The sequence below is a fragment of the Actinia tenebrosa genome, unplaced genomic scaffold (assembly GCF_029948245.1).
Source record: "Actinia tenebrosa isolate PJP-AT-01 unplaced genomic scaffold, QUT_ActTen_1.0 PGA_scaffold17__23_contigs__length_9995812, whole genome shotgun sequence".
Classification (NCBI taxonomy): Eukaryota; Metazoa; Cnidaria; class Anthozoa; order Actiniaria; family Actiniidae; genus Actinia; species Actinia tenebrosa.
The window spans coordinates 5,255,708-5,308,227 of record NW_028292577.1 but is presented as its reverse complement, the minus strand read 5'-3'; the positions used below and the strand labels follow the sequence as shown (position 1 = coordinate 5,308,227).

The 52,520-nt window shown below is 40.3% G+C and overlaps 2 protein-coding genes across 2 annotated transcripts; both read left to right on the top strand.

Moving 5' to 3' along the window:
- The first annotated feature begins 13,685 nt into the window (after window positions 1-13,685).
- Window positions 13,686-26,962, top strand: LOC116302196 (uncharacterized). Its single transcript, XM_031711429.2, has 7 exons — window positions 13,686-13,777; window positions 15,389-15,454; window positions 18,429-19,267; window positions 20,642-20,800; window positions 21,152-22,895; window positions 23,227-23,632; window positions 24,383-26,962. The coding sequence occupies exons 3-7, from the start codon at window positions 18,484-18,486 to the stop codon at window positions 25,343-25,345; spliced, it is 4,056 nt and encodes a 1,351-aa protein (XP_031567289.1). The 5' UTR covers window positions 13,686-13,777; window positions 15,389-15,454; window positions 18,429-18,483; the 3' UTR covers window positions 25,346-26,962.
- Window positions 26,963-27,812: 850 nt separating this feature from the next.
- LOC116302216 (uncharacterized) lies at window positions 27,813-34,388 on the top strand. The gene is given in 5 exon segments (XM_031711451.2): window positions 27,813-28,003; window positions 32,774-33,166; window positions 33,168-33,344; window positions 33,346-33,495; window positions 33,497-34,388. Coding segments are annotated over 5 exon segments (1,350 nt in total). The 5' UTR covers window positions 27,813-28,000; the 3' UTR covers window positions 34,124-34,388.
- Window positions 34,389-52,520: the final 18,132 nt, after the last annotated feature.

The following is a 52,520-nucleotide window of genomic DNA, read 5'->3' as shown; positions in this document are numbered from 1 at the left end:
GCAACCCTACGGACTTCCGTGCGCACCCATTACTCCACGCAACAAGGGTATAACTGCGGGTACGGTAGCACTTACACGTCACCATTAAGTACTTTGAAGTCATTACAACCATGGTAGGATTACCCCAGGCAGCTTGCCAACAGCAGTTGAAGTAACCTTGCGTACACTAGAACATTTCTAGGAGGAAAGGACAGCGGCATCAGTTGAGCCGTGGATCCTAATTCTTATCACAAATCTAGAAATTACCATACGACCCTGTAAGTCTGTATAGACTCGGTCACCTAGCGCCTGGCATGGAAGCCAGCGCCGGAAAGGCGTTCTATACGACCACGTAGTGATGTATAAGACGTTCACCTTGGATAAACAGACGATGTTCTCACCAAAGTATTAAACTCCCACGAAGAGATTGCTCCGGGGCTGATGTTGTGTTTGCCCAAACCCGACGGCTGTAATCGCGTACTACCGAATGCTTTCACACCACACCCCACATTACACGTCGCCGTGACATATCACGGCGTTCCAAACAAGGTCTACTCCAGGGAATAAGCCCGCAGACGTGGAACATCGAGGCCATGCGCAAGTTTGGACGACCAAATTACCTGAGGAAGTTCGCTTTAAATGAGACTTCCGCGCTGTGGTGACAGGCGACACGCATTAACGGACGAAGAACCTACTGCCAGGGTCTGCGTTGTAAAACCAGGATGACATAACATTGGAGATCAAACGCACAACCAAGACAGATCCAGGGCCGGGCGACAGCGACAAGAGAAACTGCTACATCTTCGTCGTCTCACGCGCAACTGGAGCGTGGGAATGAACAACAGTAAAGTGGTTTGCATATTAGGGTTAAATATTCCTTAGATATACAATGCTTCGCGTATCGAAAACACGACACAAACTGCAATGCATAGTGCAAGGCGAAACTTTGTTACTTTAAGGGAAAGAGGTGGCAAGCTGCATTAGATATGAAAACGAGAAACGCAATCATGGAGCACGTTTCTGAAAAGTCCCAGAAAAGGTCAGTGATTAGAAGGCCCTAAAACAGGGCGCTTCTTGCACCCACTTCTGTGTTCATATCGGAGGCCAGTTTGTATGGACTGATATGTAGCTTCCTAAGTAACCCCAAATCCGTTAAGTTTCGCATTGGTCTTCGAAAAGTCCTCCCCGCCTAATAAAACAGTAAGTATAAATGTTCGGTTGTGACGGTGGTCCAACAAGTTGGTATCAAAATAGAAAATAGTTTGACCCGTGCATAATGAAAAGTCGTTGATTACAGGCCTCGAGGTTTTACCCCAAATGCTCATAGCCCCTGGTCGCGTTAACTGCACGGCTCGGACGCGCACACGTATAAGTGGTTGCAGAAAGGTTCACGACGGTCACCTCCGACTTGATGTTTTAAAAACGCGCTCGCCATGATACTGTGGATTCTGATAGAGCTAAGACCCCAAAAGGCAATGCAGGTTTATCTGAGGCTCAGAACTGCTCCTACGAGTATGAAACCCGGCTAGAAGGTGGCCTCATAACACGACTATACGATGTAATTTGCAGGGAGATTCACTCGTATGCTGAACACCTACGAATTCCCTGCAGGTGTGTTGTAAAGGCTTTAAACCTCGGAGACTTTGGCAACACATGTAAGATATGTCATAGAATATAATGGAACATGGATAAGTTAACGAGTTAAAAGTTCATACAACGCACTGAGGATTTGGTGGTGGGGAGCATTCGAGATAAACATACGTTGCCTTCGAGGATTTAGACCGCCCTGCGCTTGAGTCGTTAAAGAATAAAAAAAGAACATACACCCTTTGGGCGCCCGATAGGATAATGTACGCCATCAAGGGGCAGATTTTACTCCATGTTATGAAGATCATGGTAAAGATGGCAATAGTGGGTATTTTACGTGTTGATTGGGTAGCCTAGAGTCCTCTGCATTCATAAGACGTCCTTCTAAATCCATTGCTCCTCGAGCACCAATGCCCACAAAGGATCCTTCAAAAATACCTTGCCGCAATGAAGGCAGGTGTATTTTTCTACGCGTGCGAGTGTGGGCGTAATGCACTCGCTGGTATTCGGCGTAATACAGTCCATATTTGAAAGGGCGATTCGGAATCCCTGCGACGAAAGTAGCTTAGCATATACACTTTACGAAGGGGTCCTTATTTTTTTTTCTTATAATAATAATAAAATAAGATGGTGTTCGCCAACCCCATTCTAAAATGTCCTCAGAATGTTGAGTATAAGGTTGTTAATTGTTAATGACGTTTATTGGTCGAGCCACAAGTTGAACGATATGTTCCGCTTCCCTAACACACCACAACGCTGCGCACTCCTGCCTCCAATCTCACTCCCTTTAGTCCACGGAACCCTTCGGCTGCGTTCAAAGAGGGAAAGTTACGGACTATCTTCTTACTTATTAATCCTAGTGCGATTCCTTAAGTTAATCTCTCTTTAGCGGGCAGCGACACATCAATCCCAATTGGTAGCTATCTCACGCCTTCTAAGTTCCGTATGCGCCCCAGAGAAAGTCGATAGTTGACTTCATTGTTTTCGATGGCTGTCTGTAAACGTTGACGACTGCTTAGGTTATCTTATACAGAAACTACAACTGCTGCTTGTCACAGACGCCCTTTTTCAGTGCTCGGAGGTGTTAGAAATTCGCTTATAAAACAGGCCCTTTGCAAACCCACAAATGCGTTTTGTCTGATTTGTCGCATCTTTTGAACGTGCGAATTCGTCCACACTCCTTACAAACTTGTACTTGTGGTTTCGTGTTGCAAAACGCCCACGAGCGGAACTTGTATTGTATCTTGCTTAGTGCTGAACACCGTTTTACAACACACATTGAACAGGTCAGTTATTACTATAAGTGTACCTTAACACAATATAACTTATTTTTCAACTTTATTGTTAACCCCCTCTAAGACCATCTTTTAAAAAAAAACAGGTCTACTGCGTTTTAAAAGACACTTCAATGTTAAAGATAAGGTTGTTAAAAGTGTTAAGGATGTCTCGCATGAGTCATTTAAAAGACACTTCAGAATGTTAAAAGATAAGGGTTATCATATTGTTAAGTGATGTATCATATGTTTCTTAAAAGACACCTAAGAATGTCAAAGATAAGGTTGTTAAAATTGTTAAGGACTACTGGCGTGTGTCTTTTAAAACAGCACTTCAGAATGTTAGTATAGGGTTATCATATTGTTAAGGACTATTATCTTTTGTTAAGAAAAATATAGCCCAAGAGTAAGGATATTTCTTTCTTTGAGGAAAGTAGTATCTTTAACAATTTAACAAACCTCATACTTAAGTCTGAAGTGGTCTTTTAAACAGCACGCGTATATATCTTTAACATTCTAAGACATCTTTTAAACGACACACGCAGACATCTTTAACAATTTAACAACCATACACTCAACATTCTTAGGTGTCTTTTAGAAGTAACATGCAAGACATACTTAACAATATGATAACCTTATCTTTAACATTCTTAGGTGTCTTTAAATGACTCATATAAGATATCCTTAACAATATGATAACCTTATACTCAACATCCTAGACATCTTTTAAATGACTCATGCAGTATATCTTAACAACCTTATACTCAACATTCTGAAGTGTCTTTTAAATGACTCATGCAGTATATCTTTAACAATTTAACAACCATACACTTAACATTCTGAAGTGTCTTTTAAACAGCTCTACAGCGGATATCGCCATGAAGTCCTTAACGCTTTCTTTTGCCCAACCGGCCATCGTCCAAAAGCGCACCAAACCGTTCTGCGCGCTTCAGACCGCACATTTCCTCATACAATTCCTGCACGCGCTCCCGCAGCCGATCGATCTCCTCCCTTTGCATTTCTATGGTGTCTCTTTTATCTGTTGCGTCGCCGGCAATCCTTCTTACTGCGTCCACTGGGTCCATCGTATATATAATGGATCCGAACCATATTCCCTGCAATGCTCTGATAGTAGGACCCACCGGCTGCGGAAAGACCCAATTCGTCGTGGAGGCAGCTATTAGGACCCTTTAGATACCGTTTCGACTACGTCGTGCTATTATGCCCCACCTACGTGAATAACCGCACCTGGGAAGGCATAGGAGTGAAAGACGACGACTTCTTTGTGGATATCTTAGACCCTAACGAGTTATCCAGCCATTTGAAGTTCTGGCATAAGCAATTCACTAAAGATACACAGACTTTACTCATACTGGATGACATTGCCTGCGGGGACGACGTAAAAAAGCGCACCTCCGAGCTCGTTAAGCTCGCCTTTAGCGGCAGACACGACAATATCAGCGTTTGGTTGCTTTCCCAGCAGCTTACCAGCGTCTCTAAGCCCTTCAGAGAAAACATAGGTTCACTTGTCGTATTTTATACTCCGAGCCGGAGTGACCTGGAAACCATCTTAAGCGACTACGGCGGGTGAGATAAGCAAGGAACAGTTACACGAATACATGCGGCACCTAAAAACGCACCAACATTCCAAGATGATCTTCTCTTTGAGGTTTCCCTACACGGTTGGAATCTATGATTCCATTAACATATATGGACATTGAGCAGCTCTTAGATGAAGTCCCCACACAGTTAGACGAAAGTAACCTCAAGGAACAACTTAACATCCTCGTGTCTTCTGGGAAGTGTAAAGAAATGATAGGCAAGGAACTTACCCATGAGCAGGTTAATAAGTTGTCGGAAGAGGAGGTTAAGAAGTTCCATAAGAGGTACGAGGCCGCCCTTGCAAGTAAGACCACGGACGCCGTAGCAGACTCCGCTATCCGACTTGCGACTAAATTGCTTGGACTTGCACTGCCTATAGACGACGTGGAGCAACTACGGAAGGACATTAGCGAGGACTATGTCATCGCCCAAGAACTTAAGATAACCTGCGGGTGGTTGTCTTTGAAGTGCGGTAAGTTAATGGCAGTCGCCTCTGTGGCTTTGCACGTAGCTCAGCATGTCGACTTGAAGGAGGTACTAGGTTCCTTCGGAACATCTTGGAAGGACTTCAAGAAGGACAGAGAAGTCGAAAAGGTCTTCCAGGAACCTGATCAAGTCGCCTCAAGTACTTAGTCAAGTCGTTGTCAAGTCGTCCGTAAGTCATTGTCAAGTCGTTGTCAAGTCGCCTCAAGTACTTAGTCAAGTCGTTGTCAAGTCGTCCTTAAGTCGTTGTCAAGTACTTAGTCAAGTCGTCCTTAAGTCATTGTCAAGTCCTTCAAGTCCTTTGATTTAAGATGAGTGGCACCGAAGAACAACCACCCGTAGAAGATACCAAGATTACCAAGGCTAAATCTCCAGGCAGAGTCGCTGCCGGAAAGAAGCTCGCAGAGATGAATAAAAGAACAAGGCAAAAAAGGAGGAAAAGGTAGAAGAAGAGGAATCCTTTTGGAATCCCGGCTACGTCATTGGCGCGTTAGGAGTCGCTATAGCAGCAGGCAGCCTTTACTTACAATGGCGGGCAGCAAAAAGGTAAACCACCAACATATCACGCACCTGTGGAGGTTAGAAAAAGTAAGATCCCTGAAATGGAGTAGATTTATCACCCGCGGCGACCTAGATTTTCCTTCTCGCTTGTAATATAATGTCGACCGCGTTATTGAAAACTGTTGAAGAAGCAGCTATCATTACTTCCATCGTTGCGGGTATTGGTTGGGTAGGTAAGAAAGTGCTAAAAGAAGACTTTACTGAAGACCCAAGCAAGAGCTTCGCTAATTTTGCTAAGATGACCGCTGCCGTAGGCGGGGCTATCATGCTAAAGGATTACCTACGAAAGGAAAAGTACCTGCCTACGGCGTAATATATAAATGGTTAGCTTAGTCACCGGTGGAGTTATTGCAGCTTTAGCATTTACAGGGGCTAATTATGGTGGTAGATATCTGGATAAATTAGTTAGCGGTGATAGAAACGCAGAATCTAACGCTGAGAGGAAGAGGCACGACTTAGCGCTGGAGAAATATCAGCGAGACGTGGCAGCTTGGAATGAAAAAAGACGAGCTTACAGGGATTGGTTGGACAAGAACTACCAAGACAAAATGCAGGCGGATAAGAACTTCGAAAACACAGACTACGCCTTTAAGCTCTATGCGCAGGCGCACCCCGACTTTAGAATGAGAAAGCCTCAGTTCAAGAATTACTACCAGCCTTCTAAGAAACAAAAAGACAATGAATTGGTCTTTGTAGGAGTCGCAGGGCTGGCGGGAGGCGTGGCTTTGGCGTATCTAATATAATGATCGTCTTTTTGGAAAGCGATAAAAATGACTTTACCACTTATTTAAATCCCCCCATTAAAGCCCATAAGGTTCGGCTCATAAGTTGCTCTTTGTACAATTCTTGGTATAACCTGATTAGGGGCATAGTCACTGAGCATACAGGAGGATCTAACTATCAAGCCGTATTGCTTCCCGATGGACATTATACACCAATCACACTGGCCAAGGAATTAGCAAAACACGGTTATACTCTCACCACAGGATTGCCGCACGAAATGACCCTCAAACATAATATGTCAAATTATTCAATGACTTTTGGAAAGTCTGACCCATTGGGATCTTTATTATGTGCCTCAGGCAAGACGATTACCAACACAGCCATACCTGTGAAATGGAAAGTCGCATCCTCTTACGAAGTCTATTGCGACTTGGTCCATAGTTACAACAATGGAGAAAAGTCTTCTCTTATGTCCAAATTCCTACCTAAGGGTAATCCATTTGACCTGGTAGAATACACTCCCATTTCTTTAAGCTATGACTTGTCTCATTTGGTAGAAAGCATAAACATCACCATTAAAGTGGACGGAAAGACGGTGGATTTTAACGGACGCAAGATCAATCTCGTCCTGGAATTCATATAATGGGCCGCGTAGAGGACAAACTCAAAAGGATTTGCTATGGACCTGAAGGCTATTGGAGAGGAGCATCAGCTATCAAGAAACTCGCGACCGCGGCCAGGGTATCAGAAGAAACGGCTAAGAATTGGCTAAGAAAACAAACCCTCTGGCAGGTTTATCTTCCCGTGCCCAAGTACATTCCCAGGCCCAGCTTTACCGTAAATACCCCCAATGAAGTTCATCAGGCGGATTTGCTTTTCTTGCCGCACGACAAGGTAAGAAAGAAGACCTATAGATACGCTTTGACCGTAGTTGATATCGCAAGCAGATACAAGGACGCCGAACCCATAACCAGCAAGGATTCTGGGGAAGTCGCAGAAGCCCTAGGTAGGATTTATAAGCGCGTCTTGAAATGGCCTAAGCTGCTGCAAGTGGATGCGGGGACAGAGTTCATGGGCGTGGTTACCAAGACCCTGAAAGACTACGACACTAAGATTAGGAGAGCCGAAGCTGAGTACCACAGGGGTCAGAGCATCGTCGAAAGATTCAATAAGACCCTGGCCGAGCGTCTCTTTGGATACCAGTATTGGAAAGAGCTGGAAGATCCCTCCAAACGCAACAGGGAATGGACTCAGAGGCTCCCCCAGGTCGTCGGGGCTTTGAACAACGAGGCGGCCAGGGCTACGGGAATGAAACCCAAGGATGCTATGAAGAAGAAACACGTGGAACACAAGTCCTACGTCAGAAGTTCAAGGGCGGTCGGACTGAAGGAAAAAAAGCTACCCCGCAACATAGTGGTCAGATACCTCTATCAGCCGGGGGAACTTGAAGGTGGCAGTAAGAGAGCCACGGATCCTAACTGGTCTTTGGAAACGTATGAGATTTCGAAGTCCGTCACCAAGGAAGGGCAACCTGTGTTGTATTACCTGAATGGCCCAAGTCGTGGATTTGTCAAGGAAGAGCTGCTCATAGTTCCCAAAGACTCAGAGTAGTGCTGCTCCACGCGCCCGATTACACTCTAGGCATGTCAGTCTTACGTTGCCTCTACAATGCCCGCGCTTGTTGTTGATACGATCCACGGAGAACTGTTGATCGTCATTCAGGTCAAACCTCCATAGTAGAGGTATGTTACACTTTGCGCAGCGGGCGCCTTTCTTATAGACGTCGTCCACGCATAGGTCAAACTTTATCCCCGCATAGCGGGGATCTTTGCTCTTTTCTTCGTCGTGGCGCTTGTAGCGAAGGAGTTTCTTAGCAATGTTCTCTTTGGCTACGTCTTCTGGGGTGCGGTCGTAACGCATTTGTGGCCCCCAGGCCCTTTTTAACTGTTTGGCATACTCCACACGACTTACGGCGGTGTAGATAAGGTTGCTCCAACACAGCCGCTGGTCTATGACCCATAAGGTTTCTTTTATGGTAAGTCCCTGCGCGCTATGGACTGTCATACAATAACCTAAGCGCCAGTCTGGATGGGAGGTTATTTTTTCCACCTTTTCTATGGGTACCCAGGCTTTATCATGCGTTACGGCATTCTGCAGTTGGATGTCGGTACCAGGTACCCAGACGTCTCTTTTTTGCATGCGGGTGTCGTGGGGTTTGTAGCAAACAGGCACCAAATGACCAGGAAAGCGCTCCTGGTGTATTTCGAACAGGTCCTTCTGTATGCGGGCCTGTGCTGCGCGCTTGCTGCTTAGCACCAAATCCTTTGGATGCCATGCGTAAAGGAAGTCCTCGTATTTCTTCGCTCGTATGTGCTTACGTAGTATCTTGTTTTGTTCCGCGTCGCTAAGGCCCCTTAATTCCGCCTTTAATTTACGTACTTGGTCTTTACTGCGGTAGTCGGTGTTGATTTCTTCACAGTGGTCTACCATTCCTTTTAACCATTCGTGGGGCATTTCTCCGGCTATTGAAGGAGGTTGGCATGGATCCCCAGCAAATATCACCTGGCATTTCCCTTTTAGGAAGTCTACGAACTCCTGCAGTATTTCCAAGGGAACGGTGCAAATCTCGTCCCAAAGTATCACCGGAGGTATGTCGTGTACTGCCTCCGGTACCCACTTTTGGCCATTCCAGCGGAAGAAGCTGTGGTACGTCTGCGCATCGTAACCCATCTCCGTTAATTCTCTTTCCAGACGATGCGTAGGAGTTAACACCTTTATTTTTGGAAAGAGTTCCAAAACCCTGGTGGTCTTACCACTACCACCCGTTCCGTAAAGGTAAGAGAAGCGTTGGTAGGAAATGGGGTCCGTAACTAACGGTAATGGCTCTTCTGTGGGGGTAATGGCGCCTTTTGTGTGTCCACCATGATATTCCACACGTTCTCTCCAGGCTTTTATCTCTTCGTCTTTAACGCGCCATTGACCACTTTCCGCTAACTCGTCTTCGGTGTAGAACTCCTGCATCTTTTCTAACACTTCGGGCTTTACGTACAGGGAATCCGTGGCTACACGTGGTATGTCCTCTTTGTCGAACCGTAGCAGCATCGCAAGAAGGTTAATGTGCGCATATGCTAACATACTGGCGCGTAAATGGTAATATTGCGGTCTGTGATCTTGGTAGTAACACAGTGCATTCCACTTATGTTCTTTTTGACCTTCTACGAAGTAGTTCCACTTTTCCACAGATACCATCGATCCATCATCATGTGCGCGCTTTACGAGGAAGCTTAACTCTCCTTCGTCCGTTATTAAGCGTCGCTGCATATGTTTTTCGCCTTCTTTTGCGCCCTGAGTGAACTTTCCTATGACGACCCGCGCGGTGGGGTTATGCTCAGGTAACCATTTTGTGAAGGAGGAGTGACACAATATGGCTTCGTGGGCGGTGTATGTCATAAGTTTATGCTCTTCAAAGAACTTTAACAACGGCACCGGTATCCATTCTTTCTCCTGCAGGTGCTTCCCATACCACGCGTAAATTATGGGATGTAAGCCCTTTGCTAACTTCCATGAGGTTAATCTTACAAACCCCGTAGCTGGGGCGTCATAGCTGCCGTCTAAGGACACACGAAAGAACTGTGAGTCTGGATGTCCGTAGCGGTCATAATACTCCTTACAATCCCCCAATCCTTTAAAACTTGCGGGGTAACAGTGTTTCATGTCTAAGGAGACGTATTCGTTTTCGTCATACTCCATGTTCCACAGACCTCCATGACCATGCTCTACACAGGCTTTGGCTATGTCGGCGAATTCCTTAGGCGTGGACTTCCATCCGTTCCTCTTCTTTGCGGCTAAGAAGTCCAAACTACGAGAGCTAAGGACCTCGTCTGAGAAGTCTTCCCCTAAGGTTTCACAGGCACTTTGAATGCGTTGGTGTTCAATTTCGGGGCGGTAAAGAGTACCATCCTGCGTCATAAACTGACTTCCTTCCGAATCCATCAACCAAACGGAGTTTTCGTGGACTAATTCTATCAACGGAGAAGCTTTATAGACCTTAGTTTCCTTCTTTTTGGGGAACCTAAGTTCTCGCCAAGCGTGTCCATTGTGTTGGTAGATGATTATGGGGGCACCTCTACCTCCGTATTTGTGCGTACCTGGGTAAATGAACCCGTCAGTGATATCTTTTACGTGTATGCGGCGTTCTAAGGCAGTCTCTAACTTCTTGATGTTGTCTATGGTGGCTCCGGCCTTATGTGTGTCTTTTTCCCATTTCCTGATGGCTTCTCTTCTCTTTAAAGTTAACTTACTACCACGGGTGGAGTCCTCAAAGAACTCTCTTACTAACTTCGCAACACAGTTACCTGGATGTCGCATTGGTTTGAGCTTCTTAACGTCGGGCTTCTTAATCTCGTACGCACCGTAAATGACCACAGTAACTGGGTAAGCGACCTCGTAAAACATCATGTCAATGCCTACTAACGCTCCCGGGCGCGTATTTTCACTTAAGACAAACAGGTTTTGCTTACCTGACGCCCGAATAGGATTACGGCCCTTTTCGATTATCCACTCGCCGTCTAAATACTTTATAAACGTCAACTCCAAACGGTAGTTACCTTCGGGCATCATGTCGATAATTCTTTCTGCTCTTTCTTCGTTCATCGTCTCATCTGTATCTCCCTCCATAAATGTTGTGAAGGCAAAGTCGGCGTCCAGGCGATCCAACACCTGAGTTCTTAGCTTACGCACAGTTTTGTTTCGTATGCTCTTGATGGCGTCCATCTATATCTAAGGAATATTTTTAACCTCCGTTTGCAGTACCCAACAGAGCAGCAGTAAGGGACTTTTCGCGCTGCCACCCGATCGCGCAAGACCCCCTGTAGGGCCTCGTCACTGCTCCAAAAACCCCACCCCCCCCCTGGTGTTTTTCGATTTGTGATTTTTGGCAATGCCGGCGATTCGCGAGTCCCCCTTACTGCTGCTAACATATAACTAACTTTGAAGAGGCGATACGTTTTACTGAATAAAATTAGATCATCAGCATAAAGAATACAATTTAATAGTGCATTATCGAAACAGATCGGATCATTTATATTTGTTTGTTTAAGAAAGTCTGGAAGGTCACTTAGGAAGAGATTGAATAGAGTAGGATTTAACATACGACCTTGTTTCACTCCTTTAAAACATTGAAAGGACTCAGTTATGATACCGTCTGTTTTGATAACAGAGCAGTCATTCTCATACATCGATTTTATCAAGGATAGAAAACGGCCTTTAATACCAGCGTTTTCGATTTTAGAAAAAAGGAGCTGTCTCGGTATGCAATCAAATGCCTTCTTGAAATCTATGAAACAAGAAAAAAGCATATTTGTCCCCTTATTTGGTTTGCTCTTTACAAAACGATCTATAAGAGCTTTTAATGTGAATATTCCGTCGACAGTTGAATGTTTTTTCTTAAAGCCTAACTGCTCTTTTTTCAGAATATTATTCCCCTCTAAGAAATCATTCAATCTTTGATTTAGTACATAGGTAAATAATTTACTTAGTGCTGGTAGTAATGTTATACCTCGATAATTTTCTATATTTGTTTTATCGCCTTTTTTGTGGATAGGTATAATGAGGCCAACACGCCACTTCTGAGGAAAGTGACCTGACCTAAGAATTCTATTAAATAAGATTGTTAACACGTTAGGGAGTATGGATTTTCCAGTTTTCAAGATCTCATTTGGTACGTTATCGATTCCAGGCGATTTATTAAGCTTTAAATTATCGATTGCTTTTTGAACTTCGTCAATAGCAATTTCATAATCGAGACTTCCTAATTCATCATCCGTACGGTCACTTTGTGATGTGTTTGAAATATCATTCATGTTCTCCGAGTTTAACTTTTTAAAATAGGAGAATATTTCGTCAACTTCAATAGGGCAAGATTGTACCGCCTGCTTTTTTCTGGATATGAAAAATATTCTTTAAGTCTTTCCATAATCTCTTGGAGTCATTCAAATTTAAGTTGTTTATACGAGATTCAAAATACTTTTTCTTTTTGTGTCTACACAGGGATTTAAAATTCTTTTTCTTCCGGTACAAGTGTTTTCTCAATAAATGAGCATTTGTAGGATTTTTGCATAATTTTTTCCCGAGGGTTCTGATATTACAATACAATACAATACAATTTTATTTGGCACCTTATACTAATAGTACATGAGTGTTTGATTCCAAATATATTATAGGTATATATATATACTATGTATTAGGTAATTTTCTTAATTCATTTTCACGTATCAGCATACACTGATGAATGTATGCTGATATGGCTCTTTGTAGAGACGCTGATTTTGAATTGATTAAGAACATAAAACGACTGTCAGCGCTCATATTGTTGAAATTAATGCTGGTGTTTTTTTCTATGAACTCTCTTAAGTCGTTTCTATGAGAGTCATATAGTGGACACCAAACTAGAAAGTGTTTTTCGTTTTCTACTCCCGACTTACACACTGGGCAAATCCTTTCATCGTAAATGAGATAAGGCCTCTTATACCTCCCCGTTTCTACTTCAAGCTTATGGTTACTAATTCTTAATTTTGTAAGCGCCACTCTGTGCTTAATATTGGTGACTTGACTTAAATATTCTTCAAAGTTATAATCCGTTTTGAACTGACGAAAGACTCTGAGTTTATTTTTATGTCTGTCGTCTTTCCTTTCATCATTGTGAAGATTACTCCATAAAATTTGCCTCTCAATGTCATATATTCTTTGGGTTATTATTTTTCCATATTCATACCATCTTGGAGAAAGTTCATTTTGTTTCATCCAAATTATCCCCAATCCGAGTTGTTCTAAAGTAGTTTTAATTCTAATGCTCCAAAAGGCTTTTTTAGTTTCATTTTTAATATCTTGGTAGACTTATCTTTATTATCTTTTTCAGATTTACAGACGGTTTCAAACCAACTTGGGTCATGGCTAATTCTGCTAGATGAATGGGTTTGGCTATGCTTGAGAGAAGCTCCGGCTTTCTCACAGACATTAATCAGAATTTTCGTAAAGGAGCTAGTCACCTTTTCAATTTCTTCAATAAGAGGCTTGTTATCCGTATTTCTTACTTCAGTCTCGAAAGCTGCAAGTTCATTCTTAAATGTCTCACAGTTCAATACTTGAGGTCCTGGCGGCACACCCCTACCCAAGTTGGGGTAGTACCCCCCCCCCCCCTTCCCCCCGGGCAATATAAGTGTGTAACATAAATACCACTACATACTGCTAAATAATGCAAATCCTATTGTTTTCTATTATTTGATTAGCACTATTTACTACTAAATAGTGCAAAGTGTTGCACACTTTTAGTGTTTGTTGCTCTACTACTCGACCCACGACTTAAACTTATGTAATTAGGAAACCGATCACAACACAGGAAACCCACAAAGAGCAAAGTTACTGTTCTAAAAAAACCAAAATATATAGCCGGGTTCCCTGTGTTGCTTGACGTCACCTATTTGATCGAGTGCCCGAGATCCGCCATTGCTACTATAAATAGTACTGTTCAGAAGTTTAAACTCGAACAAAACAAGAAAGAGCTGAAAATGGTGAGCGAGACTGAGTTTATATTGCAAGACCTTCACATTCATTTAATGTCTAATATAAAGACTGGGTGTGAAGTGCCTTTTACTCATCAGGATGTCCCTGAAGTAGAGATGAAATCGAGAGACGAGAAGACGAAATCGAATATAAGCTAAATTTCCATAACTTACTTTTTTCCCCCAAAAATCAATATCCATTACAAATTGTCGTTCGGGGATAGAGTGAAGGTATTAAACCCGTGAGATAGATATAAGGGATATAAGACTAATACACATTAGTAGACCCTACGATACATTGGAAAAAATATTCGATTAAACAATGGATTAAGGTGGAACCGAACTATTAATTCAGAGCGAATTTTGGACAATTTTATTTTCGCTCCTTTCGCAAAACTATTACGTCAATTTAACTGGATTTTTTATATAATGTGCTTGGATTATCCTAGATTCTAACAGTGTATTCTATTTTAAGATTTTTTAAATGTTTAGCCAATTACGGCCGAAAATCAAACAGTGCTATTTATAGTTTTTGGCTTTTTTCTCCTCATCCTCAGGTACGATTTTTCTGAAATTTTCAGAATCTTATCATCTAGTACTATTGCAGCCTGTGTATAAATTTGGATGGAAAATCTTGGGCACAAAAAAAGTTATGACGCCGCTTGAAAATTCAATCCAAAATTTGAAGCATATGAAACATCGCGCTGTAGAAACATTAACATTAAATGGATTGCCTAGACGTTTTCACATATCTACTTCCAAGTATTACGGATAAGCCTTACGAAAAATCAGCGTCAATTCTTAAAAACTCATTGAATAAATGTTTTTTTACTAATTGTCGTTGTAAAACTCAAAAATGAGGTGTACCTAAAGAGCTCACCTAGTCTATCGACAACAACGCTCTCGGTCGTTCCACACGGTTAAGTTCAGGAGAATATTTACATAACAACATCTTCAATGTCATTGTGTTTATGCAGATATTTGGCTGAACCTGTCCCGAAGTTAACATTGTGGAATGTCCGAGAGCGTTGTTGTCGACCGATATTGAATTAATTATTTCTAGCTGGGTGAGCTCTTCAGGTACACCTCACTTTAAAAAATGTTTTCTCCAAACCAGATAGACAAATGACTAGAAAACGTTCCAGTTCATTTAGCCCTCAGGATCTATGATTTTTATTTCACGGGTTAAATGCCTTTACTCTATCTTTAATAATTACTTGTGTAAAATCATGACACTAAAGAGCAATAAAGACAATCAATCAAATTGTTTTTCAATGCCCCATCTTCCTTTTTACAACTGTATAATATAAATACATCAGTAATTAATTGGAAATTTAAAAAAAAATTAAAAGAATCTGCAATCAATTCATTTGCAAGATAGATGAACAAAAGGGTAAGAAATTCTAAGACCTATCACTCAATCAGAAAATATATACTCATATAATAATTTCACACAATAGTTATAACTCAAAATAAATACACTTTAATATCCACGAGTTCTCCATTGAGTGGCTATGTTTGAAATAAGTGTTTACACAGTAGCAAATGTGACATTGCCAAATGGGAAAAACCATCCTCTTTATTTGTAATTTGTATAAAGTGGGATTTTTGTGTTTTTAGAGGAAGATGTCAAGACGAAAAAACCAAGAACTACAATCGACAACAGAGAGAGGGATCATGCTGAAGGTATCTTTCACTTTTCTAAATGTTTTCTTTTACAAAAATAAATAACTTATCTGGAATATAGTGTATAGATGTATAGATGTGCTCATCTGGTATATAGTGTATAGATGTACTCATCTGGTATATAGTGTATGGATGTACTCATCTGGTATATAGTGTATAGATGTATGGATTTACTCATCTGGTATATAGTGTATAGATGTACTCATCTGGTATATAGTGTATAGATGTACTCATCTGGTACATAGATGTATGGATGTACTCATCTGGTATATAGTGTATAGATGTACTCATCAGGTATATAGTGTATAGATGTATGGATGTACTCATATGGTATATAGTGTATAGATGTATGGGTGTGCTCATCTGGTATATAGTGTATGGATGTACTCATCTGGTATATAGTGTATAGATGTACTCATCTGGTATATAGTGTATAGATGTATGGATGTACTCATCTGGTACATAGATGTATGGATGTACTCATCTGGTATATAGTGTATAGATGTACTCATCAGGTATATAGTGTATATATGTATGGATGTACTCATATGGTATATAGTGTATAGATGTATGGGTGTGCTCATCTGGTATATAGTGTATGGATGTACTCATCTGGTATATAGTGTATAGATGTACTCATCTGGTATATAGTGTATAGATGCACTCATCTGGTACATAGATGTATGGATGTACTCATCTGGTATATAGTGTATAGATGTATGGATGTACTCATCTGGTATATAGTGTATGGATGTACTCATCTGGTATATAGTGTATAGGTGTATGGATGTACTCATCTGGTATATAGTGTATAGATGTATGGATGTACTCATCTGGTATGTAGCGTATGGAAGTACTCATCTGGTATATAGTGTATAGATATATGGATGTACTCATCTGGTATATAGCGTATGGATGTACTCATCTGGTATATAGTGTATAGATGTATGGATGTACTCATCTGGTACATAGTGTATGGATGTACTCATCTGGTATATAGTGTATAGATGTATGGATGTACTCATCTGGTACATAGTGTATGGATGTACTCATCTGATATATAGTGTATAGATGTATGGATGTACTCATCTGGTATATAGTGGATAGATGTACTCATCAGGTATATAGTGTATAGATGTATAGATGTACTCATATGGTATATAGTGTATAGATGTATGGGTGTGCTCATCTGGTATATAGTGTATGGATGTACTCATCTGGTATATAGTGTATAGATGTGTGGATGTACTCATCTGGTATATAGTGTATGGATGTACTCATCTGGTATATAGTGTATAGGTGTATGGATGTACTCATCTGGTATATAGTGTATAGATGTATGGATGTACTCATCTGGTATGTAGCATATGGAAGTACTCATCTGGTATATAGTGTATAGATATATGGATGTACTCATCTGGTATATGGCGTATGGATGTACTCATCTGGTATATAGTGTATAGATGTATGGATGTACTCATCTGGTACATAGTGTATGGATGTACTCATCTGGTATATAGTGTATAGATGTATGGATGTACTCATCTGGTACATAGTGTATGGATGTACTCATCTGATATATAGTGTATAGATGTATGGGTGTACTCATCTGGTATATAGTGGATAGATGTACTCATCTGGTATATAGTGTATAGATGTATAGATGTACTCATCTGGTATATAGTGTAAAATGTACTCATCTGGTATACAGTGTATGGATGTACTCATCTGGTATATACAGTCAATTCAAAAAATGTTGTTGACCAACTCAAGCCTAAGCGACTGGAACGAAAGGAACTCTGGGTAGCAATCATTGAAGTCGAGTTGACTCCATAATTTTATCTGAATTGGTATGCCTGGTTTACAGCACGAAACTTCATATGCGAGCGGGAAGTGTTAAAGGAGACGTTTTTTTAATGTCTTCATATTTTCGAAATTGTGAACTGAATCATAACTACTTTGTTTTTCTTTCCCTAAACCCAAAGACATGCATTTGATGGATTGTTTCTCGCCATTATTATCTTATTACTAGCGGGAACAATTCAGAACGAATATTTAACCACTTCAGTGATTTTTACCCATGTTCCTTTCGGCCCGGTCGCGTAGACTTGAGCCGGTCGACGACAACATTTTTTGAATTGACTGTAGTGTATAGATGTACTCATCTGGTATATAGTGTATAGATGTACGGATGTACTCATCTGGTATATAGTGTATAGATGTACTCATCTGGTGTATAGTGTATACATGTACTAATCTGGTATATAGTGTATGGATGTACTCTTCTAGCATATAGTGTATAGATGTATAGATGTACTCATCTGGTATATAGTGTATAGATGTACTCATCTGGTATATAGTGTATAGATGTACTCATCTGGTATATAGTGTATAGATGTATAGATGTACTCATCTGGTATATAGTGTATAGATGTATGGATGTACTCATCTGGTATATAGTGTATAGATGTATGGATGTACTCATCTGGTATATAGTGTATACATGTACTCATCTGGTACGTATTGTATACATGTACTCATCTGGTATATAGTGTATAGATGTATGGATGTACTCATCTGGTATATAGTGTATAGCTGTATAGATTGCACTTTTTCCAACATGATTGGTTGGCTAGAAATGATAATGAATAAATTAGGACTGAATGTTTATTGTGTGGTTCCAGATAATTTCCACACTCCACCATGGAGAATATTTGATAAAAAGGTCCCCCACCCCTTTGGAATTTTCACTAAAGTTTCTTCTATACGAATCATTGTAATGTTAATTTTCCCCTGACCACCTACCCCTTGGGAATTTCCAATTTCCTCCATGGTAGGGTATGGATTTTTCTGGAACCACACATTCAAAGAATAAGATACACTTACCTCCCTTACCATATAAATTGGAGTTCATGAAGATCTACAGCAGCAGTATTTAGAATATGATTTTTAAAATATCCAATTTTTTTCCCAGATTCCGAAATGCTAAGAGAGGCAATAAAAGTCAGCAAAAGGTGAAAACTAAAATCATGGCTGCACATTACGTTACCGGAGCAAAGACAGATGAAATTTTTACCAATCTGACAGTATATTATGCAGATAAAAAACAAGAGAAAAAAGAGCAAGCAAAAGACCTGGGTAGAAGTGAACTGCTTCAGGGATACACCAAAAGAACGATGGATCGTAAAGTTGAAAAATACGAAAATGTTTTTAATGACATGAAAGGAGAAAATCCAAAATTACTTCTTATCGGTAAAGCCGGGATAGGTAAAACCTTTCTCTGTGAGAAAGTCATACGAGATTGGTCTATGAATAGAATATTTCAAAACGAAAACACTCCTAATATTCAGTTCGCCTACCTGTTGAAGTTCCGTCAGCTCAGTAAACAGGGCGACAAAGAGATTAATTTACAAGAACTACTGAATTGTTCGCCCCTTCTTGACGACAATTCAGTCATTGACGATTCATTATTTGAACATTTGATTCAAAATCCCTCCAAGGTACTGATCATCTTGGACGGGTTTGATGAATGTTCAGAACAGCACCGTAAACAAATCGCTAGCGATTTTGAGAAAAAATATCCAAATGATTCCAAAAAAGAAATGCCAATCCCTGCACTTTGTTCTAAATTGATTAGAGGAAAGCTTTTAAGAAATGCTGTTGTTCTGGTATCTTCAAGGCCAGGCAAGGCTGAGGAGTTGGGGAAAATCAAATTTGGCCGATACGTAGAAATCTCGGGCTTTTCACCTGAACAAGTCATCGAGTATGTTGACAAATATTTCGGTGGACCAGGAAAAGAACAAACAAGAAACGGTACGTGAAGACGTATAATATAAAACAAGGGAGCAAGGCAGAATGATTTCTGTCTATTTTTAGCGCGTTTTTAATTCCTTTCGTACCTTTTAGCCGCCATCTTGGAATTTTCAAACGATAACCGCTGGTAAATAAACATGCGGGCGCTCCTATCTCCCCGATCGAGGACAAGGAACGAAAAGCGCACGAAGCGTTGTAAGTGTTGACGAGTACCGAATGATGAGGGTGGACTTTCCTCCATCCCTTTCCAAGAAAAAAAATTCCAAGATGGCGGCTGAAAGGTACGAAAGCGCTAAAAATAGACAGAAATCATTGTGCCGTGCATCCTACGTACAAGAATACAGTTGAATAAAAAGTGTTATTGTAGGCAGGACATGCCCTTTCAAGGAAGCCAAGAACTTGAAACATTTCAAAGGGAAATGTCAAAATTTTGAGAAAAATCGAAATCATGACTTTATCAAGACCTGAAATGTACCGTCCCTTAATATATGCACATCTGTCATGCTCCTTTGTCATTGTAAAAAGATCCTACATTGCGATCGTCCAGAACACCAGATAATTTGACAAGTGATGACAAAATGGAAGGCTCAGGGTGTTTTGGTCAACACCATCGTGGCTCCCTGCAGCTTCCGGCTCCAAACAAAGAAATGCATTTTTCTCGAATTTTTTTTCCGCTAAGGCCTCAACTTCAAAAAGCTAAAAAGTCCCTTGGATTTCAATCGATTTTTCTAAAATTTCGAGAGTTTATAAAGTAACTCATGATCCAAAAAAGGGTGTCTCCGAATTTTGAAATTTAATTTCTTTCCAAAGTTATGACGCTTTTTACTCTAAACAACACTTCAAAAGCGATCGCTGAACTTTGTTAAAAAATAGCAAGAGATAGAAAACAGATATCGAAAATCTGGGTTATACTTTAAAGCCAGCGCGTTATTTAAGTTTGCGCGCATAGTGGTCGTAAACGTATCCTAATACCTTAAGGTATTCAATGTCTTGACACTTTTAATAAAGTTTATCTATCTATCTATCTACCTATCTATCTATCTATGTCTGTAAAAACTCCAACCTTGGGATTTACAATTCTGGGGTGTGGAGGCGGGGGATAAATAATACTTGCATGTTTTTCTTTTCTTTCTTTATTTTATCCCCTTCTCCCCAAAAAGATGACCTATTTTGTGTAGCGCACACGAAGCGTCAATCAACCATAGAAGGTGTCTGTTTGCATGTTGCTGAAACTCTTGTGGTTGTTATTACTGGTGTGATGGTATGATTCGAGCAGCTAGGGGCTTTGGGCGGAGACAGCGTGAGGAAAAGAGCGGATGATGAGAGGAAGTAATGATAATGATCGCTAATCTTATAAATCTATTTTCCTTGTAGATGATACCATACCTAGTGAAATTCGCGCCCGCGGTCCAGAAGCACTGAAAGCGTATGAAGAAGCCCTTGAAAGTGGAAAAACAAAAAATCGGCGTTTACTTATTATGGTAGTGGGACCGGCGCGCGCAGGAAAGACGAGCTTACTGAAATCATTAAACGGTAAACTACTCATAACTATATGAAACATGAAATAAATAAGTGTTTGTAGATAGAGTGAAGTCATTAAACCCGTGAAATAGATATTAGACTAATACACATTAGTAGACCCTAATTCCATTGTTTTCTTTTGTGTCTATTTGAATATTACACGTTGACTAATAATTTTTATTTCACGGGTCAAATGCCTTCACTCGAAGATAATAAGATAATAAATAAGTCAGTTGGTTAAGTCAGTTAGTTAATAAGTAATTTTGAGTCAAAAATGTGAAATCGGAATAAAATTGTCAACAACACAAAATGTTGGATACTTGAATGTAATCAATGTTACTTTTGTTCAATTACATTTTAAAGGAGAAAAGTATGACCCAAAAGAAGACAGCACTGATGGGATTCAGCTGCAGCGCACATTTTGCAAGTCACAAGAAAACTGTTGGAGTAAGGAAAGTACCAAAGGAATCTCATACGCGGACTGCATGGCCGACATTATTCATAAAAATCTTCAAGGCGGAGATGACAGCGAAGAAATACACGATAAGAACTTTGCTAAAGCCAGACTGAAGGAGTCCACAGAAAAGTCGGTAGAATCCAGTGAAAGTCTCTCAAAGAATGATGACGATGATCGCGACGAGGATCACGATAATGATGATGACGCAGTTGAAGATGATGACGTGGATGAAGATGATGAAGCGGATGATGATGATGACGCGCATGGTAATGATGATGACAAAATGAATGCGATTAAAGTCGAGTCTGAAGAAATGAATGAAGAAGCTAACGAAGAGCGGGAAAACCAAGAATATATAAGCGAGAAAAGTGCCGCAAATCTCCCAAAACCTATTGAAGAAAAATTAATCAAGTTAATGGGTTCCAAAATGAGTGATAAGACGAACCGAGAGAATGAAGTGTATATTAAATCGCTAGACTTTGCTGGTCAGGCTGTCTACAATGTCATCCATCCCATATTTCTAACTTCAAAAGCAGTTTTCATTCTAGTTTATAATTTGAAAAATGTTCCACATGATCTCATGAAATCCATAGTCCAGGAAGATGGCGCAGAAAGAGAACTCGTAGATCCCTTTGAGATGACAAACATGGAAAATCTGGAGTTATGGTTGTCCTGCATTTCTTCCTATACGGATATACAGAGAATGGCAAAAATAGACGAATTGTCATTGCCTCCTGTTTTCCTAGCCGGGACTCACGCAGACAGATTTGACGGTAATCTTGAAGCTGCAAGAAAGATCATCCGAGAAATATACAAATCTCTAAGTCCAAGCAAAAACCCATCTGGCAGTCATGTTGTGAGGAACGAAATCTACACCGTGAATAACAGCGTATCTGGTAATGGAGAAATAAACGATGAGGTCGTCAGAAAACTCAAGGCAGATGTTGAGGATTTGTCAAAGTCTCTTCCACATATGAATGAAGATATTCCTATCAACTGGCTGTGGTTTGAAGAAGAGCTGTCAAACCTTGTAGAGAATGAAAACAAGAAATACATTACAATCGATGAAGCTTTGAAGATAGTCAATGAGTGTAAGGTGAACACAAGTGCCGAATCCAAAGAGTTCTTCACGTTGTTAAACTATTTGCACGACTCGAAGACTGTTATTTACTTTGAGGAAACTAAGAAAGTATTCATTGATACGGAATGGCTGGTCAAAGTGTTTACAAAGGTCATCGAGGTCAGGCCGGTTGAGAAACGAGATGGCTTTGACGAGTCCTGGGATAAACTGGAAGAGAAAGGTGTCTTGGACAGAGCCTTGGTGGAACACGTATGGAAAGGCTTAGTTGATGAACGAAACACAATTGATTCTCTCCTTTTAATTATGGAGAAGTTCTCACTTATTTGTCGTTGGAATACTAGCGAAGGAGAAGAAGTGTACCTTGTTCCATGCATGTTGTGTAACAGCGAGAAGCGAGAAGACATCGCGAAGTGTCTAGAACATGAGAAGTCGTCAACAATGGTCATTCGTTTTAATACTTCCCATGTATCGCTAGGTATATTTCCTAGGCTTTTTGTGGCCATTGCTGAAGAATTAAAGAAAATATGGCCAAATCTAGAAAAACCAGAACTTCACAAAAATTTCTGCAGGTATCAATGTTAATACACAATATTTCAGTTTACCCTATAGAAAGATGTTATTTTTCCAAAACTTACCTTATATTATGCTTCTTCCTACATTTCCTTTTTACATTTCCTTAAACTCCGTCTCTTCTCCCCCCGCCCTCTCTCTCTCTCCCTCTCTCAGATGAAGACACTCAGTGAAATAATTAAGTTTTTTCCCCCTAAGATTTTCAGCATTTTAGTATTAGGGCTACCTATTTTCAGTTTTCTCTCTCTCCTTCTCTCCTTCACTCTATCTAAGTTTAAAATCTCTCATGCGCTGTAGTCCAGTGAAATAATTAAGTTTCTCTTTTCATAGGATTTTCGAGATTGGCAAAGAAAGAAACCTTGATATTTGTATCATTCAGTCAAGCTTTCAAACAATCTGTGTAACAGTCTGCAACATACAGAACATCGATGGGCAACAAGTCACTGAGTTTTGCCAGGACTTTCGTAAATTGCTTGATCAAATCTTTGATGAGATGTGGCGAAACTTTCCTTGGATGCAAAACATGACATTCGAGTATGGAATACTCTGTCCTGTTTGTACAACCTCGTCAAACAAATGTAAGTCTCACGGTATGGAGGGATGCACCCAGGATACGTGCCTTCACTTTGTGAACGAAAAAGAGTTGAGCGTTGATACACCGAAGTGCAAGAAGTACGTTGCAAATCTAGATAACGTGATTGAGGAGAAGGCATATGTATACTGGTTCCCAAGACAAGTAAGTGATCCATCTTATCATTCAAATTATTTTTCCTGTGGTTTGGAATGGCCGAGACAACAGCAGATAACTACCTACAAATAGGATTCTGCTCATGCGCATTTTGATGTAATGCCGTTTGTAAGAGACCTTCGCTGTTTTCCTCTGAAAAAAACTTGAAGCACTTCATTAAGTTTTTTTGGCGTAACAAGGGTCAGATCTATGTGTGAATACCACTCAATTCTAAATATCATCTGACCGCTTTCAATAAATAGCTAAAACCATTATTTTATACCCAATCAAGGGTCAAACTTCTCTTCTATCAATTTATAAACATATAGTTTTCATATCTTTTTCCTATTCTGCATGCGTTAGTTTTTTGACCTGTTTGATTCAACTGAAAATTTGCATACTTTTGAGATCGCCGCTGGGCCAACAGTTTTTCTCGGATTTCTCAGAATTTTAGCGCGGGTTTTGAAAAACTAACTACACCACATTTGCTTACTCGGTAATGCCTTCCAGCAAACCACAAATGAGCAAAATAAAAATTTTGGCTGTGACCGGTCGATGCTCGACATTAGTGGACATCTGCTCTTAAATTACTGTTCATCCAGTTTTATTGCTATGAAATTCAGTTGAATTCACTGCTAAGAAAAATATCAACAAACAAATTTCATGGCCATATGAAGGTATGGAACATCTCTTCGATAAGAGATCTATTTAATAATGTATCGTAGTTTATCAACTGTTTATATCTCTCTACATTTGTAGGCTCACCAACTGCAAGTTGAAAAATTTGGAAGATGTGGAAATTTTGCCTCGAATCATAAATATCAGGTGCCTGTTACAGATTTGCAAGAAACTCTCAACGGAATGAAACCATCTATTGGTGCAATAATTGCTATAAATATTAGTAATGTGCCAGCGTGCGGGGCAACTTGTTTCAGAATTGGAACCAAGTATGTTATTACAAACAAGCATGTCATTGATGACTTATGTAAATCGGGTATCCAATCATGGAGTAGCTGTTACGTTGACTTTAACTATAACGAACGAGGTCAACCTGGCTATCGTGTTGATTTCGCACCTAACCCCGTATCGTTCATCTGTGAAGAGCTGGACTATGTCATTCTCGAGATGTGCTCAAAAAATGGTAATCGTTTACCTCCGAGTGTAACTGACCTAGGTTATAATATTGCCCCACCTGGTCACCAGCTTAAAAGTGGAGAATATTTAACGTTTATTGGGCACCCTGGAGAACGTAGAAAGCAAATAGATGTCACCTGTCCAATCAAGCTTCAACAAGATATTCAAAAAGATCTACATAAATATGATGCTAGCACCGTAAGCCTGATACTAGAGGCCTGCAATCATCCAGATCATGCTACCTACGATGTAAGCACTTTCTTCGAAGGGGCTTCTGGATCTCCTGGGATTTTGATGGAGAAAAAGCTATTGGTGGTTCTCCACAAAGGGGGATTTGAAAATCGCGCATTAGAATTTGGCATTTTAATGTCGTCTGTTGTCAAAGATGTTATGACAAAGATAGGAAATGCTCCAATTCAAAACGCGCTGGATGACATTTTTGGTGGTTCGACTTCCTCAATATTTGACCAGCGCTCCTTGGTACCCCTTTCAGAATCCGAGCGGAACACCCCTACCCAAATTCTGGGGGAGTACCCTACCCCCCCCGGGGGTATGACATGCCGTAACATTGAAAATCTTAACGCGTAGTTACGTGCGTATGGGATGTCACAGAAATGTCTTGATTGACATCCACCATAAACCTACTTCTTCGTGAATGACTATAACAGTATATTATTAGACACCTATTGTAAATTGATAATTGCATTGTTCATATACGCTCGGACAACCAGGTAAAGTGAAGGCAGTCTCAATCATAGATTGTCCATGCAAGCGACGTGTATGGTCGCTTTATTATAGGTGACACTTGCTTGATATCAATATAGATATTAACTATGAATATCTGTATTATCTATTTAAATCAAACGCTGGACATTTTATTATAGAGCAGTTACGCTATGGAATAAGCTAGACCAATCAATTAAATTACGGTGGCTGCCTACTTTTGAACGTTCGCTTTGAGCCCACGATGTGCGCGCGCTCAAAAACCGCTGAAAAATCTACAAGATTTTATTGAAGAACCATACGCGTTTTGAGCTTCAACAGGGCAAAACCCTCAAATTTTGCACGGGACTCTCTATTTTTTAATAGCTCATCCGAAAAAAACTCCTAAAAATCTAGGTTATATCAACATTTTAGGAAATATTTAAATCAGTAACACATGAAAAAATAGATTTTTGTAGGGATTTTTGTTTGACTTTATGAGATTTTTTAAGAGCTCCGAAACTACAAATGATGACAAATCAATGTATCTCTTTGTCTTTTTGTCAAAAATATCCATGTATTATTGTAGAATGATTGACTAGCCTTCATTCGTGCAATCATATAGTCTGCAAATAACTATTATCTTATGAATCTTAATTTTTTTCTAATCACTTCCGGTGGCGCAATTTTTATTCCAAAATCTCGTGCGTATGCTTCTATTAAATGATGATTATCTCGAAAACGAGCTCGGGACACCCTATTTTTCTTTCCAGATTTGGAATGAGTATTAAATTTCAATTCGGAAAATCGAAGTTTTAAAAAAAGCTTAAATCAATTTCTAAAAGTAGGCAGTCACCTTAAGTAAGGATGTTAAAAGTTTTAAGAGTAAGTTAAGAGCGAATCTTCTTCGTAGATTTAGGAATTCATGATTAAATTCTTCAATTAAATTCTTAGCTAGGTTCATATATTTATTTTACAGAATAATAAGCCTTTTCATAGTTTAAGAATCGATTCCACTGCGCATGCGATTTTATCCCAAAATTCTCACCTTTTGTCTGAACCTTTTGTTCTTAATTAAACAAAAGAAGGTGAGAAATTCGGGATAAAATCGCATGCGCAGTGGAATCGATTCTCAAACCACGAAAAGGCTTATTGATCATTCAGTTTATATTACTTTACTTTTAGTCTTATTTTATATATTTATATATTTTATATTTTTTTAACTCTAGCTAGCCTACTAGCCATGTAACAACTATGTATTGATGAGGTTCATAGATATCACCAGCATTTATAAAGTAAAAGTAAAAATATCACATGTACATTATTATCGATGAATACATTGATACTGTTGAGAATTGTTGCCACAGATCTAGAGTTGTGTTTGAGGTATTATCAGAATATTTTTCATGTGTGCCAGAATAGCAGACTTTTTTCATTTGAGAAACCTAAAAAAGGGTTTGCAATGTTTGTAAAAATAAAAAATATCATCATTAGAAACTGAAACTATTTTCAAGAACGTTAACTAAGCAATTATGATAGTGTTAATGTTCTTAGATGTTAAGTTGAATAAGTAACAACAGATAAACCTACTGATCAGGGGCGACAGACTGAAATATTTACCGAGGCAATCGACCGCCCGGGGGGGGGGGGGGGGGGGGGGGGGGGTACTCCCCTATATTTGCTATACGGGTATGTGCCGCCCTATAGGGTACGGTTTTTCAGCTTTTGGGTCTGGGGTAGGGTATCATTTTCTGACATTTTGTCTGCGATAGGGTATCATTTTTGTCTGGGATAGGGTTAGGATTTGGTCGTTTTTGTCTGGTGAATAGCCTACGCTTTCTGACGGCACAAAAACAATAAAAACGTTAGTAAATATTGATGGCAATCTATTGACTAACCGGGTTTAGTCTGGGATAGGGGGTACAACTCTTAGTTTTAGTCTGGGGTAGGGTGTGTAAAATCAAAATTTTAGGTCTGGGATAGGGTCAGGGTTTTGAGGTCCTGGCGGCACACCCCCCCCCCCCCCCCCCCCGGGATCGACCGCCAAAGGCGGGTGCAACTTGAAGGGTCGGGGTACCCTCGGAAATTGCGATTTCCAGCGTTTTTAGGGACATTTTACCTAGGCAACTGCCTTCCTTTTAGTGGCTATTTTTTGGTGAGTCCTTGCATAAATTTATATAACCCCCACCCCCTCCCCCCTTTTTCTTCCTGCTTACAAATTGGTGTCCCACCAACTAAGGACCAGATCCCTCCCCCCCCCCCCCCCCCCCCACCAATAAAATATGGACCCCCCTACCTTTTTGGCAGGTCAGCTTGTGCAGTAGTCTCCTACACTAATAGCGGCTGCGTAGGAGACTACTTGCAGGGGAAAGCATGGTGTGTGCACGTGCTGTTCGCATGATAGTAACATATGACTGGGTCAGTATCAACCAATAGCAATCCAGGGCCATGTATAACTTACATTGTTAACAACAAGATCAATGCAAGCACTAGTAAAGGACCTTGGATCGTTAATTAGGAGGCCTGAAATAGTCGTCTAAAATGGTAAGTCTGTCCATGATATACATGGTAAATCTTTAGATTCTTGAATCTTAGGCAATCGAATGTATTTTTAATTTAGATAATGCCGAATTTTTTTTACTCGAAGCCAAAGAAAAGTGTGCATTTTACATTTTAGCATAAGTTATAACATTGCATAGTTGATGTCTAAGGTCTAAAGCTCGTTTTCTCTACCTTTTTATACCAATTAATCCTGAAATACTGTAGTTTATTACATTCAGATGACTCAAATAAATACAAAATACTGTATTCAAGACACGATTGTTCTGTCTTGTACGATTTTCAGTTAAACTTGGCGCCATGTTTGTCTGGAGATTTTGAACCAATGCTTCTCAAAATCACGAATATATTATTCTTATTCTCTCTCTAAGTCTAGAGTCTAGTTAATTGAAGCTATAGTTCGCTAAAAAGACTAAATTATCTTCACGTTTTTGAGATGTAGAGATGATTGTCTGATGCAAGCTTTTTACAAGCATTTCTCCTGGAACGAACTTTCTTATTTAAATCGCATGATTTTTGCTTAAAAAAAGTATAAAAAGAAGGCAGCTCTTGCCATTAAAGTAGCTACGATTTTTTTGCTTATATTTTCGCTATTTTGAATGAATTTTATTTATTCGTGACATGGAGGAATACTCGCCTTCTTCTTCCTTCTTCTTGCGTGATTCGTGATATCAATCGAGTTACCTATATTTTGCTGCCTTGAAAGAGTGACACAGCTTGTAATATTTATTCTTATTCTCTTATTTTAAAATTACGCATTCCGAAACCATGCAAAATTTATACGTTTTCCATGCTTCTTATTTAGTTGGTATATTGCATGACTTGTACATGCAAATAAGCATGTATTTAGATTAGAAGCTATTGTATATAAAGGTCAAGTATTCATGCTGTCTGATTGGTTGGGCTATTGCTTAGTGTCAGCTAAATAAAGAACTCATCATGCAAACGCTTCCCTTAGTTAGTCACTATTTAAATTCCTAGCTTAGTGACAACTTGTCATTCAGTCGATAAAAAGACCACACGAGACTGGAAACAGTGACCTTTGGACTCTATAAAGTGCATCAAATATTATCCTCTTCCCTCCCCTCTAAGAAATGAAGTCTAGTTTCTTTGTTGCTCAGGGCTAGCCTCAATTCAATATGGAATTCTTTTAAATATTTATATGTTCAAATTTTGTATTTCAAATTGTTTGTATTGTCAGCTGAGCATTCTTTACTTTACCATTGGTATGTGTGAATATTTAGACACTGAAATAAGGCTGTAGTGCACAAATCCATTTTAAACACCACGACTTGTGGTTAGATGTATCCCAATTGACTCTTCTCGAAAGTATTGTAGGTAGGAGGTGGCTTTATTACATGAAAATACAAAAGATATCACACTTTTTCTTGATGGTATTTGTGGCATTTCTTTTGGTCTTGGGATGACCTATTGCTTGCTATCAATCACGTGACTTTTTGGAGTTGACTAGGGGGCAAACAAGCAGTTGACTGAGGAGCAACTAGCGGATGTTAAGTCAAAAAATGTCAAAATAAGTCCTCAAACCACAGGTAGCCCAAGCTTAGTTTCTGTGGTGTCATGTTATAAGGAAAATATATGGTGATTCATCAAAAATTTCAATAAAATCATTGAAACATGAAATAAAGCCTTGAAAGTTTACCCGATCATTGAGAAATAGCACTTCTTTCGCTCTGTGTGGTTATTTTTTAAATTTAGCCCGTTTTAAGGATTTTTCCCCCCACCAGTATTTCTTAATTTTTGATGGATCCCCATACATCTCCTCATAACATGACACCACAGAAACCAAGCTTGGGCTACCTGTGCTCAAACTATTGTATTTGACTATTTCTACGACATGAAACCAGAAAACAAGAGATCAAAAAAACCTCCAAGATTCTACAAGACATTAAAAATACAGCTATTACCAGAAGTGATGTCTATTGGTATAGAAACCTATTGCCCATAAAAATTGTCATTACATATATATATATACAGCCCGTAAAGTCCTCCACTGATCCTAAATGTAAAGAGCATTGAGATATTTGAAATGCGCTATATAAGAAACTCCCATTATTATTATCTTTTTATTATTATTATCTTTTTTTTATTATTATTATTATTATTATTATTATTATTTATGTTAAAGCCTATGTTTTCATCATTAATTATCTTTATTGGTTTTAAACATTGTGTAGTTCCAGAAATAATTATTCATACCCAACCCCCCTCCCCACCGAGGAATTTGAAATTTCTGGGGGAGGGGGGGGGGTAAGAGAAAGAACAAAATTACAGAGTTTGTATGGAAGAAAATTAGAATTTCTGGGGGTAGTGGGGGCTGAAAAATCCTCAGTGTGGGGCATGGATAATTTCTGGAACTATACATTAGGCATAAATAGATAGATAACAAATTTAGGCTGCGTTCATAATGTATGACAGAGGGGGGAGGGGGCAGGTGAAATTTAGGGGGGAATTGGAAAAAATTTTACCAGTAAAATGAGGGGGGTTTTGAAAAATTTTTCAAAGAATTGGGGGGATGCAAAATTTTTAGAAGAAGCTACGAGAGATTGCCCGGGGGGATAGTTATTTTTGGGGGGACTTCAAGGGGGGGTCTTAAGAATTTTTTTGTCTTTTAAAGATTTCACCTGCCCCCCCCCCCCCCCCCTTTTCCCCTCTGCTATACATTATGAACGCAGCTTTACATTGCACAAAAGTAATTACAAATATATACAAATTATTGAGACAAACTACAAATTATTGCATTTTATATGCAAAAATAAAAATTAGAAAGTAAAATGTTAACAATGTTGTTGGCAAAAAATTAGATAGCAGTTGAATGTTTATGCAGATAATCCAGTATTTTCTCCAAAACTCCTTGAGGTTTTACAACCTTTATAAAATAGATTCATGCTCAAGAAAGCTAGATAGACCTCTTTACCTTGGTTGCAGTGTTTTCCCATTTCAAACCACATTTCATTCCCTTAAGTATAATTTTGTTGTTTAGTGGTTGTGGATAAGAATACACATGAATATGGATATTACTCAAACTAAGAATCTAGTGTATATCAAGGAAAAAATTATATATTTTCAAGTCACTCATGTGAACAGCGTAGTAGTATGGTTGCAGTATTTTTGTACTACTCTTCCCAGTAGACCAAGGTAGTTGTGATTTTTTAATCGCCTTCGTAGCGTCTGTTATCCGCAATTAAATTTCGAATCGACCACGTGATGCCAATGTTGTACCACGAGCACAAGTTTTTTACACCACGTGATTAAAACTTGACTGAATTTTGATTGCGTGGTGTAAAAAACTTGTCCTCGTGGTACAACATTGGCATCACGTGGTCGATTCGAAATGTACTTGCAGATAACATAACAGACGCTACGAAGGCGATTAAAAATTCACAACTACCTTGGTCTACTGGGAAGAGTAGTATGTGGTCGTCTCTTTTCAGAGAAATAAACATTTGAAATATCAATATGCAAATGAGATGACGTAAATTCAAGAATGTGTTACATTTTTCAGTGTAATTTATGACAAGTGTTCTGAAGTGAAATAACCTAAAAGTGTACAAAAACCATACTTCAGTTATAAGGATGATTTGCAAATAACCAAAAACAGCAGTGCTTTCCACAACAGCATTTTTGTATAATAAATTAGTCTTGAATTTACGTCATCTCATTTGCATATTGATATTTCAAATGTTTATATCTATGAAATGAAAAGACTACATACAAAAATACTGCAACCATACTACTACACTGTTCACATATGAGTGATTTTGAAAGTATAATTTTTTCCTTGATATACACTTAAATATTTTTAAGAGAATAACGCATGGTCAGAAATGGGAAAACATCCCATGCCAGTTTTGATGTAGTTAAGGTTGGAGTGTTTTTCTCACTCATCTCTAGATAAGCTGAGTTCTAAAGCATGGTCCTCACTACAACACAAGCATAAGCACGAGTATAAGCATGAGGATCAAAACATTCTATCCTTCTTATGCTTGTGCTTATGAATCAGTGCCTGGTCCACACTGGCGACAAGCATAATCATAAGAGTGTACATACTCACAGGGAAATTCAGTGACCTTTTATCTGCTTTTCGAATTTCCTTCAGAGGGCAAAAATTGAGGAAAGATAGGAAATTCCATCACATCCATTCATAGATAAAACACTAAAGTTCCTACCTTTTTATTGAATAAAAAGGTACCTTTCCTAATCATTCAAATTTATTCTTAAAATCTGTGAAAAGTGTAGGATTATTGACGTTGTAAGAAAGAAAAAAATTTGTAAAAGCTGAATTTATTGTGATTTTTAGATTCTAAAATCAGGATTTTACGAGAAAGTAGAATTGCCACGCTGATTCACTGATTTTTATGTCACTGAATTTCCCTCTGAGTATGTACACTCTTATGATTATGCTTGTCGCTTTTTTGCTTGAGTTGAGGTGCACCCCCCCCCCCCCCCCCCCCCCTTGAATAAACCTGTATCTAATCCGGGCTGAATAGATATATTGACCACTCCAATAGAGAATTTTCACTCCCATGACAAGGCAGCCATATTGGTGTACCTATTAGTGTACCTGCAACAATAGAAACATTCTGCACAGTTTTTGCCTAAAAATAGAGTTCAATTCCCAGAGGATAGAAAATGTATTATTTTGGTACACTAACATGGCCGCTGCGAAAACACGTGAAAACGCTCTGTAGAGAATCCTAACAGTATTTTCATCTCACATTGTTCTACATCTTTTAGGCAAACTGCCAAACGCCTGAAGAATTCCTTCAGCACGTCCAAAAAAATAACCCAGGTGAAAGCGAATTCTACCAGGCTGTAGAAGAAGTCGTTATAGCACTATGGGACTTCCTGGCAGCCAATCCAAAGTACCTCAAGGGTGGCATCTTAGAGCGTCTAGTAGAGCCTGAGAGAATCATCATGTTCAGGGTCCCATGGAGAGATGACAAGGGTGTGGTTCATGTCAACAGAGGGTACAGGGTAGAATTTAATTCAGCCATTGGTCCATACAAGGGTGGTCTTCGATTCCATCCAACGGTCAATCTCAGTATCTTGAAGTTCCTTGGTTTTTGAAACAGGGTGTTGAAGAACAGCTTAACAACTCTGTCAATGGGTGGAGGCAAAGGTGGTTCTTAACTTTGACCCTAAAGGAAAGTCTGACAGCGAAGTGATGAGTTTCTGCCAGTCATTCATGTCTGAGCTGCAACGATACATCGGCCCAAACACGGATGTCCCAGCTGGGGACATTGGAGTCGGCGGCCGCGAGATCGGCTATCTGTTTGGTCAATATAAACGACTTCGTAACGAGTTCCACTGGTGTTCTCACGGGAAAAGGCATTGCTTGGGGTGGTAGCCTGATTCGACCTGAAGCAACTGGTTATGGATTGCTGTACTTTGTAAACGAAATGCTTGCCAACAAGGGTCAATCTCTCAAAGGCAAGATTATAACTGTATCTGGGTCAGGGCAACGTCGCGCAGTATGCTGCACAAAAAGCGATAGAATTTGGCGCGAAAGTAGTCTCCCTTTCAGACTCTAATGGAGTAATATACGACCCCAACGGCATCGACAAGGCAAAGCTGGCATACGTCATGGAGCTGAAAAACGTCCAACGTGGTCGCATAAAGGAGTATGCTGCGAAGTATAACGTCGAGTACCACGAGGAGAAACGCCCGTGGTTTATTAAGTGTGACGTAGCGTTACCATGCGCAACTCACAACGAAATCAACAAAGCGGATGCCGAGATGCTTGTCAAGAACGGATGTACTTTGGTTGGTGAAGGCGCTAACATGCCAACGGAGCCAGCAGCCATTAAAGTGTTCCAGGATGCGCGCGTGCTTTACGCACCAGGCAAAGCCTCCAATGCTGGTGGTGTGGCTGTGTCGGGACTGGAGATGAGCCAGAATAGCGGGCGTGAGACCTGGACCCGAGAGGAAGTGGATAGCAAGCTAAGCAATATTATGAAGGAAATACACGCAACATGCTTGAAGTACGGGTCGAAACCCGATGGATACGTCGATTACGTTAGAGGAGCCAATATTGGTGGGTTTGTGAAGGTTGCTGATGCTATGATTGACCAAGGCGTCGTCTAAACAAACCTTAGAACTCATTTTATTTATAAATTTATCGTATTTTTATGATTTGATTTTTTAACGATTTTTGATGTCTGAGTTTTGAGTTTTGATGATTAAGGATGACGAAAAAAGATTACACCGAACATTTTTCTCATAATATTTAATATCTAATACGCCTGAAACTACGGGAACTATGGGACTATTAGGAAATATATCTGATCGTCATCCTATGTCATTGAATTATAAACCAATTTTGATCAAAAATATATTATTTTGATACATATATACTGAAAGAAAAATTGTAACGTATTCTCAAAGGGAAAGGTCGAATGGATAAAAAAAAACTTTTGCTTTATCAATTTTTTTAGTATATTTGAAATATGTTCAGAACCTGGAAAAATTGATGCACGAGTTTCATGATAATTTGGAAGAATTCAAAAAACTATATGAGGCGATATTACACGGTGCAACGGAGACGCAATCGTTGCCAAAACCTTTCGCAAGGTCTTTGCAATGATCATGATTGCTGCAACTTATATCGCGACATTTTTTTCAAACTGCGTTGTAGGTTACACGCTGCAATGCTCTTTGCGAGACAAGCTCTAGAGAAAATTGCTCGGTGTAATGCGCCTTAAATCTTTGTCGTTTTACTTACCTTACAGTTAACGTTGTGTGATGAAAGATGTGGCGTCGGTGCTGATGCCAGAAAATGTATGTTGATAAAATCGCGAAGACCGTAAAAGAACTTCAGCATTAATGGAGAATTTTCTTTAAAGTTATCGCGTTCGTTTTGGGGAATAATTCGCCTCGTCAGGGCATTGCTAACTCAGTCACAAATCCAACCCTGGAAGTACTGTACCTCTGGGATGAATTAATCGGGACACCGCTAACTCATCAAATATCGAACCCTGAAACAACCTCAGGACTGAACTAAGTCAGGGCATGGCTAACTCACAGATAGAACTCTGAAACAACCTCAGGACTGAACTAAGTCGGGGTACAGCTAACTAACAGATCAAACCCTGAAACAACCTCTGGTGTAATCTAAGTCAAAGCATGGCTAACACAGATTGAACCCTGAAACAACCTCTGGGCTGATCTAAGTCGGGGTACAGCTAACTCACAGATCAAACCCTGATACAACCTCTGGTGTAATCTAAGTCAAAGCATGGACTAACTCACAGATAGAACCCTGAAACAACCTCTGGTCTGATCTAAGTCAGGGCACGGCTAACTCACAGATCAAACCCTGATACAACCTCTGGTGTAATCTAAGTCAAAGCATGGCTAACACAGATTGAACCCTGAAACAACCTCTGGGCTGATCTAAGTCAGGGCATGGCTAACTCACAGATCAAAACCTGGAACAACCTCTGTGCTGATCTAAGTCAGGGCACAGCTAACTCGCAGATCAAACCAACCCTGGAACAACCTCTGGCACTACCTAAGTTAGGGCATGGCTAACTCACAGATCAACAAGCCCCTTCTTTTCAAAATTTGTTTATTAATTGAATATAAAATTCTTTACCAAAATACAAAAATTGTCGCGAGGAAGAGTAAAATACTGACGATCAAATATTTCTAGTTTACAACACAATTGGTAACAGATCCTTTACCACTCTTTTCACTGCTACACGCTGACCGAGAAAACAGGGGCTGAATAGGGCAGTACACTGCCGCCAATCAGAGATTATAAAGGTAACCGTCAATTTATTTGATTGACGGAAATGCATTGCCCAATTTCCCTGTTGTAATTGTTGTCTCGATCAGCGCTTAGCAATGAAAAGAGTGGTAACTTTGGAGTGAAGTTTTCCATTTCCGACCATTAGTCGACTCTCGAGTAAAGCTTCTTTGTCTAATACACCTCGCTATTAAATATACTCGATAGAAGCTTTGCAACAATCACGTGACGGCAATCCATGTTGGATAGCAGGAACAATCCAATCGTTTTACATGGGTAATAATTCAATTTCCAAGAGCAAAGGGATTTTATTGTTCTGCCATCTAACCACAGGCAGCCCAAGCTGTAATATGGGCGCCAGCACGCGTAGTGCAAAGCTTCTATTGCAAAATCATTGTTGGGTTAAAAACATAAAACATAGAAGCGGAGAACGAAAGGGTATTCATAATTATCTTCTGATGTATTCATATGAGATACACAGTTGATATGAAAGAGGTGTTAAAAAAGCCTCCATCCTTTCTGTCAGTGCAACAATCGATGAACATCCCACGAGTTGTATCACTAGATACATCTATAAACGTACTTTCCATTTCCATATTGGTCTCAGCTTCTATGTTCTATGTTTTTGACTTGACAGTGACTTTGCAATTGAGTGTATACATTAATACGTACAAAGCTGTGACAAACAAACCCTTGACGACGTTTGAAATGGGAAAACGCCCAAAGTAAAATGGTCTCTAAAGGCCGGTTTAGACGGTACGATTTTTGCCTACAACTATCGTATGCAACACGCTCGCGTCTATCGTAGGCGAGTTGTAGGCTTGATTTACGCGCTGCGACTCGAGTTGTAGGATGGCGCCAGCGTGTTGTATACGATAGTTGTAGGCGAAATTCGTACCGTCTAAACCTTCCTTAATAGAGACTTTATATTCAAATTATTATCATTTTTATCTTCTACGAACTCTTAGCTAGACTGAGTACTTGATAAATGTTGTTTTGAAAATTAAGTTTCACTTTTTCTTCAATACAGCCGCCATGTTGGATGACAGAAACATAAGAAACCGAGCAGGGGAAAATCTTCATGGGCGGCATGCGGGGATCAACAATGGGGAGACATCATCAATGGCGTTCAAATCACATCATGGCGGAATGGCGGATTCTGGGCTGCGATTTCATACACATGGTGGCGGCGGGTGGTCGGTATGGCGGTGGGGCGCCATGGCGTGGCATAGTACAGGTCAACATGGGAAAGTGGCCGTCATGTGGGCTCGAATGGGGCTTCTGTCTCTTGCGTTAGCCCTTTCAACTTCCTTCGCTTTCTATCAACGATCTCTAAATTTCACACTTACTATTTAATGTCATCGTTTCGATTTCCCCTTATTACCGTTGCTATGGGATCCCCAATCTTAACAATTAAGCTAGATATCTTAGAATCTAAAGACTTCATGATCTGTGGAAAACCTGAATTTAAATTGGTTCGAAACACACCTAATTCAACGTGTAAAAAGTGGCAATAGAACACACAATAAAGTAAAACAATGGATCGAATTAAGGTTATACTAGAGTGTAAATTATTTAATATCTAATTTGCAGCAAACCCTGCTTTAATCTTTTGGATAAGGAGGATATCGCCGATTTTGGTATTGTTGAGCAATTACGTTTAGACGATTCCATAAATCCCAAAAAAAAAAACTTAAAACTTTGTCCAGTTGGTCATTACGTTGCATTTTGGGAAGCTGTTATCGTAGGGAAAAGATTCGCCATATGGAATTTGTTTCCAAAAAACAGTCGACCCAGTTTTGTTTTTCTCACGTCTCTGATATATTATCACTGACCTTGGCATGGCAGTGCATTGTGGGAGACGGATAGACTGCCATCTGAAACTGTCCCTTTAAAGAGCCCCACAATGCACTGCAATAACCACTCGACCCAGTTTTTTTACCAGGGTTTCTTAACCGCTGGATATAGTATTAACTGACCTAGAGAAACCTTTCTATTATCTATTTGCTTTCCAAATCACTGGCCCTAACTTCAATCAACTGTGAGATTACTCTGCACTCTTAGCGTCGGGCCGAGCTTCTGTTGGGTTGAACTGCATGAGGGAGTCGTCACGTGATAACATCAGCAACGCCTGGCCATCGAGTTGCCTGTTAATTATGCAAATAACAAAAGAACCTTTTGGTATTCGATTACCACGTGGAAACAATGTTTTTTTACAAAACAACAACCCCGTCATTGTCAAACCCCGAATGCACTTCTGTCCACGTGATACACATTAGCATCACGTGGTTCCATTTTGACATGCACTGTTGCGGTTTACAAACAAGACACTACGATGAAGCAGAACTGCAATCGGTCTGACTTGGGGAAAATAGTAACGATCGAACCTCTTTACCCTCTTCCTGGAAGATCGGCGCGTAGTGACCTGCAAACAAGTCAGTGAACGTACGTATGGTAATCACGTCGATCGACGACCACGTGACTGTGTTACTTGTCAACTTCTTGAGAAACGACACATTCAACCAATCCCGGAGTGACGTATTAAACACGCAAGTCCAACGTGACTGCGTTTATGGTGGCTGATTTTCCATGCGCCTGTACGATGGTAACGTGGGACTGAGTGGTGCTTGGTGAGATGATGAGTCACCGTGGAATCGTATGTTCGTGGTGTGGTGTCCGGTGGAATAAAATAAAATATATAACGTAAATGATATCTACTGGCCCTTTTAGAGTGAATCCACTTAACACTCGTGTTTAATAGATAAGTGTGTACGCTATATCCAGAAAAAAGTCACCGCCACAAAAAGCTGTAGCAAAAGTAGAAGACTGTTTTCTCAAGGTTGCGTGCGCATTATTTCCCAAATTGTACGGGAACTTGAGCGGCCACGCTCCAGAACAGGCGCTTTATGATGAGAATTATCTACATTCTATGATTTAGTTGGGGGTTGTTGTGTTTCTATAAGGAATTCCAAAAACTAAATGATAATTCTTATTCTCGCTCTTAAATATAAACTGGTCTTCTCAATGTTTTTACTGCGAATTCGCAGTTTTTTGTCAAGTTTGTGGCCCTTTCACGTTGGATGCGGCGCTCGCAAACCTGAGAAAAACGGTGTCCTACTCGCTTGACTCTGTTGTTCAAATTGGTGCAAGATTCTTACACGAATTTCTTTCATGTATATATGGCATGCACTCTATGTAGACTAGTGCGCATTGGTCGAACGGAGACCCTATTCCGTTTGTGTGTCTATTAGACCCCTTGCAGTACTGTTGGAACTTCAGCTCAATGCTGAGGGGACAAAATAATAGGTTCCTAATACTCTGATAACTCAGGAGATTGGAATTTCGTTTAGTTTTGTCCCGCCAGATCGAGCGCGTTAAGAACGCCACATTCAAAGGGCCCTATTTGACTATTCCGAGTGATTATTTCATGAGGTTAAATCCATTTCACTTTAGCATACACATCAAACGCCTTTGCGAACTCGTGGCATACTGTGTTTCAGGGCACTTTTCGAAGATTGGTCGTCCTGTGCCCTCATCTTATGGTTGTGTTGACATTCTCAAGACTCTAAATATGTCGCTCGATTAAATCAGTTTGTAAATACTCATTTAACTCTTAAGATGATACCGTCCTTTTTCTTTTCTTTTAATCACCTAGTTTCTTTTCTCGCTATTCGTTTTGTGACTTTGGAAGCGAATGCGTGATGAATTAATTGTCTGAACTTCATACGCAAAGACGAGCTTCGACTCTACGACTTCGATGGAGTCAACTGTATACAAAGGCTGGGGGGGGGGGGGGGGGGTAATGCAATTCCCCTTCACATTTCCGCGCCATCTTGAAAGGTGTAGCCCGTGCCTTTTGCATCGAAGCGAGCCCAAACGGTGAGCTTGCAATGATAGAGACATTCGAATACTGTCCAAGGTGTTAAAGAAGGAGGTCTCTATCATTGCAACTCACCATTCGTCTCGCTTCATGGCAAAGGCAACGTCTACCTTCAAGATGGCGATGAACTGTGAAGGGGACCATTGCATTATGGTGTCATTAGGCTACAGCACCCAGAATCCCTTGGACACTTTCGTTTTGTGTTTGATGTCTTAATTAACACCATGGTCTAATATTCTAATGAGGGGATAACAACTCGGAATAAAAGGTAATTACGGAGCACTTTCTCAATAAAAGACCTTACCTGGTCCATCTGCAGTCGGGTAGGAGGCAGATGCTCGAGGATTTGTTTCCTTTATAAACCAAGTCCTTCCCATGCTGCATTCACGTGTTGAATTCCACCACTCCGCTGTTCGACGACGACGAGACGAACTGGGCTCGAGCTTCAATGCAATTGACCTTGGTTTCATTTTGGCAGTTGTTTGTTGAGCAGTTTGCCTCGGCGTACGGATTTTCTGACAGAGGCGAGGAGAGGTTGGACATGGAGCCGTGGGGTGATAATGAGATGGTGGGTTGGACCAAAGTCGGTGATCATGTTCGGATCCACCATTCTGTAAGTTAAATATACAAATTCACACACAGGATTAGCACAACTTCCAACTCGACTGACTCATTGGTTGATGTCCTGTGGACTTTTCGTGCGCGGGAGGGTCGTTTGTTCAATCCCGACCGGGATCAACGACGTCAGGTCTAAAATTGACGACTATTACAACTCAGTGTATGCCATGCTTAGCCTTACTTCTGATGTCTTAAACAAAGACAGAACTAGAATAAACTAAAACGCTGTGCACCCCTGGGTTCATGTCTAACCGCCATACGACGGGATTTAAGCGAGTCGTGCAAAACCTTAAGAGAAGTGCGGCTTCACAATAACGCCTTCACGTGGCGCGGCCATGACCACGTACAATTGGCGCGGTTTCGTGTCACCGACACTCACTGCATGTCTCATCAGCGGGACGTAAAAGAAGCCGCTGATAACGTAAAGACGCCCTTGGCAGTGACAGACCTCAGTGGCTAGCCTTTACTAAATGTTCCTATGGGGTTGATTGTGGGATGGGTTATGGGAATTTTAAGAGGGTGCGTGAAAATGTTGCAATGTACCACCTCGAGGGACCTGGAGTGTGGCATCAGCAAGCACCAGCTATGCGGGCAAAAACCACAAAAGATCAAGGAAACATTCAAAGAAAACATACTTTTTAAGCTTATGTTCCAATCCTCGCTTTTTTGTCTTAGCTTTTTGTCTTTCGCTCTGCGCTCTCATCCCAATCGGGATCTTTCCTCGTCGATCATTGGATGTAGAAAACCCATCACCAGATCTTTCTTTCGAATCTCATAACTATACCAATCCTTCAGACTTTCACCAACAGGATTCGGCCGTCTCTTGGGTTCTGTCTGGGACCCCGCTTTTTCGTTGGGTAACCATAAGTCAGGGAAGGTTTTATCCCCTTTTTACTTTCACTTCCATTCGAAACCCTTGTGAAACATCTTTAATTAGCAACAAAGAAACTAAGACAAGCGCCTTGATCGGAGAAGTATGAGAGCGGGTGCTGACACAGGCCCATGCCTAAAAATTCTTACACCGGCGGTCCGCGTCCCTTGGTTGCCATGGCTAATGTCCAGCAGCCTCACAATTGATAAACATTTCAGAATTAAGTTGGCGGAATTAATTGGCGATAGTGTATATTCCTAAAACGGACAGGAATTTATGTCGCAGTAAAAATAGACGGGAATAATCGGGGCCTTCAGTGGTTTTTGGTCGACTACAAACGCACTGGATATCTCAACACTAAACCTATCCCGTGTTCTTGACGAGAATAATATTAAGAGCGCGAAGGATGCGATTTTTCCTGCAACGTGTCTCGCAATATTGTTGGGACTAGCTTGTTCATTCCTTGGTTATATGCCAGAACACTAAAAGTCCTTTGCTCGTTGGGAAATTGAATATCTTTCTTGTCTTATGTACACGATTGTAAGATTGTTTCCGCCATCAACATGGCTGCCATCGACGTAGTTGGTGCAAAACCTCTATTACACAACCGCCAATTTGCAAAAGTGTTTCGGTTGGGTAAAATATATTGTAACTAGTCTAGGTGTCCTAGCCTCCATTTGCATCGTCTTTTTTTAACGATATTTTCGTTTTCATTCACGTAGGTTAGCCTGGATCGCTTTTCCTTTTCTTTTTCCTCTTCTTTCGCCAACCATAGATTCCGTGCTTGTCTGAGGTTTGTTCCTTCTTTACCATCGCCTTGTCTTCACCATTAGAAATCCTTTCCTGTACACACGTAACTCCTCATTTCCGTGTTTTGTTCTGGGCGGGTTCGTAGAGCTTGTTTTATTTTTTCAGTACGCGACCGCTTTCTTAATTGAACCCAGTCTTTGTTTATCCCGCACGGATTTTTTCGATGGTTTGCTTTGGACGAGGTGAACGACTGGTGCGTTGGGCAAGTGAACCACGCATGAGTATTTAGCAGGGCTGTCTTCAATGGAGCGATGGGCGACAGGGTGTGATGAATGGTTTGGATACTCCCTTGTTTTTAGGCTGAAAAATACATTCATTCACAATTTACACCCCTTCAAAAAAACGTTGTCAATCGCCAAAGGTGATGAATTTACAAACTGTTTGGTAATTTTAGGGCGGCGTTAGCCCCGTGTTACGCCTAGCGATTTTCGCGGCGTTTTGGCTGCGAATTTTTTTGCGGATTTGTACATAATGTGATAATTTCAAAGGAATTTGACTGTGTAAGTTTTTTTCAGGATACCAAAGATTTTCCGTAGATTTCCTATACGAAGTTCTCTTTTGAAGGATGAGCCAAAAGCTTTCATGATTTCCGACAATTGCCACAAGAAACGCTGCAAAAATGCCAGTGGTAAACGGGCTTTAATGGCCAGTTCTCAGAATGTACGTGTGCAGTTGTCCATTAGGTTGTGAAACGTTGGCTACACCGTTTTTTAAAGAACTGACTTCATACAATTGAGAGCTGGTGGCATGGACCTGGTAGTTAGACTCCTTGACTGGAAAGCGCTTTAGATACTGGATGCACGGTAACCCCTTAGTAGAATGAGTCTGTAATCAAGAACAATTAGGTAAAGTTCCTTAGAGCCCGTGAATTATACTAAAAACACACTTTAGTAGAGCCCCTGTCATTGCAGTGTTTTCTTTTGTGTCCTATTATGCGTATTCCAAACATACCCACGCCTGACTAATAATTTTTTATTCCAAGCCAAGTTAAAGTGCCTTCACGTCTGAATAACTTATCAATGATAGTTCGATTGGGTCTGTCCAATAGGACGACAACACTGTGATTGATGTCTCACGGCCTCATCTTGGGATAAAGCCGTGCGAATAGTTCCTACGAATGGAGGAAGCGGTCTAGCGCTGTGGTGTTGGGCGAGATGCGCTGCGTGAAGCTCTTATAATCGTGCTATCAAATGCTATTACTGTTACCGCTGAATCCCCACCCTTTAGCGGGATTATTAAGGCCGTATCATAAATTGTTTCTTGGGAGGTCTGTCCCGGTACTGATTGACTAACAAGCTGACCATGCTAGTGTATATTGGACGAGGGCGTACGAATTCCGCCACCGTTTGCACCAGGAAAAGCATTTTGCGTACAAGGAACGAGGATGGATGTGAAAGAGAAGTGGCTAGAGTGACGTTAGATGACAAACTACGCCGCAGGTCCGGAGCAACTAAGGTGCAGGAGATACGTTAGACGCGTGTACTAAGGTGTGATGGAGGAGGGGTCTCCTGTTGGTTAACCTGCGTGGACAACAATTGGGGCACGAAATGATTACCCCTGATTGGGTTGCATTGGCTAGAGTTTAGAGAGACGAGCAATCTGAAACCGACACTTGTACTGTGCCGCCTGAATTTGGTCATCATTGCCTTGATTAGCAGAACACACCACGTTAGGCGGACCACGTAGGGTGTCCGCGTTAGATACGGCTGCCATTGTAAAGAACGCTGCTACCCTTTTTAGGGGTCACGGAGGGTTGTAGGACGTTCCGAGTCAAATCACTCCTCTTGTCACCTGATGACACTTATTCTACTCAACTGTATTGAATGGCTAGTCAGGGGGGTGGGGGCAGCGGAGCCGACACTGTTGACGTAGGGGGGCTCGACCATACGTGATTTGTGGTTCCCTACCGCTTAACTTGTTGCGAAAATGTCTGCCCTGAAATGTTCGTTACGATTCTGCTTTTCGAGAGACCAGAATCATTTGGTCAGCCATAATATACGCGATTGTGTGATCAACACCATCCTGTAATCAACCAGTTAATCATAATTAAATACCAATGCATGTTCAAAAACTTGTGTTTCGTGAGATCTGAATCTGAAATCTGAGACTGCATCTAATATGCTGCAAAGTGGCCTCTTAAAACCTAGTTCGCCATGCACCATCTTTGAAAGGTAGTCCGTGCCTTGCATCGAAAGTGAGACCGAACGGTGAGCTTGCAATGATATACTCATGTGAATAACTGGCTAAGGTGTGTAAACAACAAGGTCTCTATCATGGCATGCTCACGCTCGCGATAGCTTCGAATGCAAAGGGCGACGGCTACCTTTCAGATGGCGCAGGGAACTGTGAAGGGGACTATGTTAACTGTCTTCAAAGCCGAACATATGTTGGTTCGCTTTTAGATTGGAATATGAAGCATGTCCTTTGTGCTTCGTATTTTAGCCAGTAAACATTGAATCTCAGAATCGTCTCGGATCAGACACCGTTTTTCGATAGGTTTATAAGGTTACAAGGTTCCTTGTAGAAGATTAGACCGTCTCCACTTGTGTCTAATGTTTACCATTTCAAACCACGTGTTCTTCTCATTGACCTGTATGAGGATTCATCGTTCGAGTTGTATCCATATTCATGGTGGCTTATCATGCACAACCGTTAAACAAAGATTGATACTCTATAAGGTGAATGACCCTTTGGTCGTCGGAAATGAAAGAGGTCGACCCGACCTTGATAAAAATATTTCTAGATTTTTCCTGAATTTTGTACTGTGTCCGTGGAACGCCAATTATGAGATATGTTGAAATATTATGAGCTGTATTTGTTTATTTTGGCGTTACGAGGGTCATACTATCAAGGCAAGCAAGCCTGTATGAATGGCTGTGATCGTTCTCCGTGATTTCAGAACTCTAGCTTAAATCTCAATCACGTGAAACAAATTAATGAATTAAGATGATGAAAATATAACTATCATGGGAGAATGTTTTTAGCTACTGACGAAACAACGAGCTGAAGATTTAAAGAAAAAACAACATAAAATGGATGGAAAATTAAAAAAACCTTAAAATAATCAAACGTTGTTAAGAAATGTGAAGTATAATTTACCTGTTTTCGGACTGGGTATTTCTTGAACTGTTGCCGCGGCAGCAACAATGTCGGGGGCGGTGCATGGGCGATAGCGTGCATGCCGTAGCACAGGGCCGTTTGGATATTTGTGTTTGTCGCACGACAGCTACGGTGCCAGGCGCGCTTGATACGCACGACAGGAGGACTGGACACCAGAGAGCTGCTGTTTTTACTGCAGGTCTTTGCCTTACATTTCCATTATGGGGGAATATGATTAGCCGGTGCCGAGTTGGCAATTTCATCGTCGATGAATAAATACCTGCGCGAGAGAGCTACTGGCAGCATCCATTTTCTATCATTCTTTTTCACCGGCTGTTGAAGAACCCGCATCTTTACGATGTGCTGCCTTACGGTCGTCGTCCGTTTCTTCTTCTGAAACCAAGATGTTTAACAAAACTTCGAAGTATTCCTCGAGAGCGTTGCTTTCATCCTTTGGGCCCTGAAGTTTTCCTGCTCTGTGTTTTAAAATGTTAAAATTAAGCACAACGCGAAAGTTCCCCTAGAGGCCTACATTATAATATCTACAGCTCTAAGGCATGGTAAGTGTGGCTTGCCTGGTATCTCAAATAGCGACCTTTTAAATGAATTCTGAACAAAATATGAACAAAATTGAAGGCTTTCTTTTGAGATGATATACTTATTCCTAACGTGTCAGTGTCAGGTTAATGTGACGACGTACTATGGTTGAGTGTTAATATTAATGAGAAGAGTCCTGTCAGTGTGTTTTAGTGAAGTAACGAACTCAAGACACAAATAAAAGTACATAATGATAACCATCAATCAAAAATGACAAAACCAATCTAACAGACATATCATCGACTCTTATCAGACTAAAAATTGCATTTTCGCTACTTTAAATTCTATCATAAAATAAAACATAATAACGTTTTTTTAGGTCAGATGCAATGAATAGTTCAAAGTCCGGAAGTCATTTCATTCTGTCGTGTTTTAGGCACTTTATATAGATATAAGCTGACTTCAATAAAAAGAAAACTTCCGGGTTTACAAAAACCACAATTATATACAGAAACATTATTTTAGGAAATCTCACTATTGTTCATTGTTGGATTAGTTTGGCGAATTTCTCCATCGTTGCTGCAGTCCGAAGAATTAGCTTCGATCAAGTTTTTCCCGGGTTAAAAAAACACATTATATAACAGAAAACATTATTTTATCGTCGTTTCATGTTGATTATTAGGCGATTGTTCTCCACGTTTGCTGGTGGAAGATTAGCTTCGAATCAAAATTTTTTGAAACATAATGTGATTTTCAATTCTAACAATATCATTTGGAAAGTTATACTAATCGCTGGTAGCATATACCCAGCAGAGAGTCTTTTATGGAGCTAAAGCCTACATATTCGTAGCCAATCCATCTTTTTAGCTTTGGCGTCCTTGAGTCCAAGAATGCAGAGTACTTTTCTGAGACACATCATAGTGAGTTTAGGATTTTTCTAAATTTTTTTGCATCTCATAATTAGTTTTAGTTAAGTATTTACACAACTTGCATATAATAACAAAGCGCGCTCATTGGACAAGTTTAATGTTTGAATCGTTGTTAGATTCGCCTGGGAGAATAGCATGCATGTGAATGCCCGAGACTTCGTCGACAACAAAACTCTTTATCCTTTTTCCTTAAATCCTCATTAAAGTTCTCAGTGAATATCTTGTAATAGTTTTACCACTCCGTCGGCGCTCGAAGACTCGCGTTTCGATAAATTTTACCATATCCTTCGCTTCGGCGAATAAGTATTTTTGAGAAGCATGTGTGTGCTAGCCTACATTGATCCGCAGTCCAAGAAATATACTGAAGAAAAGAAAACGCGCGCGCGTGCTGTGTGCAGTTATAAGTTCGGGGTTGGCTAGAACACGAGAGAAGGTGTTAGGCGAGAAGCACGACGCATAACGGATGCTCTCTCGACACTTCTCGATGTTTCTGGGCCAACGCCCAATTGCTTTATAACGTGCACACAGCACAGCACAGCAATCAAGTGTGTGTATGTTTTTATTAATGACTAATTGAAAGTGCGCGCGTGTGTGTGTGTGTCTCATAAGCACGCGCTCCAACCATCCACACGCGAGATTCCAGAGCATTATTTGATAATGCGGCATTTCACAGACAAATTGCACAGAGTACAATTTTTCTTACATCCCGCTTGTGATTGTGTCTGACCATGCTGTCCCCACAGGCTTCAAGCTTAAGAGTATTCACAACAAATGAGGGTCGTCGCAAAACGCTCTTCAAGGTAACGTTCTAATTTAAGGTCGAGATTCTACTCTTGATATGGCCTGTACATAGAAATTAAATCAATTAATAACTTGGGATTCCTGTGGTGAAGTTAAAAAACAACAAAAAAACCATAAGAAATAAGAAATAAATAAAGAAATTAAAGAAATTGCTCATACAGTTTTTCAATTCCGCATTCCCTAACATAATTCTTATGATATATATTTAATTCGAAATTTATAATGTCTTCAATGTTGACTCGATAATGACAGGCTTTTTTTTGAGCGTTTCGGAAAGTTTTCTCATATTTTTCTGGCCTTTTCCTTCCTCGATCTTGTGTGAACATTCATATCTATTTCCATTGACATTAAGGCCCTGTGGAATTTCATTGTTGTGAAGTTTGCATACTCTTTTCTTTACCAAACAAAACAAACAAACAAAACCAAAACAACAAAAATCCGTCTTTTTTCAGTTCCAGGATTTTCCTTCATGTTTTATCCACCGAACCCCACATCCCTCTTGCATTAAGTCGATGGACTTTTTTCCGGATCCAAGCTGCTCTGGCTAACCATTTTCGTTCGTTTCGAGACCTTACGTATAACTGAACTGACTTTCCCGGGGGAGTGGAATCAGGCAGGAAGTTTGACACGTTCTGGATTCAACAGCGGTCCATAAACATCCTTTTTGTAAAAATATTTGTTCTTGTTGTGTAGAACTTTCTGATGCTGAAGTGAAAAAAGGATAGAATACCAGCGTTTAAGAAATTAGTTTCCAAGTTGACGGGGTAATCGATAATTTGATCCGTTCGCCTTCGTTTTTTGATAATTTACTGGCCCGATCGAAAAGTTATTAATAGAAACCACAACACCTCAAGTACGAGAAAGGGAAGGAGGAAACTTAGGAAGGAAGGAGTTGGCATGATGATGATTTATCGTTAAGCCTCAGGCATTTGAGAGTACTGAACCCCATTGGCTAATCGATCGGTCGAAATTATTTGCAAACACAAAGAACTGAAAAACAAGAGAGAGAAAGGAAGAAGGGAACAGTAAAAGAGAGTGACAAGATAGGGGATGCAACGAACGAACCTACCGAAGGTAAAAGTACACGACACAGCACAAACGAACGAAAGAACGGCGGACGTTAACGAACGAGACGAACCTAAGGAACGAACGACTAACAAGACGAACAACGAATAAAAGAAAGAAGAAGGAAGAGTAATTAATCAAATGCCGTAGAGAGGCAAGGAAGTGCCAAAAAAAGTACACAGATGGATTACCTAAGAATCGTCCTCACTGATGTCGTCTCACCCAGACTTTTCTCGGATTCAAATCACCATGGTTTCTTTCTCTTTCTTTCTGTTTCTCCTTTTCGTTCTCCTTATTTTTCTTTTTCTTTCTCTTGCCTGGTCGAATGAAGTAATACACATTTTTCTTATAAAGAAAATCATGACGGTTATATCTTTTGTTATCATCCAACTTGGTGGCCATTTCTTTTGTTATATCGTCCAACATGGTGGCCAGTCTTTTGTTATATCATCACCCTGGGTCATGTCTTTTGTTATATCAATCCAACATGGTGGACATGTCTTATTTTTGTATCATCCAATGGTGGTCATGTCTTTTTTATAAATCATCCAACCGGTGGTCAATGTCATGAAATTACTAGAAACATCGTATTTATTTCTACCTGGTAGTAGGCTTTCTCGAATGTAAGCTATAGACAAGTAAAAACATAAATTTAGAAAAATACAGAAACTCACAGGACTCATTTCCAGAAAGAAATTTTTGTGCAACTTGGATTATAAATATTAAATTTTCATACAGCTCTTACAAGTGCTTTGGATGCTGCAATGTGTGCAACTTGCCTTCCATGACTTCCTCAAACGATGGAAGAAAAAAGGAAATAAAAAACAGTACTTCTTGCTCGGAGCCCTGTACATATTGAAAACAAAGCCGTTTTGATTTCTGGCCCTCAGGTGATATGTGGGGCGAGATGGTTTCGGGTCTTGAAGGCCTTAGTATCGATTTAACAAGGGAAGTCATGCTAGAGTCATAAACTTACTTTGTTTTGGCTGTCCTGTTGATAGCAGGCACCGTAAAAAGATACATTAATCAGTGTCATGTCGTCTTGTCAGTGTCGAAAGATTACTGATTCTGAAGAACGAGTTTGTAATATGTGTTCAGATTGTGTAACCAGCGCGTTCCGCTGCTCGCCTCAATCGCCACATCGAATTTTTTGTTTCAATGAATTTGAAATTCAAGTTGACTATTTTGCATATCGCATTATAACATTGCCACGGTCCTAGTGCTATTTTAGCTGTCTTCCTCCGCTTAACAATAAATTCCTAATAAGATCCCTAAGGGGCTTTCAAAAAGTAAACACACTCCATCGCACGATTTCGCCGCCTATGTCTAATCACTAACGCATGCGCAATACGCAGCTTTCGTTTGAAGTCCAAAAAAAATCGCGTTTGTTTTTGTGCCGATTTGTGTTTCCTATTTGAACTAAAAACTCTACAAAATCTTCTTAATAATATACTTTCCCAGGTCGATCACACAAAAATTCACATCTTGATCGCAAAATGGTAGTTTTTGGAAAAATTTATTTTTAATTCTAAATTTTATAGAAAACACGTCTTTTCAAAGTTTAAGCTAGAGAAAAGTCAGGAGTCAAAATATGGCGAATCATATCGCGGAAAAAGACAGCATTTCTACCGTTTTGAATGAAAAATTAACGTTTTGACATCTTATAGTCAATCATTAAGCTTATTAAACTAGTTACTGTTAAATTAATCTCTAGTTATTTTTTTTTGCGATATTTAGAACTGACATTAATGCAAAGAAAAAACGGGGTTGATTATGATTCCCATGGGTGGACTTTCATTAAAGCTAATAGTTTGTGTTTCCTGCTGATGCTTGAGGAGATTTTTCCCCCCAAACTTATTCTGAGCGTTTCCAAGCACATGAAAACCGCACTCTTGATTTTGCTTGATCATTTGAACGACTCAGTTTTTATGGCATGCTTAATATTCATAACTTTGTGTTGTGATTGTAAGTAGCAGTAGCAGTAAGTTTAGCATAGGCAGTACAGAGCAGTACAGTAGCAGTAGTCAGTAGCAGTAGCAGTAGCAGTACGCATTAGCAGTAGCAGGTAGCAGTGATAGATTGCAGTAGCAGAGCAGTAGCATGATACGTAGCAGTATCAAGCACAGCACAGTAGCCGCAGCAGTATAGCAGGTAGCAGTAGCGTAGCATAGCAGTAAGCGTAGCATTTATAGCATTATGCAGTAGCAGCAGCGAATAGCAGCAGGCAGCAGCAGTAACAGGCAGTAGCAGTGGTATGCAGAAGCAATAATGATGGATGGTTGTGTGGTGGTAGGAGATGGGGCTAAAATCCTAATGATTTTAAAGGAAGGGCCTAACAAAACTTATTCAACATCAAGCAAATAGAAAAAAAAAACGCACTTACGTAGACACCAACGGGTATCGATTGTCCCTACCAGTCCTTTTGCCCCATCCGATTGGTACAGATCGGTGGCCTTCGACATCCACAACGAAATCTGGAGACCGCGTGCCATCAAAAAAAAAACAGCATGTAGTAATGCCGCCCATCCCCCCCCCCACGCCCCGTCCAACTGTGTACATTAGTGATTGTAGCTACTGATTAAACGATGGTTGTCTCAAGATCCACTAACCGCCACCTTCATTGCACTTTAAACTTGTGGCCCGTTTAACCGCCGTTCTACACAAACTTGAATAAGAAAACGTGCATTTGAGATAAACAAATAGCTTTCAAAATTGTACCATACACTAACCAATACACTGACACTATAAACCAGACACTGTTTGCAAAATTATTTTTCCCCGAAGTTCAGGAATTGAAATTACTGAATTACTGTTCCCGTGCTAGCCTCTAGAAACAAGTTAATTTTTAAAAAAATATTGGTAAGCAGGCATTTGTTAAAGTTTGCTTTGCCCATTTTATTTTAATATGGGCACTTCAAAAATTATTTTGCTACTCTACTGTATATTTGGGCAGTCATTTATAGCCATTGGCAGGCCCATTAACAGGCTGCGGCTTGTGTGAGCAAAAATGTTTACTACCCTTAAAAATATGGTGATGATGGGTGCAGGCAGTGGCCTCTCACACTGACAGTATTTAGGGCCTGAGAAGGGTCTTTTTTTGGTGGATGTCTGAAGAACAAATGTTTTTGATGTTCATATTTTCGTCATTTAAGATCATTTTATATCTTTTTCATATACTTTATGGTCCCTAAACGTGATGCCAGTGGCTTTATTGGATTTAAGGGAAGGCTTTTAGATAAAGCATGATGATATTTCAAATGGCTAGGAATGGGAACGCAACCTCAATTAAAGGTACATTGACTAGATGATGCAAAGGATGGGAATGACGTCTGGACTGTGTGTGGATGGATGGATGGATGGCAGGATGGATGGATGGATGGTGTGTGGGTGGGTGTGTGGATGGATGGATGGATGGATGGAGGGTGGGCAGGTGTTGGGTGTGTGTGGTGGTGGGTTTCCTGATGGCGTGGATGGCATGGTGGGCTGTGTATTGTGCATGTATGGATTGATGGCTTGATTATGTCTTGCGTATTGGCCGTGGTTTTATTTGTGGGTGGGTGGATGGATGGATGGTGGATTGGATGGATGGATCAAATGATTGGAATTGAGGGGTGATAAGATTTGTGTACCGTTTGTGGTTTTCAGTTGTCACATTTCAAACAGTACATCATAATTATTAATTTTATTACATTAATATTAATAGACTATTTGTTATGATTAATTATTATCATTTATTAATTCATAATCATAAGTATTAGTTAGTTTCATAGCCACAGGAGGATAGAGTAAAAAGGTTCTCATGAAAAGCATTGGATAGAAGAATGTTGTTCTTTTTCTTAAGCTTCAGATCATGCATTATTATTATAACTCACGAAGAGTTTTACTTAACTTTACTGTTGGGCGTAGGTCAGGTTCTAATACATTATCCGATAGCAGGAAGGCAACGGGCAACACACACCGATCCAACATCGAAAACATCTCTGGGTTAATCACTATGGCAACATAATTTTTAGATGGAGTGAAGATCATTCCTGCGTGGCTTTAAGTCAAGAAAGGGTTGACGAAGCAAAGTAGTAAGGGGAAACCAAACTGCTTTTAGTGACAGTAGCTGGGCGTGAGGCAAA

What these genes read in the sequence shown, in the direction of transcription:
- LOC116302196 (XM_031711429.2), top strand. Translation starts at nt 18,484, where the DNA reads ATGGCTGCACATTACGTTACCGGAGCAAAGACAGATGAAATTTTTACC. An exon ending in CTTCACAAAAATTTCTGCAG is followed by an intron (nt 22,896 to 23,226) that starts GTATCAATGTTA and finishes CTCTTTTCATAG; the next exon opens with GATTTTCGAGATTGGCAAAG. An exon ending in TATACTGGTTCCCAAGACAA is followed by an intron (nt 23,633 to 24,382) that starts GTAAGTGATCCA and finishes CTACATTTGTAG; the next exon opens with GCTCACCAACTGCAAGTTGA.